The sequence below is a fragment of the Vicugna pacos genome, chromosome 22 (genome assembly GCF_048564905.1).
Source record: "Vicugna pacos chromosome 22, VicPac4, whole genome shotgun sequence".
NCBI lineage: Eukaryota > Metazoa > Chordata > Mammalia > Artiodactyla > Camelidae > Vicugna > Vicugna pacos.
The window spans coordinates 21391658-21463746 of NC_133008.1; the positions used below are offsets into that span (position 1 = coordinate 21391658).

The following is a 72089-nucleotide window of genomic DNA, read 5'->3' on the forward strand; positions in this document are numbered from 1 at the left end:
CTGTCTCAGGCGGCATCACTGCAAGATCAATAATGGTGAAAAGCCAACATTTGCTGGAGTCCAGGCATGGGCACTGCTCACACGCACTTCCATTAATGGGTAAAGGAATTAAGCCTCAGGGGGGCAAATATGTGTGTAGGGTCGTGGGAGGGCGACTCCACAATGGGGAACTTGCACATACCCAGCTTTCTACTGGGCCATCTGTTTACCTGGCATTTCTAGGCTTGTGGTGGGATTCTGAATTTCCCTCCATCTGTGACTAGTTTTTCTCCAAATTTAAAAGCCTCATGAAGAATTTGCCCTGATTCATGTTTCAGCAGCCTGAACAGCTGTTGGCTCCAGAGAAGTCAGTGGGTTCACACTCCCGCCTCTCTTTTCCCTGGGACAAGGGGCTTCAACCCTCAGAGCCTCAGTTTCTCCATCTACAAAGAGTGGTATCAGCAGCCCCTTTCCTGACAGGGTCATGTGTGAATGGGAATTCCGCACACACTGGTGGGGATCAATATGATCACGATTCAAATCCCAGCACCCACCCCACCTTACTGTGTGACCATGGACAAGTTACTCAACCTCTCTGTGCATCAGAACAAAGAGCTATAAGGGAGAACACTCGGTGGGGAAATCCTCTTATCATTCTCTTCCAGCGCACTCACAGCAGCCACCACCCACCAGGTCACCCACCAAGGACAGAACTACCAGTGATTCGGAGCCCTCTCTGCCAGCCGATGACCCCAGGCTGAGGGGGACCCTGGTGGACACCAGCTTCTCACAAAGACACACAAGAAACCACATAGTTCAACTGTTTATTTGCTTTCTGAGGTGTCAAGTTTGGGGTCTCCCAGGGCCCAGACCCTAGCAAAGCCTGACAGACCCTTGCCCGGTCTGGGGTCCCAGACAGGGGGGTTTCAGACAAGGCACTCACAGGAGTCTCCCCGGGGGGTCAGGGAGAAGCCACCCCGAGGCTGCAGGGGCTGGACTCTCCTTTGGGGACAGGACACAGGGTCACCTTCAGCAGGAAGGGTTTTTCCAAGAGAGAGATTTGGGACAAGATACAAGCCTGAGCTGTTAAGGGAGTCCTGGAAACATGCCAGGTACCCTCTGGGCAGGCAGAAAGCCAACTCTGCTTCCCAAGGTCCAGATGGGGCCTCCTGCAGCATCCAGCCAGGACTTCGGAGCAGAGGGCACAATTTCAAAGCTACTTTCTCTGGGATTTTCCTCAGACAAAGTGTGTAGGACACAGAAGCCTGTGATGAGCTTGGGTGAGCCCGTCCCGGGCAGCGTGGGGCCAGGGCCACCTCCCAGAGCCTGAGGGTGCTTCTCTCTTTCCTGTCCCGTCCCCTTTCTCTGTGACCCATGTGTACCAGAGAGGCAGGCACTTCTGTGGATCTCTGGGCAGTTGAAGGGAAGGCCTGGGTGAGGAGAGGGAGGACGGGAAATGGATTTTAAGTAGGGGGAGCAGCTGGGGCTGGACTGGGGCCCCTCGAGGTCTGGAGCCCTGGATACTCAGCTTGTGACCACTGAGCCTCAGATTCCTCATCTGTTAAAGGTCTTGTAGGGGAGGACTCGTAAGGACCGGGTCTGTTAGATTGTGTGCTCTGCACTCATTTGGAATTAAGTTTCAAGACATGGACCTTGTGGAGAAAAGGAATCCTCCTATACTGTTGGTAGGAACGTAATTTGGTGCGGCCACCACGGAGAACAGTATGAGGCTTCCCTAAAAAGCTAGAAATAGAGTTACCATGTGATCTAGCAATCCCACCTCTGGGCATATATCCAGATAAAACTGTAACTCGGAAAGATGCATGCACCCCAATGTTCACAGCAGCACTATTTACAATAGCCAAGACATGGAAGCAACCTAAATGTCCATCCACAGGTGACTGGATAAAGAAGTCATGGTTTATTTATACAATGGAATACTTCTCGGCCATAAAAAGTAATGAAATAATGACATTTGCAGCAACATGGAGGGACCTGAAGATCATCCTAAGTGAAGAGAGAAAGACAAATGTCATATGATATCACTTACATGTGGAATCTAAAAAATGATACAAAATGAACTTATTTACAAACCAGAAATAGATTCACAGACAGAAGACAAACAGTGGTTACCAAAGGGGAAAGAGATTGGGGGGAGGGATAAATTAGGAGTTTGGGATTAACATATACACACCACTATATATAAAGTAGAGAAGCAACAGGACCTACTGTATAGCACAGGGAACTATATTTCAATCTCTTGAAATAATCTATAATTGCAAAGAACCTGAAAAAGAATATATATATGTATAATGAAATCATTTTGTGCTTTACCTGAAACTAACACAACATTGTAAATCAACTATAATTCAATGGAAAAAAAAAAAAAGACATGGACCTTAGCCAATGCCCCCCTCACCCTCAATGCTGCCATTCTGACCTGAGGGCCTTGAATCGGCCCAGACCTTCAATTGGCATAACTGCGGTCATACAAGGGGGTGTCAAGAACTCTGGACTGGGCACCTGCTGCCCTCTCTGGCAGACCCTGTGTATCAGGGACCTGGACACGACCTCTGGGTCCAGTGAGTTGACCCCCAGCTGCGGCTGCAGGGACTATGAGACTCCCAGCAGACTTGGTGTGACTGGGGACAGAGGAAGCAGGGCCTGGATTAAAGTGGGATTTCTCATCAGCAAGGGGCAGTCTAGGCCAGAGGTTCCCTGGGGGAGGGAGAGAGGAAGGCCAGTCAACCAGGACCTACTGTGTGCCGGGCTGGGGTTCCCCATTTCCTCCAACACCTCACGCTGGATCCCACCTCAGGACTTTTATACAAGCTGCTTCCACTACCAGCCTGAATCTCAGCATGGCTTGTTACACATCCCTCCAGTCTGCCTAAAGAAGGTACCACCTTCTTTTATTTGGTTGTCTATCATTTGTTCGCCTTGCTAGAATCTCAGCAGGTATTTCTGTCTGTTTGGTCGTCACTGTGCTCAGTAAATACTTGCAGGAATGAATGTATATCTGCTCTGTAGAGAGACCGGAATTCCAGTGCTGGCTCTGCCTCCTCCTTCTGGCCGTCAAAATCATTTTTACTGATGGTCTACTAAGTGCCCAAGGCTGGGGATACAGCAACCAGCTTCTGTGTTTTCAACTCTCTGGGTCTTGGTTTCCATATCTGAGGGAGGAAGGGTACCAGACCACACAGGTCACCCAGTTTCCAGAATCCATGGACCCCAAGGATCCCTAGGCCTCCCTCAGAGTGGTCCCGATCTTGGGGACAAGTGTAGGTTGGGGCATGGTTCTAGGACCCTCAACCTAGTTTCTAGGCTCAGAGAGGACAGGAGTTTACTTGGTGTCACACAGCACAGGTGGGATTAGGGAGGGATTAAAGTACTCTTCTGGGTCTGACACTTCCCCCACCCCATCCCCCACACAAACTCCTCACAGATCCTTCTGCCCACTGGAACCTCCATGGAATGAAATGAGTTGAAAGGAAAACTCTGGAGGGCACCTGCTACTGGTGACTTCAGCATGCTGGCCCATGATTGCTTCAAATCTGGAAGCAAACTGGGCAGGTTCTGCCAACCCACCTCTTCCCTCCCCTCAGCACGCATCCCTGGGTCCCAGTTCCTGGATTCCCTCCTCCCTTCAGTCAGGGGCAGGAATCACGCCCTCCTGGTGATTTTGTCTCTGAGTTCTTCAGGTGCTGCGCCTCTTCAGGAGAGTGGCTGTTCTCTCAGGTTCCCCATCTGCATTCTGGGGAGGGGTTGTAACAATCCTACATTGGCTGAGCCCCACCCTGTCCTGACACAAATGAAGCCGCTAACCCCCCTATCAGTCCCAAGGAAGGAACGGGTGCTCCTGCTGGGTTCACAGACCAGAAACTGAGGCTTAGTGGCAGGTCTGGGTGTCTGATTTGGAACCACGGGCCAGATACGGTGGCTGCCCAGGGAGTCTCTGTGCTTTCACTCACGCTTTAGGCTGAGGTCAGGGTTCCAGTCTTTGGACTTCTGGTTCACTCACAGCCTAGTCAGCAAGTCTTTGTAGCATTTCTGCAGCTCCCGGAATCTGGAGACATGAGGACCGGATTGCACCTCTGAGGGATCCTGGTCCACGGCCAGTGGCAGGGCGCACCCCAGCGGCATCAGAGAGGAGGTGGTGGCTAGCCCAGGCATGCCTATGCTAGGTTGTGATCTGAGCTGGGACTGACACCGCAGGACCTCCCTTTACAATCTAAACCTATCCACCCTGGCTTGCCCAGTATCTTCTGTCCGTCCCTCCGTGCAGAATGAACACTCAAGACGTCAAAGCCAGGCCTGGTACCAGGGATGTGTTCCTGGGGAAGCTGAGGCACCACTCTGAGCCTTAGTATCTTCCTCCATAACGTGAGGACATCATCCCAGCCTGATGGGCTTGTGGAAAGAATAATTTTGTCAACCCCCCCACACTCAAAACCCAAACTTATTAGTCTCCACTATGTGCTAAATTCTGTAACAAGGGCTTAAGAGATGGCCTTATTTCTTTTTAGGAGTCCCTCTCTCCCCTCTCAGCTTAGGATCAAAGGCTGAAGATAGTGAAAAACAAAGGAAACAGAGGAAAAAAGAGACTGAAAGCCAGAAAGAAGGTCCCAAATGAACTCTCCAAAAAAGGAAAAGAGAAGAGGAGAAAATCCCCTCCTGCCAGGTGAAGATGGGCTCTTGGGCTGGGGAGGAGGGAGCAGGAGGGGAGGGGAGGGGGGGTCTTCTCAGCTTAAAAAAAAGAGTGAAAAAAAAAGTGCAGCCTGGGGCAATTCGTTCCTCTCCATCACACCTCTATTTCTTCATCCGAAAAATAAAGACTGAGACTTCCACTGGGGAAGCCCCTCTAGCAGTCACTCCCCATTCTCCTCCCCCAGCCCTGGGCAACCGCTAATCTGCTTTCTGTCTCTGTGGATTTGCCTGTTCTGGACATTTCATATTAAACATTCTTGGGGAGGAAGATATCACTCAAGCGCATGCTTGGCATGCATGAGGTCCTGGGTTCAATCCCCAGTACCTCCTCTAAAAATAAATAAATAAATAAACCAAATACTCCTCACCTCCCCCCAAAAAGAACATCCTTTCTCCACACAATTCTCCAGCACCTGCCAAGTGCCCTATAATTCAATTCAATTATGGTACCATCTAACCAGAGAGAGCATCAGACCCCATGGCTTAAGGGCTCAGTCCCACAAGACTGTCCTCCACCACCACCCTTCTTCAAATGCCAGTCACAGGTCCAGATTGTCACCTGGCCTTCCAACCCAATGGCTAAAATCAGAGGTTCCCAAGATCCCCTCCTTGGGTTTGATTAATTTTCTAGAGCAAGTCATAGAACTCAAGAAACCTGTATATTCACTAGATAACAGGTTTATTACAAAGGATATTAAAGGATATGAATCCACAGCCATAGGGCAAGGTGGGTGGAAAGGGCATGGAGTTTCCAAGCCCACTCCGAGTGCACCACCCTCCCAGCACCTCCACATGTTCACTAACCTGGAAGCTCTCCAAAGCCCATCCTTTTGGGGTTTTATGGAGGCTTCATTACCTAGGCACAACTGATTAACTCATTGGCCGTTGGGACTGAACTCCATTTCTGGCCTCTCTTCCATGCCCAGCGGTGATGAGGGAGGGGTGAGGCTGAAAGTTCCAACCCTCTAATCACGTGAGTCATTCTCCTAGCAACCAGCCCCCAACCTTGGGTTGTTCTCCAAAAGTCATCTCTATAACATAACAAAAGACATCTTTATCTCACTCTTTACAGGAAACCCCAAGGTTTTTGGGAGCCATGTGCCAGAAATGGGGTAGAAGACCAAATATATATTTCTTATTATAAGTCACAGTATCACACATATAAATGGAATCACCCAACGGTGGCCTTTGGGATCTGACTTCTTTCACTCAACGTATTTTCAAGGTTCATCTATGTGGTAGCATGTGTCAGTGTTTCATTTTTTTTTATGGTTGAATAATATTCTGGTGTATGAAGACACCACACATTGGTCATCCATTCATCCACTGATGGTCATTTGGGTTATTTCTACCTTTTGAACTATTGCTAATACAGCTTTATTGAATAGTCATATACAAGGATTTGAGGATCTGTTTTCAATTCTTGTAAGGCTATATCTAGAAGTGGAATTGCTGGGTCATATGGTCACTCTATGTTTAACTTCGAAGCACCACTAGAAGATTTTCCACAGCCTCTACCTTTTATATATATATATATTTTTTTAATTGAAGTATAGTCAGTTTACAGTGTTGTGTCAAGCCTCTGCCTTTTTATTTTTAAACTTTTATCAAGATACGACTTACCGTTTACAGATAATAAATGCTGGAGCAGGTATCAAGAAAAAGGAACCCTCCCACACTATTGGTGGGAATGTAAATTGGTGCATCCACTGTAGAAATTCCTTTAAAAACTAAAAATAGACTTACCATATGATCCAGCAATCCCACTCTTGGGTATATATCTGGAAAAGACAAAAACTCTAATTCGAAAAGATACACACACCCCAGTGTTCATAGCAGCATAGTATATATATACTATTCAGCCATAAAAAAGAATGAAATAATGCCATTTGCAGCAACGTGGGTAGACCTAGAAATTATCATATTAAGTGAAATAAGTCAGACAGAGAAAGACAAATATCCTATGATATCACTTATACGTGGAATCTAAAAAAATGGCATAAATTCTATTTACAAACCAAAAACAGGCTCACAGACATAGAAAACTATGTTTATCAAAGGAGAAAAGGTGGGGAAGGGGTAAATTAGGAGTTTGGGACTAACAGATATATATTAATATATATAAAATAGATAAACAACAAGGACCTACTGTAAAGCACAGGAAACTATATCCAATTTCTTGTAATAACATATAATAGAAAAGAATCTGAAAAGAAAAAATATATATGTATGTATATGTATAACTGAATTGCTTTGCTGTATACTTGAAACTAACATTATAAACCAACTGTACATCAGTAAAAAATAAAATAAAATTACTTATTTTTTTAAATAAAAAAATTTAAAAGATAAAGATATTTTAAAAAAAGATATGACTTATCAAAAGCAAAAAGGGCTAATCTTAAGTGTTCAGTTCAACAATATTTCACATAACTACTTCCTGAATAGGATTCTAGGACATTTCGGGCCCCATCCCTCTCCCTACCTCTGGATAACAGCTGTGCCCACCTCTGTTACCCGTTTTCCAACTTGCTATACACAGAACCAGCCAGAGCACCCTCTTTTCTATCTGGTGACTTTCACCCAATACACTGTCTGTGAATCACTGCATTCTTCACCTGTCATGTGTTTCGTTCTTTATCATTGCTGTATAGTATGCCACTGTGCATGTCTGGGAGTGAATACACTGACTCATGAGTGGGTGTTTGTCACTTTATGAGTAGGACCAGGAATTAGTTCATTTTATTCCTCGACCTTCTCAAGGGGACACAGCCCGTGGGTGATCCCTGGGGACATGAAGGGGGTCATTAATTCCATGGCGATTTCCACTTCACCAAACTCTGGAATGCTGGCAGCCAGGCTGATCTGGCTAACCCCTTTACGGCATCTTTAGCCGATGACCTCATGGCCAGTCCCACAGCCAGGGTAGGAGGAGGGGTACGGCAGGCAGCAGGCAGCCAGCCAGCAATGAGCTCAGTGGGCCGGGACCCTGCGTTTCTCACCTGGCAGCTTCCACGAGTCCCAGAGGCCGAGTGAGGGCAGAGGTAAACAGAGCACAGAAGCCAAGGGTCAAGCTGTTCCCTTCACTTGGCTTGGCCCCAAACCTCCCAGAATTTTCCCTCACCATCTACTGTTAGCTATAGTCACCTTCATCAAACACACATACTGCACAAGAAAACACACAAACCCACTTCTTTCTGTTGTTTGTTTCTCGTGACGCAAGGCAAACATGGTCATGTCAGGAGATCCAGAAGGGATGAGAAAGCAGATTATTTAAAAATCTATGAGTTCATGGACTAGGAGAACTGCTAGCCTATCACTGTGTATGCCCATTTAGGTCAGCACGTGACTGTGTCATCCAGGATGTCCCCAGCCAGCCTGGGTTCAAATCCCGGCTTAGTCCTTGAGATGCCAGGCAGAGTTGGGAAACATTTCTAATCTCTCCAAACCTCAGTTTCTCAGCATTACCCCATTATATGGCAGTTCTGAGTAAATGAGATGTACTTGGGGCTACAATCCCAATATTTTAGAACTAATAACTATTATTATTATGAGTTGTTGGCCAATAATGTCTCAGCTTCAGTCAGAGTTGGGTTCAGACAGGCCTGGGCAAACTGGCTTGGAAACTACAGCCTCCATTGGCAAACTCTTATTTATCACTTAAACCCAGGCTTTGATGTCCCATCTTCCAATCAGCCTTCCTTGGTCTCTCCCCAGGTTCCTTCAGGCTGAGGTGCCTCCCTCTGGCCCCATCCTGACCACACAGGGCTGGAGTGTCTGAGTCCGGATCTATGTCCCATCAGACCAGGGCCCAGAAGTTTGAAATTAAGGATCAGCAGGGCTCTGCTCCTCCAAAGGCTCTAAGGGAGGAAACTGCTCCTCCAGCTTCTGGTGGCCCCAGATGTTCCTTGGCTTGTGGGTCCCTCACTTCAGTCTCTGCCTCTGATTTCCCATGGCCTTCTCCTCTTCTCTGTCTATCTCCCCTCTTCTCTAAGGATATCTGTCATTATATTTAGGGCCCATTGTAAAACCAGAATAATCTCATTCCAAGACCATTAACTTCATTACATCTGCAAAGACCCTTGTTCCAAATAAGGTCACATTCACAGGGACTGAGGGATAAGTATCAGATTGTCAAGGTGGGTGTGGTCCAGAGAAGTGCCCTGAAACTCCTTAAGAGACACCACAGCAGTGGATGTGTGGTGATGGCATGGGGAGAAACCTAAATCTGCAGCAGAGTGTAGAGCAAAGTAATAAGTACCAAGGGAAAATGTTTTGAGCACCTACTGTTACTGAAATGAACTTGGATCTGTTCATCCACGTGCTGCTAAGTCACTCTACTGACACCGGGTTGTGGTGAAGGAAAGTACAGCATTTACTGCAGGGCACCCAGCAAGGCAGTGGGAGACCAGCCTCAGATCCACTCCACCTTGGTCCTGGAGTGAGGAGTTTTTTAAAAGGGAAGAGCAAAGAGACTGGAATTAATCGTTGTTTTGTGACATTGCTGTGACATTTCTTAATCGTAGTTTCAGGTATCGAGATGTCTATGGTTTATGAGTCTCTGGCCAGGTGTTCCATGGCTCCAGGGCTCTATTAGCTCATCTTACCTTGGAGAAACAACCTGGATTTTTACCTTAGCGAAGTTATCTACAACAGCAATTTTGGTACATTAACGATGTTATCTACATCAGCAATTTTAGGCATCTGACTCTGGTTGATGAGTGTTCAGTGAGCACAAGATTGAGGTCAGAGAGGACAAGAGAGAGAATAAAGTTTTGGAGAGACGGATTGATCATAAACTTGGTAAGGAAGCGCAGTTTTGGGGAGCTTGGGTTCACTACTATGTGTCTGGCATGAAAGACACCATTCTTATAAGATCTGATGAGGTGAGATGATTATTTTCATTTCACAGGTAACAAACTGAGGCCAGAGAGGTGGATGTGCCAAGTCCAGAAGCCAGTGAGGCTGGACTTGGAGCCCTAGGCAGCCAGCTCCCCAGCCTGCATGGTCTCCCTCAGAGCCTCTAAAACGAGAGGATATGGCTGCCCTCAGGGGTGAGCATGTGCTGTGTAGGTGGGGCCGGGGGCTGGGGAGGGAGGGGCACGGAGGAAGAAGAATTCTCCCTCTACCCTTCTGAGTCCTTGGCTGAGATCCCCTGTAATAAAAGACAGACTAGCAAGAGAAAAACAAGCGAAAGTTTAACATCTATACTTTGTGTGTATATGGGAATGGGAGATACGGAAGGAAACTGAATAAAACTTCCCAAGGTGGCCCAAGCCACTACCTTCAACAACATCTTCAGCTAAAGACAAAAGAAGGATATTGGGGAAGAGTGTTGAGGCCAGTTATAGAAAGTGATCAGGAAAAACCAGTAAACAAGGGTAAGATCTGTTACACAAATTTTAATTTGTGTCTTCTCCATTGATAAGATACTCCAGGGATTTAGAACCAACCTTCTCTTCTTGGTACAGAGAGGGAGACATACTTCAAATGGAAATTTCCTTTATACATAGAAATGTCCCTTACAAAAGGGTAACTTCTGCAACATTTTCAGAGTTTCCCTTATATCTGCAGTTTCTCAAAATCATCCTTATGCCACAGAGTTATGTTCTGGAGTGGCATCTACTGCCACCCGTCAGATGGGACTGATACACTTACAATGTCGGGCGTACGATGGGCTTGCAATACCTGGGCATTGTGGGAAGAACCCAGGCTCAGGGAAGGGAGATCAGGGATCGAATCCCGATCCTGCCATTCCCTGGCTATGTGACCTTGGGCAGGTGGCTTGGCCTCGTTGTGCTAGGTACCTCCTTTGATGTTCTGAGTCCTGGACAGGCCACAGCTGTGAGGATCAACAGGTCTTTTTCCTTGTGCTCACATGAGAGGTGCTTTACAGGAATCCATCTATTCATGTCTTCATTCATTCATTCATTCCACAAATATTTCTTTAACATTTATTATGTGCCAGGCTTCCTTTCAAGTGACAAAAGAGGTTTCTAGGCATGGGAGGAGTAGAGGGAAGGGTGATCCTGGCAGGGGAACACAGCATGTTCAAAGGCCCTGAGGTCAGACAGGCAACTCCAGACCACAGCCTGGCAAAGGAACTTGAAATCGGACCCAAGCCCATGAGGTCAGTCACAGCAGACAGGCCTGGTTCAAATCCCACTTTGGCTTCTCCTTGGCTCCATGACCTGGGCAAGCAAGCATTTCACATCCCAGAATCTTCTCCTTGTCAAAGGTCATTTTCCTCACCTGAAAAGGTCTCTTTACAGCTCTTCAGGATCAAGAATAAGGTTAAAAAAAAAATCTATGATCATGTAAATGTACCCCCCCGAAGTGCCCACCTCAGGGGAAGGTATAGCTCAGTGGTAGATCACATGCTTAGCATGCACGAAATCCTGGGTTTAATCCCCAGTACCTCCATTAAAATAGATAAATAAATAAAAACCTAATTACTTCCTCCTTAAAATAATTTTTTTTAATTGCCCAACTGATGGCTGGGTTACTTCTTGAGCAAAGTCAGTTTTATTTTACTTTATTTTATTATTAAAACAATGTTTTTATCATGGTAAAATACACATAACATAAAATGTATCATTTTAACCATTTAAAAATGTACAGTTTAGTGGCATTTAGTACATTCTCAGTGTGGCATAATCATCACCACTATTTCCAGAACTTTTCTATCACCCCAAAAGGATACCATGTTCCCAATTAGCGGAGACTCCCCACTCCTTCCCCTACCCCACCCTTTGCAGCCACTGAAACCGTGCCCCAGAGAGTTAACAGGAATCCTTGCATTTCTCTTGCAGAGCAACGGATAGGGGAACAGCTTGTTACAACCCCTTCAACTGCCTTCACGGATTAAGTTCACTTTAGTTATTTTTTTCTTTCTTTCTTTCTTTCTGCCTCTCTTTAACTGCATACCTTCCCAGCGTCACATAGCCCAGTTGTTTTATAGGAAACTTGGAGTCAGCTCTTGTCCACCGAGAGCCAGCTAAGGCTGACTGGGACCACTGACCCTAAAACGGAGCCTGTACAGGTGTTGGATAAATGGCCTTTTGACGTCAGCGGGCCAGAAAAATCCACCCTCAGATCGCATTAAGGGCCTCCATTTTTGAATATGCAGAAGCATGTAACCCAGATATGCCTGTGAAGAACACTGATTATCTTACCTTTTGCTTATTTCCAGTCACCTTTCCCCACGCCCAGGACCACCTGCTTATTCCATAAACATCCCACCCCCCTCATCTTCGGGGAGATGGATCTGAGACTTGTTCTCCCGTCTCCTCGCTTGGCTGCCTTGTGAATAAATTCTTTCTCTGCTGCAAACCTCAGCACTCAGCATTTGGCTTGCTGTGTGTTGGGCAGATGGACTTGGTTCAGTAACACTGGCATCAATATGCACGTACAAGTTTTTGTTTGAACACCTGTTTTCAGCTTTTTTGGGTATAAACCAAGGAGTGGAATTGTGGGGTCATGTGGTCATTTTGTTTAACTTGTTGGGAAATCACCAAACCTTCTCCTGTCAGTTTGATTTTTCATCATAAAATATTCCAGGCAGACCCCGAAGTATCAATAATAAAATAACAAATACCCAGGTACCCAGCACCCTGCTAAAGAAAGAAATATTCCCAAGGGAGGTGAAGCCCTCGTCCACCTCTACCATCCATCATTCATCAAGCCCTTGTCTAAAATTTGGATTTGATCATCCCCATGCCCGTTTATATATATACATATATATAGATGTGTATTTATATTTATATATTTAGGTGATTGGTGTGATACAGGACAAAGAGGGGGGTGCAGGAGGATGGCCGTGTCCCAGGTCTCATTCGAGTCCCTGGGATGCATCACGCCAAGTAAGGGTCCTTGTCTTCACACAGGGAAGAATTCAAGAGTGAGCCATAGTTGAGTAAAAGTAGATTTATTTAGATAAATATACACTGCTGGGGTGGAGGCAGGGGGTTAAAGTAAAGGTAAATACACACTCCATAGACAGAGTGTGGGCTGTCTCAGAAGGCAAGAGAGAGGGACCCCGAGGTAAGGTGTTGCTAGTTTTTATATGCTAACAAGTGAGAGGATTATTCCAACTACTTTTGGGAAGGGGGCGGGGGTTCCCAGGAACTGGGCCACTGCTCTCTCTTTGACCTTTCATAGTTAGCCTCAGAACTGTCTTGTCTCTTGTGGGTGTGTCATTCACCATGCTTGGACATTACAATGTGTATAATGAAGCTCAAGGTCCACTGGAGGTTGACTCTCCCGCCATCTTGAGCCTCTAGGTCTATTGAGAATTGACTTTTCCACCATCTTGGTGCTAATTGCTCTGTCATTCCTTTAATGGCTGTGCCTTTCCCCCTTTCTTTCTGTCTCAGGTGTATTTAAAACTTTATTGGCAAAATGGTGCAACAGGTAGCTCCAACCTCTCCTTCCCCGACAGTAACATCAAACAAAAACCATCAGAATCAACTTTGTTAGAACTCAGAAAAATGGTCAGAAGTTTGCAGCAACTAAGCAAATGTTGAAACAAGAAAAAGGCAACCTGAGATGGTAGGAAAGCTTTGTGGCATTTCTACTTGCCCTTGCCCCGTCTGCTCTCCAGCTCAGCAGTGGTCTTGTAGCAGAAGTAACCCATGTTCCCACTGCAGGACCCCAGTACCTGGTTCTGGGGGGAGCAGAGCAGATCTTATTCACAAATTACTGTGTAAGTCTGTTCTAACCTGTCTGGAGGCTTCTCAAAGGACTGACAGGGCTGCTCACCTCTGAACTGCCTAACTTGGAGCTTAGGCTGGAAAAGTGCTCAAAAATTGCTCAAAAAAACTTCAAACTGAACCAACCCCATACAGACACCTAGGGCAAAAGTTTATGGTCAAAACATATCACAAACATTAAACCCTGGGAGGAAAAGCTGGGGGAGAGCCTTTGAGAAATTAGGACATGCAAAAGCATCTGTGTATATGGAGGGAATTTAGAAATCCATGTGCCCACTCAGGGGCAAGACTTATGCTCAGAAAAAACCTGAGAAGACCAAGCTTTCACCTCAGGCTGATCCCTAGACTCAGGACAAGTCTGGCCAAATGCTGGAGGAGTATTCCAGTGCAGAACCAGTCTACAGAGACCGGGAGATGCAGACTTTTTGTTTGTTTGGTTAGCTTAGTTTTTTGGTTTTTCTTTTTAAGTTCCTAGAATTAAAGGAAATCTCTGTTAAGACATTAGCTGAACATGAGCTAAAGGAGGAGAGGCTTCAGCAACCATTCGTGAAGGGGAATACAGTCTTTGCAAAAAATAGTTTGGAAAAGTACCTAAACATAAGATATACTACAGCTTTCGATGATTCAAAAATAAAAATAAAACACCAAACCCTCAGGAAAGGGTAGAACCAAATTTCCAGAGTTACCATATTATAATATTCAAATGCCTAGTTTTCAACAACAACAAAAAAACATAAGGCATAAAAACATGAAAGTACAGGCCATTAAAAAGAACAGAATTAATTGACAGAAATCATCTTTTAGAAAGCCCAGACATCAGACTTACCAGACAAACACTTTAAAATAACTGTCTTAAACATGCTGAAAGAGCTAAGGGAAAATATGAAAAAAAAGAACTAAAGGAAATCAGGAAAACAAAATGTATGAACAAAATGAGATTATCAATAAAAAGATACAAATTAGGAAAAGAAATCAAACAGAAATTCTGCATCTGAAAAGTACAATAACTGAAATGAAAAACTCACTAGGGGGCTCAAGAGAAGACTTGAGCCACAGAAGAAAGAATCAGCAGATCCGAAGACAGGACAATTGAGATTATCAAACCTGAAGAGCAGAAAGCAAAAAGAATGAAGAAAAGTGAACTGAAAGGAAAGATATCCCATGCTCTTGGACTGGAAGAATTAATATTGTTGAATGTCCATTGACAGATGACTGGATAAAGAAGCTGTGGTATACTTATTCAACAGAATACTACTCAGCCATAAAAAAGAATAAAATAATGCCATTTGCAGCAACATGGATGGACCTAGAGAATGTCATTTTAAGTGAAGTAAGCCAAAAAGAGAAAGAAAAATACCATATGATATCACTTATATGTGCAACCTAAAAAAAAAAAAAAAGAAGACACAAACTTACAAAACAGAAACAGACTCACAGACATAGAAAACAAACAAGGTTACCAGGCGAAAGGGGGTACAAAGGGATAAATTGGGAGTTCGAGATTTGCAGATATACAGTACCATACATAAAACAGATAAGCAACAAGTTTATACTGTATAGCACAGGGGACTACATCCAATAGCTTGTAATAACGTATAAGGGAACAGAATATGACAAGATATACACATAGAAGATATATATGTATAACTGAATCACTATGCTGTACACCAGAAACTAATACAACACTGTAAATCAACTATACTTCAATTAAAAAAAATGAAGGTGAAATCAAGACATTCTCAGATGAGCAAAAGTTGATGGAGGTGATTTTTTGTTTTTTTTTTAACCGTTGTATCTGTCCTGCAAGAAATGCTAAAGGGAGTCTGGTAGGTTGAAATGAAGGAACGCTAGGCAGTAAACTCAGAGCCATATCTAAGGACTGAAGGGAGAAGTAACTAGTTCTACAATAACAGTTGGAGACTTCAATATCCTACTTTAATAAAGGATAGAACGTCTAGACAGAAGAGTAACAATATGCAGGATTGAACAATACTGTAAACCAACTAGATCAAACAGACATCTACAGAACACTTCTTCAACAAGAGCAAAAAACACATTCTTATCAAATGTACATGAGACATGCTCCAGTATAGATCATATGTCAGAAAAGAAGCAATTTTCAATAAATTTTAGAAGGCTGAAATCATCTCCAGTTACAAAGGAATGATGCTAGAAATCAATAATAGAAGGAAAACTGGAATGATCACAAATATGCAGATATTAAATGACATTCTCTTAAAGAAACAATGGATCAAAGAAGAAATCATGAAAGAAATTGGAAAATGCTTAAGGATGAATGAAAACAAAACCACAACATACTAAAAGTAATGGGATGGGGAGAGGGTATAGCTCAGTGGTAGAGAACATGCTCCTGGGTTCTGGGTTCAATTCCCGGTACCTCTATTTAAAAAAAAAACAACCTAATAATAAATAAATAAATAGATCTAATGACCTTCCCCAGCCAAATTAAAAGTAATGGGATGCAGCAAAGGCTCATAAGGAAATTGACAACTTTAAATGGCTACATTGAAAAAGAAAAAAAATCTCCAATCATTAACCTAACTTTACACTTTGAGGAAGTAGGAAAAGAAGAGTAAACTAAAATCAATGCTAGCAGAAGGAAGGAAATCATAAAGATTAGAGCAGAGATCAATAAAATACAGAATAAAGAAATAACAGAATCATTGGAATTAATGAAACCAAAAGTTGCTTCTTTGAAAAGATCAACAAAAATCAACAAACTTTTAGCTAGGTTGACAAAGAAAAAAGAAATGCAAATAACTCAAATCAGAAATAAAAATTGGGCATAACTACTGATTTCATAAAAATAAAGGAGATAATAAGAAACAACATGGTCTTACTGTATAGCACTGGGAACTATATTCAGTAGGCTGTAATACCTATAGTGAAAAAGAACATGAAAAAGAATATATATATATATATATATATATATATATATATATATATATATATAACTGAATCACTATGCTGTACACCAGAAACTGAACACAGCATTGTAAATCAACTATACTTTGTTGGGAAAAAAAACAATAAGGATACTATGAAAAATTGCATGTTCAGAAATTAGATAACCTAGATGAAATGGACAAATTCCTAGAAACATACAAATTACCTAAACTGACTCAAGAAGAAATAGAAAATCCTTACAGACCTATAACAGACGAAGAAATGGAATCAATAATCAAAAACCTTCCAACAAAAGAGAAGTCCAAGACCAAATGGCTTCACTAGTGAATCCTACCAATCATTTGATGGATAGTGAGTGCCAATTCTTATCTAATTCTTCCAAAAAATAGAAGGGGACACAACAGTTCTAACAAGGCCAGAATTACCCTGATAATAATGACAGATACACATGTCACGAGGAAAGAATATTACACACTGTGAGATAATAGTATATATATATAAGTCTCTGCCCTCAATTCCTGGCACAGAACTCTTGAAACCCTTGTAACTTCCCAAGTGGTAAGAGCACTAGGACATCTTTTGTTCTAACATTTGCTCTTTGACCCTGGTTCCCAACACAAAGTTCCTCAGTCCTCTGGAATTTCCTGGGTGATAGGAGTGTCTTTTGTTGTAATGAGGTGACTCTGGCTGGGCTTGTAGTAGATGGTTCCTGGATGAGGGACTGGTCACCAGGAGATCCAAGCCATGATTAGAAGCTTGGAATTTTCAGCCATATCTCCCATTGTCCAGAGAGGCAAGATGGCCTGGAAATGGAGTTAATGATTGATCATACCTACAGGATGAAGCCTCCATAAAAATCCCAAAGTGCGGGATTCAGAGAGCTTCCAGATTGGTGAACACATGGAGGTGCTGGGAGAAGGGCAGAGGAGCTCTGTGCCCCTTCCCACACACCTTGCCGTACGCATCTCTTTCAACTGGATGCTCCTCTATATCCTTATCCTATCTTTTTATAATAAGCAGGTAAACACGGAGTAAACTGTTGCCCTGCGTTCTATGAGCTGCTCTAACAAATTAATTCAACCCGAACAGCGGGTTGCGGGAAGCCCCGATTTATAACTGATTAGTCAGAAGCACAGGTGACAATCTGGACTTGAGATTGGCATCTCAACTGGGGGCAGTCTTGTGAGACTAAGACCTTAACCTGTGGCTCTGATGCTATCTCCAGGTAGAGTATCAGAACTGAGTTAAATTGTCAGACACTCAGCTGGTGTCATAGAGAATCGTTTGTTGAGATGGAAAAACACGGAAGTGCTTTTCTGTGTCAGAGGTGTTGTGAGTGTGGTAGTGCCGTGAGAGTAAAGGAAAAACCCAAAAAGAGGACTGAGATTTTTCCTAAAACAAAGATCAATATCCCTTACCAATACAGATGCAAAATCCCTAAACCAAATGCTAAACTGAATCCAAAAGTATATTAATTAAAAGAGCTACACACCATAACCAAGTGGGATTGATCTCAAGAATGTAAGGGTGGTTCAACATAAGAAAACCAATCAATGTAACATAATATTAATAGAATGAAGAGAAAAAAATCCCACATCATCATCTCAATTGATGCATTAAAGACACTTGACAACATCCAATATCTTTTTTGATTAAAAAAACCCTCAGGAAAGTAGACATGGAAAGAACACACACATGATAAAAGACATTTATGAAAAAGTCACAGCTAACTTCATACTCAGTGGTGAGAGATTGAAAGCTTTCCCCATAAGACAAAGAACAAGACAAGAATGTCTACGTTTACCACCTGCTATTCAACATCATACTAGATGTTTTAACTAGAGGAATTAGGCAAGAAAAATAAATAGAAGGCATCTAAATTGAAAAAGAAGAAATAAGACTGTCTCTATTTGCAGATGACATGACCCTATGTATAGAAAACACCAAAGAATTCACAAGAAAGCTAGAAAATATTTATATATCATATATCTCAGGAATTTTCAGTATCTAGAATATACAGAGAACTCCTATGACTCAACAACAAAAACACAAACAACACACTTAAAAAACACGTGAAGGATTTTTTTTCCTTTAATTTAATTTTTTTATTGAACTATAGTTGATTTACAATGTTAGTTTCAGCTGTACAGCAAAGCAATTCAGTTACATGTATTCATATATATATATATATGTATTTTCAGATTCTTCTCCATTATAACTTACTAAAAGAAATTGAATATAGTTCCCTGTGGTATACAGTAGGTCCTTGTTGTTTATCTATTTTATATATAGTAGTGTGTATCCGTTAATCCCAAACTCCTAATTTATCCCTCCCCCGCCAAGCAAAGGATATTATGTTCAAGGAGGATATACAAATGGCCAACTAGCAGGTAAAAAGATGCTTGCATCACTAATCATTAAGGAAATGCAAATGGAAACTACAATGAGATAACACTTTACACCCATTAGCATGGCTATTATCAAAATAACAAGTGTTGGTGTGGATAAATTGGAACTCTTTTGCACCTCTGGTGGGGAGAAGTGAAATGGTGCAGCTGCTGTGGAAAACAGTTTGGCAGTTCCTCAAAAAGCTAAACAGAATGACCGTATGATTCAGCAACTCCACTTCTGGAGGTATATCCAAAAGAATTGAAAGCAGGGGCTGAAACTGAGCTTGTACACAAATGTCCACAGCAGCACTACTCACGATAACCAAAAAAGGTAGAAAGAACACAAATGTCCACTAGTAACTGAATGAATAAACAAAACCTAGTATATCCACACAATGGAAAATTACTCAGTCATAAAAATAGAAAGAAGTTCTGTTCCATACTACAATGTGGTAGAACTTTGAAAACATTATGCTGAATGAAATAAGCCAGTCACAGAAGGACAGACATTATCTGATTCCATTTTTATGAAATACCTAGAATATACAAATTCATAGAGACAGGAAGTAGATAAGAGGTTACCAGGGGCTGAAGAGGAAGAGGGGGAGGAATGAGGAATTATTGCTTAATGGTTACAGTGTGACCATTTGGAGGCGATGTAAAAGTTTTGGAAGAAGACAGTGGTGATGTCTTGTGTGTATGCTCAACATCATGAATGTACTTAATGTCACAGAACAGTCCACTTAAAAATGGTTAAAATGATAGTGGGTAGAGTACAGTGGTAGAGTGCAGGCTTGGCATGCACAAGGTCTTGGGTTCAATCTTCAGTGCCTCCATTTAAATAAATAAATAAATAAATAAGCCAAATTACTTCCCCCCTGCCAAAACTTAAAGCAGCAACAACAACAAAAACCAAATATATATGTGTGTAAATAAAAAAACTTTATAAAAATGGTATCACATGGTTACAATTATTTTCACTCAGTGATCTGGGTTTGTCTGGCTCATCCTTTTTCATCGCTGTATAGTACTCCGTGGTAAGATCACACTCTAACATTTCCCTAGGTTCCAACTCATTATTATTATGAACCATGCTGCTGGGAAGAAATGCATTTGTAGGCTTCCCTGGGGTTTGTACCTGGCACAGAATGGCCAGGAGGGAGAGTCCAAACATCTTCAATTGCACTCACATGGCCAAATTGTTCTTCCATGTGGTGAAGTGGAAGTGACCAGTCACCAGCGACTCTGTCCGCTGCCCCAGCCCCTGCCTGTGAGCCTCCCTAGGAGTGAAGAGGGATTGCAGAGTGACTTCATTCGCTGACCCCTAGGCTGAGCTTCTATTTTTGGTTGTCCTGGGTTTGTCTTCTCTAAATTACCTGTTCACGCCTGTACAGCATTGGATAGTGTGTCCCCAAAGTCACGTCCACCCAGAACCTCAGATTGTGACCTTTAGGGTCTTTGTAAATGTAATTATTTAGTTAAGAGGAGGTCATACTAGAGTTGGGTGGGCCCTAAATCCAGTGACTGATTTCCTTGTAAGAAACCGAGACTGGAGTGATGCTGCAGAGACTGAGGGATGCCACCCAGTACCAAAGTCACCAGAAGCTAGGAGGGAGGCCTGGGACCAGCTCTCCCTCACAGCCTCCAGCCCTGCTGACACTTTGATGTGGGATTTCTGGCCTCCAGCAACTGTGACAGAATACATTTCTGCTGTTGTAAGCCACCCAGCTCGGGATCCTTTTTATGACCAAAACAATTCTATCTGCCCTTTTTTCAGTCTGGTGTTTTTCCTTTCAATCTAATGTGTCTGGGAGGCCTTCATAGGTTCTGGTAGCTTCTCCTTGGTCAGTTAAAGGCATTGCAGGTATCTTCTCTCAGTCCTAGGCTTATTGTTTCAATTTCTGTATGGATGTTTTTTAGGTGTCCAAAAGTTAGAAATTGTGATTGATTCCAATTGATGTATTCATTTTTTTTTCCTCATCAAAGGCAGGATTTCATTTGCCAGGCAGTTAAGGCTGGGGTATGGTTTGCCTTGGTGATGCTCCCGGCTGTGACCTCCCTGCCTTCTGGGTTTGGGCCTCTGCCAGGCCCCTTGAGTTCTGTCCACCCCTGCCTCAAAATGAGGACTCACTTGGGGAAGGATGGGGACAGCTGAGTGTGAGTCAGCAGAGCCTGGGCTGCAGGGGAATGGGGGGCGGAAGTGGTCGGCTCAGGCCCTGGGACCGGCTGTGTGGGTTCCTTGCCTCCGGGGTCACCAGGACAGCCCCTGGCCAGGCAGGAAGTGGGTGAGCTGAGGAGTCAGGTTCCGGCCCCCATGTGCTCACTGCCCGGAACCCTGACTTCCCTCCCAACTCCCGCCTCTGCACGCCCCGCTCCAGTGCCTCGGTTTGCATGCCTGCTCCTGGAATGATTTCACTGACCATGGTGTGCATTTACGTAGCACCTGCAGTGTGCTAGGTCCTGGTTGACGTGTGGACACGCAGCCCCATCCAGGTGGATGCAGGAGTCAGCTCCCTGTCACCGGGGAAAACTGAGGCTCAGATCGGGGCAATCCTATGCATGGCTCACACAGCTTGGAGTCCAAGTCACCCAATAGCCCAAGTCTTCCTCCTTGGCTGGTTGGGGCACTTTCTGCCTCTCGGGGTTCTCACCCCCAAACACAGCACCTTGGCAGAGAAAATGCCTAGAAAGTTTCCATGTTTTCTCTCTTTGTCTCTTTCAGTCTCTCTCTTTCTCCCTTGTTCTCTCTGCATTTCTGTTTTTCAGTTTCTCACTGCTTCTCCCCAAATCATCACCATATGGTGTGTGTGTTGGGGGGTTGGGGGGGTAGTGGCAGCCTGAACCCTTGCCTCCTCCCTTTCTGGGACCAGGACATATCCACGCATGTCTGGGCACTCCTTATAGAAACTGCTGAATGCCTAGTGGCAAGCGGCCAGTGCAGGAAGGAGAGGATAGTTAAGTTAAAGAGGGTGTTGGGGAAAGACTTATTTGGGATTTTCCATGTGGCACTTTGCCCTTCTTACCCCTACCTAGCCCTGTCATAGTCAAAGTGTCCCAAGATGATCTCAGTATGTGTTCCCATATTTGGGTTTTGAGGGATGCATAGGAGTTCTCTAGGTGTAAATGGTGAGGAAACTTCCAGGCAGAAAAGACAGCCTGGGGTCAGCAGAGACAAGGAAACAGGGGTTCAGATGTCCAGCAGAGGAGCCTGTTTTCTCCAGTGGGCCAAGGGAAGCTACCGAGGGTGTGAGAGGTGGGGAGGGGTCCAGGCAGAACCTGGAACGGGATGGACTAGAAGGGTCAGACTGGCTTCTGAGGCCTTCACATTTAAGACTGAGAATGTCCAGGCAAGAGCTGAGGGAAACTCTGTTGAATGAGGCCAAGCCTTACCCTTGAATGAGCCTCCCTGAATATGCCTTGGACCCTTCAGCTGCCTGTGTGTTACCTGTCACAGCTGGGACCTCTGCACTGTCCTCCCAGCCTGGGAGCTGCTGGATCCCTGGTGTGTTCCCAGCCCAAAGCCCAGCGTATAGTAGGTAATTCATAAGGGCAGCTGTGAGGAGACCAGGAGATGGGGCTCTAGAAGCCAGGAACTGGCAAAGTGGGGGCCTCAGCTGGAGGAGGAACCTGGCTTTCTGGGGTGTGTCTTCCCCCTAAACCCAGGCTCAGGTGCCTCCCTGTACCTCCTGTTGGCCTCAGAATGGAACACCCAGCACTCACTTGTCTCCTTTTTCTGGTAGTTTATTGCACACCTATTAAGCGCCCAGTGCTGTACTGGGTGCAAGGGACACAGGGGACCCCAGATAGACCTACCTATCTTCCTGGGCTCCCACAGAACCAGTGAGTTACTACTCAGAGTTTGTGGGTTGAAGGGGATGGATAAGGCAGCTATGGGAGGCAGACAAATTGCCTGGACAACCAGGAGGGCTTCCTGGAGGAGGAAGTAATAATATTTATACTTATTAAGTAACTACTATGTGCCAGACACCCCGTTAAAAGCTGTAAAAGCAGAATCTCACTGAATGCTCACACAAATCCCATGAGTATGGGGAAACTGAGACTCAAAGAAGTAGAGCTCAGGTCATCCCCCACCTCCCAGCTTCTCATGGCCTTTGGAATAACACCCTGACCACCTGCCAGTCCGTCAGGCTCTCTGCGCCATCAGCCCACGGGGCGCCATCACACATCCCTACATGGATCACCCACTCCCCTCCACACACTGTCTCACAGGGCGCAGGTGAGGCCACAGGGCTTTTCTCTGGGCAGAGTAGCCAAGGGGAGGCAGGGGTTCCTGTCAAATCAAAGAGGCAAGGGGAGGTTTTCAGGTTTTGGGAAGAGGATCCCCCATCTAAAAAGGGCACACAGGCCCTACCAGTGACCAAGGAGCATCTATATGGTAAACCTAAGACTGTGGCCCACACCCCGGGGCCATGGAAAGAGTCAGACTTAGGAGCAAAACCATTCGGCATGGACACCTCATCCGAGGGTGCAAAGACCATGGGTGCTGTGGAACTTGGAGGGGGTACTCTCTCCCCTGGGACCCATGTTGTCAAAGACAAGCCATTTCCTGTATTGCTGAAGCCCTTTTGGTTTCAAAGCTCTCTTCTTTGAAAGCCACTGACCCTGGAGTATCCCCATTTCTTCTAAGGACAGCCATGGGGGGAATGATCGAATCCTGCTTCTGCTGTTTAAGCTGCTCAGCTCCAGAGAAGCTGGCTTGGGTTCATACTCCTGCCCCTCCTCTCCCTGAGACAAGGGGCTTCGACTGGCAGAGCCTCAGTTTTCTCATCTGCAAAGGCAGCTTAAATGGCAGAAAAAGATTCGATTAGTTTCCCCTATCAGTTTCCCCCATTCTCTGAGAGTGGGAATTCTGCACACACTGGTGGGGATCAACATGATCACGATTCAAATCCCAGCACCAACTCCATTGCTGTGTGACCATGGACAAGTTACTCAACATCTCTGTCCATCAGAACAAAGGCAGTGGGTTTGAAGGAAGAACAACACACAGTGGAGAAATCCTCTCATCATTCTCATCCAGCGCACTCACAGCAGCCACCACAAACCGAGCACCAGGTCACCCACCAAGGACAGAACTACCAGTGATTCGGAGCCCTCTCTGCCAGCCGATGACCCCAGGCTGAGGGGGACCCTGGTGGACACCAGCTTCTCACAAAGACACACAAGAAACCACATAGTTCAACTGTTTATTTGCTTTCTGAGGTGTCAAGTTTGGGGTCTCCCAGGGCCCAGACCCTAGCAAAGCCTGACAGACCCTTGCCCGGTCTGGGATCCCAGACAGGGGGGTTTCAGACAAGGCACTCACAGGAGTCTCCCCGGGGGGTCAGGGAGAAGCCACCCCGAGGCTGCAGGGGCTGGACTCTCCTTTGGGGACAGGACACAGGGTCACCTTCAGCAGGAAGGGTTTTTCCAAGAGAGAGATTTGGGACAAGATACAAGCCTGAGCTGTTAAGGGAGTCCTGGAAACATGCCAGGTACCCTCTGGGCAGGCAGAAAGCCAACTCTGCTTCCCAAGGTCCAGATGGGGCCTCCTGCAGCATCCAGCCAGGACTTCGGAGCAGAGGGCACAATTTCAAAGCTACTTTCTCTGGGATTTTCCTCAGACAAAGTGTGTAGGACACAGAAGCCTGTGATGAGCTTGGGTGAGCCTGTCCCGGGCAGTGGGGGGCCAGGGCCACCTCCCAGAGCCTGAGGGTGCTTCTCTCTTTCCTGTCCCGTCCCCTTTCTCTGTGACCCGTGTGTACCAGAGAGGCAGGCACTTCTGTGGATCTCTGGGCAGTTGAAGGGAAAGCCTGAGTGAGGAGGGGGAGGAGGGGAAATGGATTTTAAGTAGGGGGAGCAGCTGGGCCTGGACTGGGGCCCCTCGAAGTCTGGGAGCCCCCCAAACTCAGCTTGTGACAACTGTTCCTGAACTGGAGGACAGGATCTCTTAGCAGGTAAGCCCAGCGTCCCCCCAGAAACTAACTTTCAAAGTGTATATTATGGCAAATGCCCTCCCCTCTCAACAGCCATTCTGCGTAGGGTCTAAGGGGACCCTGGCCTTTAACGCACTTCCTCACTGTAAAAATGGAGATGTTTTTCCTCCCAATGGCAGCCCTGGTCCCTTAAGAGGCACTTGTTTGTGGAGAAGGGAAATTTAATCTGAGAAATAAGAATAAAGCCCTTTTCGGCTCCTCACAAGCCTGTGGGTGTCATGGCATTTGTGGCCACAAGGGGTGACCTGAAAATGAGGTGGCTTACCTCAACCTGTGTGACCACCATCAGAGCCCCACGCTGGCTGCAGGCTCATGAGGGTTTCCAGTGGTCTCAGGGTGGCGGCTGAGGCCTCAGAGAAGAATGGGGCTTTGTCCCACCATCCCTGAAGGGGACTTTTGGGTTCAGACTCTCCAAGGGGCGGAGAGTTCAAAGGTCAACAGTCTAGACAGTGGCAGCAAAAAAGAGCCCAATGTGGTGGGCAGCTTTCCAGGAGCAACTCCCCTCCCCTGCCCAGTCACTCCCTGCGGGGCACAGGCTTGCGGTGTATACAAACACACACACACACACACACACACACACACACCAGCTGGCCTGGCTTCCTGGCAGAAACTTTGAAGATAACAAAAAGGCATCTTGAGTATACTTTTCCAGTCGTCCCCTTGAGCAGGCCCTTTCTGTTCTAGAAGTTTTCATGCCAGTAAAGAGCAGGGTAGCTGAAAACTATTTTCCTGGTGGAAGCTATGGCAATTTGATCTTTCCCCAAAGACCTGGCACTGACTGGGAAGTCATGATTTCTGCCTCCCTGCCCCCACCCCACCGCCCCACGGCCCTGTCTCTCTCAATGGCCAGGGGACCTCAGTTGTTCCTTGATTTGGACCAGGTGAGCCAGGTGGCACCACGCCCAGTCCACCAGCTGGAGTTCCTGCTTCTACCCACCTTTCTTTCTATCCACTCTGTCTTATTTCTTTTCCAACTACATACTCAGGCACAGACCACTGACCTTCTTCTTGGTGGGGGGGCGGTACCCAAAGTGGCTGAAAGAAGAATAAAGTCAAAAGGTCCGAGGCTCTGGCAACTTAAAGGAGATGCCATCACTAGTCCCCCAGATCACTGCCCCTGCCCGTCCTCCACCTCAGCATCCTCTGCAGGGGCTCACCAGAGGCCCCTCCTTCACCTTCCCATGGCTCCAACCCCAGCATCACTTCTCACCTTTCCCCCATCAGCCTTCCCATCACATCCCTCAGCCCATCCTTCTACACTCACTGCACCCACCGCTTCTGGCATCGCTCACCTACATACCTACAAGCTGCACTCACATCACAAACCTGTCCCTTTCCTTGTTCTGTGCCCGCCACAGTCTGAGACTCTGAAATGGTAAGGGAGAAGGAATGCGACCAGCCACACCCCCACCTTCTCAGACAAGGATGTTTTAGTCCGGGACCCAACAAATGCAGACAGACACACCATGGAGTGAACAGATGAATTTGCCCAAAAGAAAAAGATAAAAATAATTAAAACAGGAAAATTAAAAAGCTGGCAGGGAGCGAATGAAATGTTTAATGACTATCTGATTAAATAAAAACAAGCAATATGCTCTGTATCGTGAACAAGGACAGGGTTCCAGCTTGACTTGATGAGGAAATCTAAAACCATTGCAGGAACATAAAAATGACACACACACACTCGACAATGGTCAGACAATAAGTTATATCTCTAAGTCGCTAAATCACACGGTGCTTTAAACAGGGAGAAATGAGGACAAAAGAAAGATAAAAATGCAGAGTCTGGGGATGGTGTGTCTGGGTTCCAGCTAAGCTCAAACCTGGCTCACTTCCAGTTCCCCCCTCCCCTCTCCAATTTGCCTGGATCCATTTCCTCCTCAGAGCCCCACAGATCAGACCTTTAGGGAACCGAGCTAGACAGAGCTTGATGTCAATCTGAATAAGACATCTGGCGGACCCTCTGGCTTTGAGCCTCCCATGTTCAAAAGAGCCACAACCTCTGCTCACAGAAGCCAGCTGAGTGAGTAAAAGCAATGATAACCCACATTCCAGATTTCTCAAGAGACAGCAAACTAGGACTGGGGATGTGAGGGAGGCATTTCTGGCAGAGGGAGGGCTGACTTGGGGGTTCCTGATCATTTCACCCTGCCAGCCACCATCCACGCTAACTGCCACATGCTGACCCCAAGTCACCCACCTGCACACATTTCCTCCCACCCAGAGAAAGTCCAGGACTCAGAAATGCATTTAACTCAGAAACCCATTAACCTGGTTTCCAAGCAACACAGCAGCTCAGCAGAGGCAAGAACTACCCTGGGCATCAGAATAGGAGGTAAAGAGGGTGAGTGTTTAAGAAAACAAAACAAAACAAAACAAAAATCTCAGCTGTTTTCAGAAGAACTCCGTGCTAGGAAACACCAACAGGATCCAAACAGCGTCAGATCCCTGCATGCCTTACACTTAGGGAGATGATAAAACTGTGTGTTCTCCAAAAAATAGAAGACTATTTCCCAGACATGGATTTTCCTCATGGTTGCTGCTGCCACTCCCTCTCTCTGATGGGTGTCAAGGTCCAGGTGAACTCAGTTGCCTCCTGGGGGTTGTGACTCTCATTCCTGGCTAGTAAATTCCAAGTCACCCCAGGGAGTGAGATAAAAATTTACCTAGTCCTGGGTCCCAAAACCATCTACATAAAAGCCTGCTGGCTGCCCTCCTGTTCAAACACACCAGCACACATGGAGCTCAGCCCCCAGACTCCCTTTTGGGCACCCCACTGCTGAAGGAAAACAAGAAGCTGGTCCCCAGCACCAAAACTGAAAATCCAGGCCAGATGTGGGGTAGGTTTGCAGCTGCTACGCATTTCTACGTGTTAAGAAAAAAAAGTCATGTGCACGTTGAAATGACAGTCTGCCTTCCCGCTGGCACCCAGCTCTGGAGGCCCTGTGGGTACAGCACACAGCTCGGTTGTTGAAAGGATCAACCAACTCTTTCAATCTCCTGGGGCAGCAGCCACCCAGCCCCTCCCTGTGTTCTGGCCATGGGCCAGCACCCACAGCCCCCAGCGAGGGGATCTCAGTGTCAGCCCCCAAACAAAGATGTAGGTCCAGTGTTTGCGGCAGGAGGCAGAAGGGGCCACACCCCACAAAAGACACTTCTGTGTTTCGCTAGAGCCCACGTTTTAACCAAAGGGAATATAAATTACTCTGTGCCCAAACTAGTGCTATTGTTTTTAAAAAGAGAATAAAAAAGAAAGAAAAGAATCCATGACACATCCCAAGGCAGCCCTAGTCGGGGAAGTCCAGGCTGTTGGGACATAGATCAGGGTAAAGACTCTTCATAAAGCTTTTAAATTTTGGCAAAACCAGTCCCAGACAGAGGGAACTCCGGAATTCCTCCAACACAGACTTAGAAAAGCAGGTGGCCCCAGCCATGGGATTGCAGAGTGGAGCGCCACCTGATTAGGGTCCTCTGCAGAAATCAGGACCTCAGGACCTCCTGGCTTCCTGGCTGCCACAGCTGCATCCCCAGAGGCAAAGAGAAATAGATGGGAAAAAAATCTCCAGCTGCCCCCTTCAAATCAACTGGTGCTTTTGCAGAGGGAACGGGAGAGGAAGTGAGTGCTAAGTTGGCAGATTCCATTCAAATTGGATCCCCAGCTGACAGGCTTGTCGTTTCAGGCCAGGCCCCTGCAGGGGGACGTCTCTCCCAGGGTCCCTGGCGGGATATGGTCTTGGGAGGCCTGAATGGCTCTCAGTGTTTGTGGCAACAGTTGATTTTGTCTTCTGATTGCTCCAGGACGTCCAGCATCTCCTCGATGATGGCCTGAAGCGCCCTACCCAGCTGGTCCGCGTTGTATGGCTTGCCCAGAGGGGGCACGTGAACAAAGGCTGAGCGGCCGTGACTCTGGTACAGAGAGGTATAGTAGGTGAAGTCACAGAGGTACCTAAACCACAGGGCGCAGGGGATGGGAGGGAAACCAAAACAGGGTCAGAGAGCGAATGTTCCATCCAAATGCATCGTAAGACATTCCCCTCCCCCACCAACCTCACCAGCAATCCGCACGATGGAATATTGCTTCCTCTTCCCCACGCCAGCAAAAATGAAAAAACAAAGAAACAAACAAACAAAAAACCCCAGTTACTTCAAGTGCTGGGAAAAAAAAATAGTAACTCCAAGTGCTGGTGTATATGTGGGGAAGCAGGCAGTGTGAGATGCTGCTGGTGGGGATGCCAATTGCTCCAGAGGAGGGCAATCTGGCGGGCTAGTCAAATTATAAATGCAGAGACTTTATGACCTGATGTTTCGAGTTTCTGGACTCTATCTCAGGAGCCAGCTGCACAAGGGCCCAAGAAAGATGAACAAGGTATCTGCTGCAGCATGATGAATAAAAGCAGAAAAACTGGAAGCAACCTGCCAGGGTCTGAATGTTGATGGTCCCCTCAAAATCCCTCCCACCCTGTGAGGACACAGCAAGAAGTCAGCAGTCTGCAATCTGTAGGAAGGCGTTGATCTTGAACTTTACTGCCTCCAGAACTGTGAGCAATAACATTCTGTTGTTTATAGGCTGCTGGTCTGGGAGTTTTTGTTATAGCAGCCTGAACAGACTAAGACACCACCTAAAAGTCCACTGACAGAGGAGTGGCTTAATAAACTCTGTTCATCCACACAGTGGAATATTATGCAGCCATTTACAATGTAGGCAGTAGGTCCACAGGAAGACAGAGAACTCACTAGGACCATGTTGTGTGCCCACAAGTGAAAAACGAAGAAAGGGAACTCTCACAAAAAATGCACACCATGTAACCACATCTATGTAGAACCAGAGTGAAACAGGACAAAATTTCAAAGCAGCATGCCAAGTGTCCTACATATGTATGGAAATGCGGGTGAGTTGGAAGGTTCACAACTTAAGTCTCTGATCTAACAGAGGGATTACTGGGGCAGGGGGTGGGAGAGGAGAAAGGGCAAGAGAATCTTTAATACCAGGAATGTATGAGAAAATATTCCAGAAATATCTGAGTAATTTAAAATTAATTTTAAAGAAAGACTGTTAGGGAGCAGGGTATAGCTCAGTGGTAGAGCATGTACTTAGCATGCATGAGGTCCTGGGTTCAAACCCCAGTACCACCATTAAAGTAAATAAATAAACCTAATTACCTCCCCCACCAAAAATTTTTTTAATAAATAAAATAAGTTACAAGGACATAACATGGGGAATATAGCCAATATTTTATAAGTATAGATGGAGTATAAACTTTAAAAATTGTGAATCACTATACTGTACACCTGGAACATATTCTACATCTGTAACATAACTTATGCACCTCAACTATATTTCAATTTAAAAAATAACTTTTTTTAAAAAAAGGAAAAAGAAAAAAGACTGATGGTAAATTCAGCCACTTCTTCATTCCATCAACTGAATTTGCCACATGCTGCCTTTGGGCTGGAGAAGTATACAAAGTATTGAGAGACTGAGGTACCTGGTGCTGAAAGCACACAGAACAGAGAGGTCTGGGCGGTTGGAGAAGCCTTGCCAAGGAGGAAACATGATGGAGTGAAGACTTGAAAGAGGTGTTATCAGAGGGAGGTGAGTTCTAGGCAATGGTCACGGCATGTGCAAAAGCCCTGAGGCTAAAGTGAGCTAGTGTTTTTGAGGAACAGGAGGAGGTCTGGAATATAGTGGGTAAGGGGAGAGTGGAAGCAGATGAGGATGGAGAGGTAGGCAGGGGCCAGACCACAGAAAACCTGTGGATGGTGGGGAGTTGGGATTTTATTCGAGGTATAGTGGAAGCTGCAGGAAGAATCAAGCAAGATAGGGACATCATGTGACTTAACTTAATAAAAGACCTGGTAACAGGCTGAATAGTTACTCCCCAAAATTTATGTTCACATGGAACCTCAAAATATGACCTTATTTGGAGATGTGTGTTTTGCAGATGCAATTAGTTAAGATAAGGTTATACTGGACCAGGGTAGGCCTTAAATCCAAAGACTCATGTCCTTGTAAAAAGGCCATGTGAATACACACACAGGGAAGAAGGCCATGTGAAGATGAAAACAGATATTAGAGCGAAGCATTTACAGGCCACAGAACACTAAAGGTTGCCAGTAGTCAGGCACAAGTCAGGAGAGAGGCCTACTACAGATTCTCTCTCAGAGCCTCCAGAAGGAACCAACCCTGCTGACACCTTGATTTTGGACTTGTAGCCTCCAGAACTGGAAGATAATAAATTTTTGTTGTCCTAAGCCACCAACACGGTAATTTGTTACAGCAGCCTTAGGAAACTAACAGAAACCGACTGCTTAGGGGAGAAAGACTGTCAGGGTTGGGGTAGAGGTGGCAGGAGGAACACAGGGAGGGGGCCAGAGCAACATCCATGTGGGAGATGCCAGGGGTCTGGGTGGGGAGAAGTGGGTAGATCCACATATAATGAGTTCCAGAAGCAGAATCAGTGGGATCTGTTATGTACATATACTTAGCTCTGTGCCTCATGCATGGTGAGAATTATATATCGTGAAATGCTACATAAAGTTTTCAATGTAAAAATATTATGTATAATACTGTTAAAATATCCCATGCTTTAATTAGGTTGCAAATCAATAAAATTTTCAAAAGTTTTTTTAAAAAGTGCTTAAAAAAAAAAAAGCTAAAAGAGTGCTCAGCCCGAAGAGGCAAAGTTAACACACGTGGCTTGTCCAACATCCAGCCTGGGCTGATGGACGAGGGAAACCTCTACTCACACCTACCTCATCGGGCTCCATGGTGTCTTACCTGCCGGCATCTTGTGAGATGGTCACTGACACATCCAGGCCCAGTGTAGTAACCCTCTTACATACAGCGTCCATGTCGATGATAGAGTCAATGCTTTCAGGCCCATCCTCCACACAGCATTGGGAGCCAGGGCAGAATCGGCAGTTGTCCAGCCCCTTGTAACCTTTGTTGTGCCCGCATTTCTCCAGTGTGACTGCGGTCGCCATGCCTGACACCCCCACATGTACCACAAGCTGCAGACAGATAGGCAGGGCTTAATAGGGTCTGGCAATGGGATTGAGGGGTCCCCTCAGGCCAAGGAAAGGGCAGCATCCTTGCTGGGCTCTGTATAGGATTACATGCTTTCTGACCTCTTGCTGCTGGAATAGACACTACAGTCACTCTTACAGAAAAGTATGCCAAGTGAAATACACAAGAATGTGAAATATGCAAAGATGTTCACTGCAGCTTTGTCGTTACAATCAAATAGTGGAAATGACCTAATTAGCCATTCATTAAATAAATTATAAGCTACTTTGTAGCTGTTAACATGCCGAAAGTAATTCTGTATGCAATAATCTTAAAGACATATTGCCAAATGCAAAAGGCAAGATATAACTTCCAGGAATCTCACCTAAATGTAATCAAAGAGATAATCTGTCCATGGTCACTACAGTGTTATTTATAAAGGTGAGAAAAAAACATGGAAATGACTAAGCATGCCCAATAATGGGAGAATGGTTGTATTAATAACTAAAAATTACCCTGCCATTAAAATCATGTTTAGGGAGAATTTTTAATGACCTGGGTGATTAAATGCTTGCAACAACATATTTATATGAGGCAGGATACCAAACTGAATATAGTTTAACTTCAACTGTTAATTATTTGTGTGTATGCTTGGACACAGAAGGGGCACTGTAAGAAAATACGTGAACATTTGAAATATAGGCTGACGAGCACGCTGTCCCCTATGGCAGCCCCAAGCTACGGCGCAGCACTGAGCACTTCAAATGTGGCTGTGGCACAAATTGAGATGTGTAGCCAGTGCAGAACGCACACCAGATTTCGGAGACTGGGCACAAGAAAAGAACGTACAATGTCTCATTAATAATTTTTAAGATGTTGATTACACGTTGATATACTATTTTAGAACAATGAGGTTTACATTTAAGATATTATTAAAATTAATTTCACCTATTTCTTTGTATGTTTTTTAACTGTCACTTCTAGAAAGTTTAAACTGTCCTGTGTAGCTGGCATGGTAACATCTAGTGGGCCATGATGCTCAAAAACCTAACTGGCAAGGAGTAGGAGCCCCTGGGCTGCTTTATCTGCTGCTGGATGCCTGGCATCTGCACTGTGTTATCTCACGCTCCATACACTGAATTCTGGTGAATGCAAAAATGAAATTAACAGCTGTAGTATAGAAGGTTGAATGGTGCCACTACCACCACTACCAAAAAAAGTAAGAAAGTAAGAAAGAAAGAATAAGAAAGAAAAGAAAGAAAGAAAGAAAGAAAGAAAGAAAGAAAGAAAGAAAGAAAGAAAGAAAGAAAGGGAAAGGGAAGGAAAGGGAAGGAAAGGAAAGGAAAGGCAAGGGAAGGGAAAGGGAAGGGGAGGGAAGGGAAGGAAGAGAAGAGAAAAGTCCCTGCTCTAATACCTGGAAACTGTGACAGGGACCTTATTTGGGAAAAGGGTCAATTAAGTAAAGGTCATCGTGGATTATCTGGATGGGCCCGAAATCTATTGACAAATGCCCTTAAAAGAGACACACCAAGGAGGGACAGAGAGAGCCGAGAGGAGAAAGTTATGTGACAACAGTGGCAGGGGTTAGGGTGATGTAGCCACAAGCCAAAATACTCCTGGAGCCCCCAGAAGCTGGAAGAGAGAAGGAAGGATCCTCCCCTAGAGCCTTTGGCCCTGCTGCTGCCTTGATTTTGAACTTGGGGCTTCAGAACTGTAACAGAATAAACTTCTGCTGTTTTAAGACACCCAGTTGGCAGTTGTTTGTTACAGCAGCCACGGGAAACATCCATGTGCTAAGCAGCTTAAACAGCGCATGCGTGCACACACGTCTATGCCAATTCATGTGTGTAAAGAACGCGTGAGTGGTGACAATAACCATGGTACCAGTTAACCATTACAGAGAGCTTACTATAGACCAGGAGTTCTCAACAAGGGGTGATCCAGCCCCCAGAGGACGTTTGGCAGTGTCTGGAGACATTAAGGGGTATCAACATTGAGGACACAGTGCTCCCAGCATCTCATGGGTGGAGGCCAGGAATGCTGCTCAACACCCTACAGTGCACAGCCCGGCCCATCACAGAGAATGATCCAGCCCCAGCATGGCTGAGAAACCCTAGGGGAGGCTGAGAACTGTTCACCTCCCTGCTGGCCTCCTCTCCCTCGTCCCCACCACGAATTCATGATGTTGGTACTTGTACTATTGCAATTTATAATAAGAAATATATACCTGTTCTTAATCCACTATTCCTGGCACAGAGCTCCTCATAGCCTTAGAATTTCTCAAGTGATGACAGCAATAAATGTCTTCTCTTGTTCATGAGGTGACTTTTAGGAAGCACCTAAGGATGGGGGCTGGTTGTCAGGGGAAATAACCATGTGATTAGAAGGTTAGAACCTTCAGCCCCGGCTCCCTACCTCAGAGGAAGGGAGAGGGCCTGGAGATGGAGTTTAATTGCCAATGGCCAAAGAACTAATCAATAATGCCTATGTCATGAAACCTCCATAAAACCGCTAAATAATAGGGTTGGGAGACCTTCTTAATTAGTGAACACATGAAGATTTGGGGAGAGTGGGGCACTCAGAGAGGGTGTGGAAGCTCTGTATACCTTCCCACATATCTTGCCCTCTGCATCTTTTTCATCTGGCTGTTCCTGAGTTATATCCTTTTATAATAAACCAGTAATCTGGTTTACAATATAGTAAATGGGTTTCCTCAGTTCTGGGAGCTGCTCTAGCAAATTTATCAAACCCAAGGAGGGGGGTCATGGGAACCCCTGGTCAGAAGCACAGGTGACAACGACCTAGACTTAAGATTGGCCCCTAAAGTGGAGGGCAGTCCTGTGGGACAGAGCCCTTACCCTGAGGGATCTGATGCTACCTCGGGGTAGACAGTGTCAGGAGTTGAGTTGGAGGATATACATGCTGTCCGAGAATCACATGGTGTGGGGATAACCTCACACACGCACTGAAATGGTGGTAGAATTTTAGTACGACAGTCATCCCTCAGCTCAGTATCCACAGGGGATTGGTTCCAGGACCCCCCTCCCCCACTCAGATATCAAAATCTAGGGATGCTCAAGTCTCATATAAACTGGTGTAAAAAAAATACATACATATATATATATATATATATATAAACTGGTGTAGTATTTGCATATAAACTACCGTACATCTTCCCATATACTTTATTTTTTACTTTTTGCAGTTTTATTTATTTATGTATTTATTGAAGGGGATTAGGTTTGTTTGCTTGTTTTGTTTGTTTGTTTGTTTGTTTTACCCATATACTTTAAATCATCTTTAAACAACAAGGATTTACTTTATTGCACAGGGAACTATATTCAATATCTTGTAATAGCCTGTAATGGAAAAGAATCTGAAAAAGAATACATATATATATATATATATATGAATATATATATATATATATTCAGTTATATACATAACAGAATCACTGTGCTGTACACCTGAAAGTAACACAAAATTGTAAATCAACTATAGTTCAACCAAAAAAGATCTCTTATAAACTCATTACCAAGGTATAATTTTAAAAAATCATCCCTAGGGGGTGGGGTATGGGGTATAGCTCAGTGGTAGAGCACATGCTTAGCATGTGTGAGGTCCTGGGTTTAATTTTCCACTCTCTCCATTAAAAAAAGGCAAAAAACAAAAAAATCATCTCTAAATTACTTGTAATATCTAATATAATGTAAATGCTATGTGAATAGCTGCTGGCTCAAGGCAAATTCAAGTTTTGCTCTTTGGAACTTTCTGGAATTTTTTTTCCCAAACATTTTCAGTCTGTGGTTGGTTGAATCCTGACTATATTATTATTCCCACCTATCACAGGAGACTGAGGCACAAGGAGCCCAAGGAGCTTGCCTGTGACCTCACAGCTGGTCAGAAGCAGCCTGGCCCCCAAATCCTTTTTCTTTATCCCTTTCTATATGGTGAGAAAATTTTTAAAAACATGTTCCTGCACTAGGTTTTCTTTTTAACTAGAGTAAAGCAGGTCTGCATAGATGCAGCTCATTCACAAAACCTTCAGTCACATGTGGCTAAGCCTCCAGGTCCCCCTCCATATAAAGGGGACAATTCTACTTGAGGTGCGATGGGAGGGCGCCTTAGAAAGGAAGGCTCCTCCAGCCAGTGCTGCAGAATCCAAAACAGCAGGCTAAGGTGGGAAGTTACGTGGGGTCCCCACAGGGGACCAGGACCTCACCTGTTGGAGATACCAGTCCAGGTGGGTTCCCAGGCAGCTCCTGCCCCAGGTCTTAGCCGATTCACTTGTACCTCTGGTGGCAGGGTTTGGTTCCTCTCTGTCTGGCCTCCATTCATCGTATCTGCTTAAAACCAAAGTTCCCTCCCCCAGCCATTTTCCCTCTGTGGAACCCACCCACTTCTCATTCTAGGGAGTTTGCAGAAAGGTGACACCACCCGCTGGCCACCGGAGTGGGCATGTGACCCAGGCCTCACCAATCAGAGCATTTCTTCTTTTCCAGCCAGAGTGACTGGCTCAGGGACTAGCCTGTGACCCAAGCTGGCCAATGAGAATCAGCCATAGACTTCGGGGAATTATTTGGAGAAAAGGTGTTCTCTTACTGCAGCTGAGCTGAGTTGGGAGGACATCAGCCAGTAGCCACCTGTCTTTGCCACAGCAAAAGCAGTGAGCAAAGCACAGCTGAGTGGACAAGAGAGAAGGCTGATGACACTGGGTGAGTGCCTGGATCAAGCTACATCTGAACCATACGAAAATTTGTGCTCAAGCTGGGTTGAGGTGTGTTTTGACTGTCAGTTAAACCAAACATGCCATGACTGGTACAGAACTCCAGTCAAACAGAACCAGGCTCTGGGAAGTTCCAGATGTTGCCCTCCTCACTCACCTCTGGGGGTAACCCAGGAAAGTGTGGCCCTTTGGGGGATAAGGCTGTGGCGTCAGCCATGTGATCAGGGCAGGAACAAGACCACACAAACTATCCATGCTTGGGGCGCCCATCTGCAGGTCCTGATGAGGAAGCACCTGCCCTCACCCCACTCACCTTTGCCCCACTCACCTGTGGACTGTGCTTCTCCCACAGGGCGGGGATGAGCCTCTGGACTGTCTTGTACTCCACTGGAATCTCATACACATGCAGGTCCACGCTGTCACCGAGCCCCAGCTTCTCCAGCTCCTGGAAGCAAGAGGAGAGGAAATGTTAGGGCATTTGGTAAAGGCTGCAAGGATAACTCGACCTCTGGGGATAAACTGACCTATCCTCAGAAAACAGGTGGGGCTCCAGACTCACTGTGCAGAGCAGTAAGTCATGCGTGCTGAGCTACCCTAAAGCTCCTCCCTCATCCCCTTCCTCACCCATTCGTCTCGAACTCTCTCAGCATCCCTGTGGGCTGCAGCATGACACTGTGGTCTCTGGAGCTAGGTTCCTGGGTTTGAACCCTACCTGTGTGACTTTGGGCAAGTCACTTAACCTCTCTGAGCCTCAGTTTCCTCACCTGTAAAATGGGGATAAAAGAAAGCACTTACTGCACGAGGTAGTTATAAGAGTTGAAGGAATTAATCCATACTAAGAGTTCCAAGCAATGCTTGGCACATTATAAGTACTCAAGTACTGTTGGCTACCATTACTACTGTTGTTTTTGTTGTTTGTTATTATGCCTTGTCTTTGTTATACTTGCTAAGAATTATTTATAGACTTGGTGCATGGCATGTAGCAGGGTCTCAACATACATTTACAGATGGACCCAACTCCTTAGGGAGCCTCTGTCTCAGGCATAAGGGGGTTTAAGAACATTATGAATTATATATAAAAATGGGCTGTGAAGACCCCAATGTTCATAGCAGCACTATTTACAATAGCCAAGACATGGAAGCAACCTAAATGTTCATCGACAGATGAAAGGATAAGGAAGATGTGGTGTGTACACACACACACACACACACACACACACACACACACACACACACACACACACACAATGGAATACTACTCAGCCATGAAAAGGAATGAAATAATGCCATTTGCAGCAACATGGATGGACCTAGAGATTATCATACTAAGTGAAGTAAGTCAGAAAGAGAAAGACAAATATCACATGATATCACTTACATGTGGAATCTAAAAAATGGGCATACATTTATTTTAATGATTTTTTTTCTTTTTTCTTTATGGAGGAAGGTAACTGGGTTTATTTATTGACATTTGGAGGAGGTACTGGGGATTGAACCCAGGACCTCGTGCATGCTAAGCATGCACTCTACCACTGAGCTCTACCCTCTCCCAAGGCAAACTTATTTATAAAACAGAAACAGACTCTCAGACCTAGAAAATAAACTTACGGTTACCAAAGGGGAAAAGGGGGTGTGGGATAAATTGGGAGTTTGAGATTTGCAGACATACACTACTATATATAAAACAGATAAACAACAAGTTTGTACTGTATAGCACAGGGAACAATATTCAATGTCTTGTAATAGCCTATAATGGAAAAGAACCTGAAAAAGAATATATATATATAGCCAAAAAAAAAAAAAAGGGCTATGATGGATCAGCACATGTGCACTTTTCTGGGAAAAAAGATGCTTTCCTAGGATTCTCAATGTGGCAGAGCCCAAGACTGGGCCTCCTTCCTCCAGTGGCCCAAGTCCCAGCACACAGCAGACCCAGGATGAATCTTTTCAGAGGAACAATGATTCTGGGAACCCTGGCACACACAGGGGCTGGCAGGGACGTTTGAGGATGAAGGTTTCAGCTCAATAGCAAAAACTCAGCATTCTTCATGGTAAAATTAATACTCCAAATAATGATGATCAGTCATGCTGTTTCGTATTATTCTCAGATCTCATGCAGTAGTTTGGAAATGCTACCACTGGCAGATGTTACAGAGTTCTACAGGCAGGTCTTGGGTGAAGCATTTTTTGCATCTGGCCTTGCTGAATTCACCAGAGGTGAGTTCTTGCCTTTCCTGCAGTGGCTTCAAGATTTCCTAATGCAGTCACCTTGACCTTGCCATCCATGCTGGCCCAACTCGGCACCCCATCAACTGCAGTTGCTCTGGAGAGTATCTGATGCCTGGAAAAGCAGATCCCCCCTCACCAACAGATACTTCCAAATGGCTCCGCAAAGAGGGTGTGTCGAGGTCACCTGGAGACAGGACGCCTGGAGGGTAGGCGGGGCATGGTGGGGGTGAGGTGGGGGTGGGGAATCGCAAAAGTCAACACTAGAAACTGGGACACTAGCCGTCTTGCCAAGTTTGGTGACAAGTGAGATTTGGAAGGGCCCCCCAAGAAACCCCACAGCTGGACAGACAAGATCAGAGTGCAAACCTGCTCCCCAGCCCTTGGTGGCCAGACAATGGGGGAGGAAGGCGGTTCTATTTTGTGTGAAGTCAATTAAAGGACATTTAAAACATACTAACAAGAAAGTTATATAAAATATTTCATTTCTCCCACAATCATTTTTCTTGGTCATTAATATTTTTATTCTTCATGCCCCCTTGTCATCTAAGTCTCAACTCCTGGACTGTGCAATGAGAGTCAGAGGGGACGTTCGTTAAAGGGTTTGAGGATTCAGAGACGCGGTAGGCCCAGGGGTTGCCAGCACACGACTGCGATTCCTCTGACCAAGTTTCTTTCTTTCTTTTTTTTTTTTTTTTAACATTTTTTATTGATTTATAATCATTTTACAATGTTGTGTCAAATTCCCGTGTTCAGCACAATTTTTCAGTCATTCATGGACATATACACACTCATTGTCACATTCTTTTCTCTGTGATTTATCATAATGACCAAGTTTCTTTTTAACATCATCCAACTCCTGCCACGCACTCAAGGTTTGAGGTGTTTGCTCCCTGTGTCCGTTTCCACGATTTCATCAACATTGACCCACTTTCTGCATGCTGTATGTGGCATGCTGCACACCCAGAGTGATTGCTTTGAATGGCCACGCATTAAAAACAATGGGATAAAGTGGGGAGGGTATAGCTCAGCAGCAGAGTGCGTGCCTAGCATGCACAAAGCCTGGGTTCAATCCCCAGTACTTCCATTAAAAATAAATAAATAAATACCTAATTATCCCCCCCAAATAAAGTTAAAATTAAATTTAAAAAATAATAGGATATTATAGACCACTGTTTGCTTGAGGTTTGTTGGATACACCCAAGTTTTGTTCAGGAAACTGATTTGGAGACCAAGCCCCACCTTCTCCTGTCCCACAATGCCCCCGCCTCCTGTCCCCCAAGGAAGAATCTAAAATCACATCACTCTTTCCCTGCTTCTGCCCTGCTGCAGCTTCTGTCATGATCAGAATAAAAATCCTAACTCCCTACCAGGGCTCACAAGGCCCTAAGGGGTCGGGATGCTGCCTTCTTCTCTCTCTGTCCCCATTTTTGCTACTTTTGCTCACTCTCCCCAGCACACAGCTTCCCACATACCAGGCTCACTCCAGCGTCAGGGCCTTTGCACCAACTATTCTCTCTGCTTAGAATGCTCTTCCCCTCACTCCTTAGCCTTCACATCTCAGCCTCCCTAGAAGATCTTCTGGATGCCCAGCCCACTTTACATGCTTTCTTGGCCCCACTGGTCAATGCTGTTGCCACAGCCCAGGATGTGTATACATTAGGTGCTGGTGAATGTCGGCTGGAACAAGTGAGCCACTCAAGCTTGGGCTGAGAACAAATATAGGCCAGGCAAGTCTGGGTGAGTACCAGACCCTCCTGAGGGTGTCTTACTTTCCTTAACTGTAAATGGGAGTTTGGACTTGCTGCTGGCTGGGAACCCCCTTCCCTTTTCATCCTTTCCTGCATTTAAAAGTAGCTCCTCACTATTCACAACAACCAAAAGGCAGAGACAGCCCAAGTGTCCATCAATGGATGAAAGGATATAAACAAAATGTGGTCCACCTCTAAATGGAATATTATTCAGCCACGAAAAAGGAAGCCCTGACACATGCTACAATGTGGATGAACCTTAAAACATCACGCTGAGTGAAAGAAGCTAGACACAAAAGGCTGCCTAGTATATGATTCTGATTATATGAAATGTCCAGAACAGGCAAATCCATAGAGACAGAAAGTGGTTTAGTGGTTGCCAGGGGCTTGGGAATGGGGATGGGAGTAATTGCTCACGGGAACAGGATATCCTTTTGGGATGATAAAAATGTTCTGTAACTATACAGAGGTGGTGGTTGTACAACACTGTGACTGTAATAAATTCCACTGGATTGTACACTTTAAAATAGTTAATTTTATATTATATAAGTTCATACCAATTTTTTTAAAAAGGGAAAAAGCAGCTCTGAATGGCATGGATGATGGAGGGTAGGAGTGAGGGGTGTAGGCCCTAGAGCCAGAGAACCAGCTTTGTTCCCCCTCCCTCACTGGGTGGGTGACCTTAGGAAAGTCACTCACCCTCTTTGTGCTTTTAGTTCCCTCATCTATAAATGGGATTAGCAGTAGTACCCATGTCATAGGGAGAAAAAAAATGAAACAATACACACGAAAGGCATAGTGCCAAAAAGGGCTCAACACATGTTAACTCAAACTATATTTTAAACTATACACCATCGAAAAGCACAATGCAGAATAAATTGACAATTTCTTAGCAAGGTACAATTTGCCAAGACTAAACCAGGAAGAAACAGATGATATGAATAGACCAATTACCAGCACTCAAATTGAACCAGTAATTAAAAACTTCCCAACAAACAGAAGTCCAGGACCAGGTGGCTTCACAGGTGAATTCTAGCAAACATTTAGAGAAGAGTTAACACCTATCCTTCTGAAACTATTCCAAAAAATTGCAGAGGAAGGAACACTTCCAAACTCACTCTATGAGGCCATAATCACCCTGTTACCAAAACCAGACAAGGATATCACACACACACAAAAAAAGTACAGGCCAATATCACTTATGAAAATAGATGCAAAAATTCTCAACAAGATACTAGCAAATCAACTCCAGCAATGCAGTAAAAGGATTATACACTGTGATCAAGTGGGATTTATCCCAGGGATGCAGGGATTTTTCAATATATGCAAATCAATCAATGTGATACACCACATTAACAAACTGAAGAATGAAAACCATGTGATAATCACAATAGACGCAGAAAAAGCTTTTGATAAAATTCAACATCCATTTATGATCAAAACTCTCCAGAAAGTGGGCATAGACGGAACATACCTCAACATAATAAAGGCCACATATGACAAACCCACAGCTAACATCATATTCAATGGGGAAAAGCTGAAAGCATTCCCTCTAAGATCATGAACAAGACAAGGATGCCCACTCTCACCACTTTTATTCAACACAGATTTGGTAGTCTTATCCATAGCAATCAGAGAAGAAAAAGAAATAAAAGGAATCCAAAGTGGAAACAAAGAAGTAAAACTTGACACTGTTTGCAGATGACATGATACTATACACAGTAAACCCTAAAGAAGTGGCCAGAAAACTACTAGAACTCATCAATGAATTTGGTAAAGTTGCAGGATACAAAATTAATATACAGAAATCAATTGCATTTCTATACACTAACAACAAAATGGCAGAAAGGGAAATTAAGGAAATGATACCATTTACCATCACACCAAAAAGAATAAAATACCTAGGAATAAACCTACCTGAGGAGGCAAAAGACCTATATGCTGAAAACTATAAGACATTGATGAAGGAAACTGAAGACATAAACAAACGGAAAGATATACTGTGTTCTTGGATTGGAAGAATCAATATTGTTAAAATGGCCATACTGCCCAAGGCAATTTACAGACTCAGTGCAGTTCCTATCAAATTACCAATGACATTCTTCAAAGAGCTGAAACAAAAAAATGTTGAAATTTGCATGGAAACACAAAAGACCAAATAGCCAAAGCCATCTTGAAAAGGAACGCAGCTGGGGGAGTCAAGCTCCCTACTTCAGACTATACTGCAAAGCTACAGTAATCAAAATAGTATGGTGCTGGCACAAAAACAGATACATAGATCAACAGAACAGGAAAGAAAGTCCAGAAATAAATCCATACACTTACAGTCAATTAATCTATGAAAAAGGAGGCAGGAATATACAATGGAGAAAAGACAGTCTCTTCAATAAGTGGTGCTGGGAAAACTGGACAGCTACCTGTAAAAGACTGAAATTAGAACATTCTCTAACACCATGTACAAAAATAAACTCAAAATTGATTAAAGACTTAAATGTAATATCAGATACTATAAAACTTCTAGAGGAAAACATAGGCAGAACACTCATGGACATAAATCACAGCAATATATTTTACAACCAGCTCCTGGAGTAATGAAAATACAAGCAAACATAAACAAATGGAATCTAATTAAACTTAAAAACTTTAGCACAGCTATGGATACCATCAACAAAATGAAAAGACAACCTAGAGAATGGGAGAAAATATTTGCAAATGATGTGACAGACAAGGGACTAATTTCCAAAATACACAAACAGCTCATATACCTTAATATCAAAAAAAAAAGCAACCCAATCCAAAAATGGGCAGAAGACCTAAACAAGCAATTCTCCAATGAAGACATACAAATGGCCAACAGGCACATGAAAAAATGCTCAGCATCGCTAATTGTCAGAGAAATGCAGATCAAAACTACAATGAGATATCATCTCACACCAGCCAGAATGGCCATGATTGAAAAGTCTACAAATGATAGATGCTGGAGAGGATGTGGAGAAAAGGGAACCCTTCCACACTGTTGGTGGGAGTGTAGATTGGGGCAGCCACTATGCAGGACAGTATGGAGGTTCCTTTAAAAACTAAAAATAGACTTATCATGTAATCCAGCAATCCCACTCCTGGGCATATACCTGGAGAATAATAAAATTCAAAAAGACACCTGCACCCCAATGTTCACTGCAGCACTATTTACAATAGCCAAGACATGGAAACAAGCCAATTGTCTATCTGCCAAGGGATCACTATCTAGAATGCAACTGACCCTTGAACACAACACAGGTTTGAACTGCACGGGTCCACTTACATGCAGATTTTTTTCAGCAATAAATACTACAGCACCACACTATTCGTGATTGGTTGAATCTGCGGATGCAGAACCATGGATACAGAGGAACAAGGTCTGTGGAAGGCTGACTGTAAGTTATAGATGGATTTTCCACTGTGCAGAGGTTTGGCACCCTGACCTCCAAGTTGTTTAAGGGTCAACTGTATATAAAGAATGTTTACAACTCAATAACAAACAAACAAACAAAAAACCCCTAACAACTTATTTTAAAATGGGCTAAGGACATGAGTAGACATTTCTTCGAAGAAGATATATAAATGGCTAATAAGCACACGAAAAGATGCTCAACGTTATTAGTCATTAGGGAAATGCACATCAAAATCACAATGAGATGTTACTTCACACCCACCAGGATAGCTTTAAAAAAAATGGAAAATAACAAGTGTTGGTAAGGATGTGGAGAAACTGGAACACTTGTGCACTGGCAGTGGGAAAGTAAAATGGTGCAGCCCCTGTAGAAAAATAGTTAGGTGGTTCCTCAAAAAATTAAACAGAATTATCACATAGTCCAGCAACTCCACTTCTAGTATATATCCAAAAGAATTGAAAGCAGAGTCTTGGGCAGATATCTGTACACCCATGTTCATAGCAGCATTATTCACAATAGCCAAAAGGTGGAAATAACCCATATGTCCATCAACTAAGCACTGGATAAACAAAATTTGGTATATCCATACAATAAAATAATATTCATCCTTAAAAGAGGAGGAAAATTCTGGCCTGAGCTACAGCATGATTGAACCTTGAAAACATTATGCTGAGTGAAAGAAGCCAGACAAAAGGACAAAATGATATAATTCACACAACACTGTACATCAACTATACTTCAAAAGAAAAATTAAAAATAAGTAACAACAAAACTATACGATTCCACTTAAATGAGGTTCCTAGGACAGCCAGATTCATAAAGACAGAAAGTAGAATGGTGGGTGCCAGGGACTGGAGGACGGGGATGGGGAGTGAGTCTTTAATGGGGACAGAGTTCCAGTTTGGGAAGATGAAAAAAAGTTCTGGAGGTGGAGGGTAGTGATGGTTGCACAACAATGTGAATGTACTTAATGCCCTAAGCAGGACATGTATAAATAGTTAAGATGATAAATTTTATGTTCCCTATATTTGATCACAATTTGGAAAAGAAAAAGCAGGAAGCTACGGTCTGTATTAATTGCCTTACCTTTGGATGGCTTCCTGAGAACACATAATAAAGGCATCTGCTATTGTGCCAACACCAAGTGCTCTCAGGAGCCAGTCAACAGGAAGACAAACAGCTGCCCTTGGGCCTCCCGTGTCCAGGATCTGAGCACAGGATTCCCTGCGGCCCAGGCTGTTCTCTGTGTTACCAGCCTCTCCCCACTGGGCATTCAGGATGTGGCTCTTTGCCAAATGCACTTCATTTGTTGAAAGCTGAGACCTATCAGATTCTGATTTTAAATCCTCCCAAACTTTCTGGCATTCCTCCCTGCCTTTTCTTGATGGAAGTATCTAAAATCCACAGAGGAAATATCCACTTTAATGCCCTCCCCACAAATTTGCAGGAATTTCAAGTTTACAACAGTCTGGCCAGGAGGATGGCCCCGGATATGTGAAGGCACCCAGTCTGGAGTCCTCCTTGGTTCCCTAAATGACTAATCCCGTCCCTTTATCAGATCTTGAACATGTCAGGGAAATGGGGATGCACTCACTTTTCATTTTCAAGAAATGTGAGTTTTCCAGAAAGTTACGAATTTAGAGGCACAGAACACCCTTTCTCAAGCCCTAGGCTGGACGTCCTGCCATGTTCAACTCTGTTTTTCCAATGAAGGTAATATTTACTTAATATTTTCCTCAGACTCATTCACTTAATTTTTTTCCCTTAAATAAATTTAGTCTCACCGCTAGGTGACCATATCTATGAAGTTATATGGTTTTTTCTAAAATACATTATATTAAATACATAACCACCATAATATGTTTGTGTATTATATTTTCATATATGAAATATTTCAAAAATAATTTATGGCACTTCTCTCTTCCTCCAAAAACATCTTTAAGTTATTTTAACTCAAGTAATTTTTTTGAACACGGCATTTGGACTCTGCCCTCAGGCTAAAGACAAAAAGAACTAGAAGCAAATACTAAATTCTAACAAGTAGGCTTTCTTTTGTTGAATCATGGGTTAGCAATTCTGAAATTCCTTTCTGTTTATTCTAGGACTGATCAAAGAAGTGAATGCACTGGGGATTGCGGGGGAAGAGTGTTCACGCTACTGGCAGAAGGAGTCACAATTCTGTGGTGTTGGATCAGAACTGGAGGTATCTGTGCAAACTCCAGGGTTTTGATATAGAAATGGGTGTGGAGGTGCGTGTATGGATAGGTGTGAATGTACATGCCTCTATTTTCCAGCTCTATCCATTGACAGCTCAAAAGCAATGACATCCTAGCAGCAATGAGCACACCCAGCTCCCACCTGCTGATGTTAAATATTATTCTCCATTAAAAGAATGAAGGCTTTTTCAGAGAAGTTGCTCATTTCAGGGATGGGGCAGAGAAAGTACAAAGGTGAACTGGAAATTACCATATGACTCAGCAATTCCTCTCCTGATACATAAATAAATAAGTGTGTGTGTGTGTATGAGAAATGAAGGTCTACAACCACATAAAAACTTATGTGAATGTCCATAGCAGCATCATTCATATTCATAACCAAAAGGTGGAAATAACCCAAATGTCCATCAATGGGTGAACAAATAAACAAAATGTACAACAGAATATTACTCAGCGATGAAAAAGAATGATTAATGCTACACTGATTCATGCTACAACATGGATGAACCTCAAAAATGTTACGCTGAGTGAAAGAAGCCAGACACAAAAGGCCACCTCTTATATGATTCCATTTACATGAAATGTCCAGAACAGGCAAATCCATAGAGATTAGTGGTTATCAGGGACTAAGAAAAAGGAAGAATGGGAGTGATAGTTAATGGGTATGGGTTTCTTTTGGAGGTGATGAAAAGGTTCTGGAATTAGGTAGAGGTGATGGTTGTACAACTCTGTGAATATACTATAAGCTACTAAATTCTATACCAAAATATAAAGAGTGAATTTTATGGTACCTGATTGTATCTCGATAAAATTATATCTCAATTAAAAAAAAAGCATACAAAGCATCTGAGATCCAACACTTTGGCAAAATCAGAAAGGGGGCGTAGGGGGAGGATGCCCTGCTAAATGCAATGTAGGATCCGAGGTGGGATCCTGGAACAGAAAAAGGACATTAGTGGGAAAACTCGTGAAACCCAAATAAAGTCTAGAGTTTAGCTAATAGCAATGGACCAATGTTGGTTTCTTCATTTTGAGAAATGCAGTCACTATTTAAGATATTAACACTAGGGAAAATCGAGTGAAGGGTAGATGGGAATTCTTTATATGACCTTGGTAATTTCTTTGTAAATCTCAAATTTCTCTGAAATAAAAAGTATATTTCAAAAAAGTGAGCCTGGAACCAAAAAGGAAGGAAGTGTTCAAGAATGTCGGGGACATGGTGAAAAGACAAAGGATCCCATCTGAAGGGGCCAGGGCCAAATCTGGGACAATTTGAGCATCAAAGTTAAGAGAATAAGAGACTATCATTTATTGAAAATGGTAAGTACCCATGAGTCCACAGAGACACTAACAAACTTACAGAGGAAGGCCATAAAAAATGTCGAAGGAAAGACACAATTAGAAAACCACCATTCAGCAGCCATTGTGCTAAAATAACAACTGATTCAGGAGAGACTCACCAGAGGATGCTAATATCGTCTCAAAGTATCTCTTTATGGTCTCAAAGTATCTCTCTATGGGATAGTTTTTAATTACAAAGGGCAAGATAGTAACTTTGCAGGAAAGAAATCCACCAGACCTCGCCTTAAGCAACTGATGGAGATCAACGGTACCAGTAATGAGACACATTAATATACCCAGTGCCTCCTGATACCATGCACAGAAAAGGACACAACACTGCTTCTGTGGGATTCCTGCCCCAAACACCCAGCTTCAGTCTAGTCATGAGGACGCATCGGAGAAACCACCAGAGGGACCCTCTCCAAAGCACCGAGCAGTTCGTAGCAAACGTGTTATGCCATGAGACACAAAGTAAGACTGAGGGATTTTCCAGATCACGGGGGATTAAAGAAATGGGACAACTGAACGACATGCATAATCTGGAATTTTCTTTTGCTGTAAAGGATGTTAATGAAATGATTGGCAAAAACCTGAATCAGGGCTACAGATGATAGAATTGTATCAATATTCAGTGAGTCTGATTTTGATCACTGTGCTGAGCCTGTATTTTAGGAAATATACAGTGACTTATAAGGGTAGAGGGGTATCATGTCTGCAGCTGACACAGAGCATGACAGCTCCTCAAAATATTAAATACAGAATTAGCATATGATGCAGCAATTCCACTCCAGGGTGCACACCCACAAGAATTGAAAGCAGGGTCTTGAAGAGATATTTGTATGTCCATGTTCATAGCAGCATTATTTCCAAGAGCTAAAATGCAGATGCCTCCCAGCTGTCCTGACCAATGAATGGATAAGCAAAATGTGGTATACATGTGCAACGGAATCTTAATCAACCTTCAAGGGGAAGGAAATTCAGACATATGCTACAACATGAATGAACCTTGAAAACGTCATGCCGAATGAAATAAGCCAGACACAAAAGGACCAAATTGTATAGTTCTGCTTACACGAGGTCCCTAGAGTAGACAGATGTATAGAGACGGAAAGTTAAAGAGTGAGGGCTGGGGGCTGTCAGGAGTGAGGAATGGGGAGTTAGTGTTTAATGGGGACAGTTTCAGTTTGGGAAGAATGAAAAAGTTCTGGAAATGAATGATGGTAATGGTTGCAAAACAATGTAAATATACTTAACGTCCCTGAACTGCACATTTAATAATGGTTAAGATGGAAAGTCTGATGGCATATATATTTTACCACAATTTAAAAAATGACTTGAGAGTCAAGAAAAAAATTTTTAACTTTATCTATGTAGCTAGCTATTTATCTATAAAGAGCAAATGGAATATAGTGTTAACATTTGGGGAATTTGGGTGTGAAAGGACTTCTTTGCACTATTCTTATAATGTGTCAAATGTTTTTTAAAATTACTTATTTGGGGAGTAATTTGATTGATTGATTGATTGGTTTTAGAGGAGGTACTGGGGATTGAACCAAGGACCTCACGCATGCTAAGAATGTGCTCTAGCCCTTGAGCTATATCCTCCTCCCCCCCAATTTTTTTTAACTGAATGGGATAAATATTGTTTCCTCTTCCCCTATGGCTTGGAGGAGAAATCTCTAGTATAGACCTTCTCCTGACATAAAGTAAAAAAAAACAAAAAAAAACAAAAACCAACAACAACAACAACAAAAACTCACCTATCTATGCATCTGATCAACCACAACCCTATTTTTCCTTACCCTCCTGTCCCTCGCTGCTTGAAATTTTCCTGCCCCCTCCCCTGTTGTTTCCTTATGGCTCTGGCAGCTCTTTATGGCAACAGAAAATATGTTGAAAGGCCAGTAATTAAAAGACTCCATCTCCCAGATTAAGTGAGGACTTTTATTTGTTCAGAGTTTCACTCGGGGAGTTGTCCCCAAACTGAGACTGCTGTACACAAGCCCAGGCAAGTCAGTTTGGTGGAACCACCTCCGCGGGCTGGGGCGGGGGGACTGCTGCTAACTCGACTAGTGACTAAGCCAAGGAACCCTCTGTGGGGTGCAGGAACTCTCTCGGTGGCCACTGTGACATGTGATGTGCCCAGGCAAGACACCTGGCTCAGGGCAGCAGCCCCTCCCCATGGACCCTCTCTCTGACCCTCTCCCTTGACCCAGTAGAGCAGGTGCCATGTGCTGAGCACCCTCACCAGCCCATAGCAACTCAAGGGTGGCTCCCACTGGGTGATGTTTACCGAGCATTAGTGGGAAGAATCACCCACATGGATTTTTTCATGGCAGGAAATAAACTGGGGCCACCAGGGAGCCATGAAGCGAGTCACTTTCTTCTCCTAATCTTTGCCCCTCAAGTCCTCTGAGTCCCCATCTAGATCCTCCCAATCTGGGGGAAAAAAAAATACAGAAACCACCAGCAAAGATGGACACACACCCTGTGGCCAGCATTCCCACAGAGAGGCATCCACATGTTCACCAGAGACCCTGAGGGGGCGTCCCTGCTGCTTTATTCTTGGGGAGCAAATCCCAAAGCCCCCAGGGCCAGGGCCCATGGGAAGAGGGGTGAGTTAGAAAAGGAACCAGTTGCCCCCCCCCCCAGTCGCTGGCCCTGACCCTACACCAATGCAGGCTGAGCAAAAGCAGCTGGAGCTAGAGGAACACAAAGGCTGTGCCATCCCATTCATTGGTTTGCAGCTTGACAGCAGGCAAAACTCACCTGTGGTAACTGAGCTCAGGACAGCAGCTGCCTATGGGCAGGATGAAGAGTGATGGCGGAGGCGAGGGGCAGGAAAGAATGTTTAGGGTGGATAGAAATCAGCCAACCCTCTTGATCAAAGTATTGGTGACATGGGCTTAAATACTTTTCACCAAAGTGACGGGGACACTAAAGATCTGTTTATGTCCTTCTACAAATTATTCCCTAGTTCTAATAAGGGCAACAGTTGTGTGTGGGGGGCACCAGTAATTGAGCTAAACTCTTTGCCTCTAAACTTTCTGCTCCAAACGGTTCTCCTGGGGTGGGAAGCAGCGCACCCCAAGTCCCACAACAATCTGCAGCGAATGCAGTTACCAAGTGCATACTGTGAAAGGAATGGAGCTTGTGCGCCCCAGACGACACATTGTCTACACCCTGTCTACCTGACAAGACCCTGCCGCGCGGCTGCGTCTGACCGATTCCCTTGACCCCACGACAAAGACCCCCTTTGTTCCCTGGTTAATATCCTTAGCAGGTCTGTCTAGACTCACTGTGCCAGTGATTGTCCCGTGATGTCACCAGGACCAGTGACCCAGCTCCTCCTCACCCCACTTGGGCAGGGAAGGCTCCAGAAGCCCCCAAGACCCAGAGTTTCCAGCCCTCAACACCCACCTGAGCCTCCTAGGGAGAGACAGACCCGAAGCTAGCATCCCATGTCCACCATCCAAGACCTGGGAGAGACAGGACACTTGAAAAATCCACTCCCTCTTGTGTGAGGGGCTGAAGAGAGGTGCCATCCTGGGAAAGAGGCAAGGAGGGTTGCCCCTCTGTCCCTAGAACTCCCACCTCCTAAGTGTGGCTGGTGGGAAACAGTCCACTCTCTGCTGGGACACAAGTTCACCCAGGGCACGAGGAAGGAAGGTCAGATGAGAGAGAGAGACAGAGAGACAGAGAAACAGAAAGAGAAGAGGAGGGGAGGGAGTGAAAGACAAAGGTGGAAAGAGACTGATGGAGAGAAAAAGGAAGAGAGACAGAAAAAGAGTGAGAGACCAAGAGGGACCCATAGAGAGGCCAAGAGAAACAGGCAGAGACAGAAGGGGGGAGAGACAAAGAAATATACAGAGAGAGACAGACAGAAACAGAGAGATGGAGAAAGGAGGGGTGAGAGACAGATTGAGAGAGAGAGAGTAAGAGACAGGCGGGAAGAGACAGAGACCCAAGAGTGGCCAAGAGAAACTGAGAGACAGAAGAGAGAGAAAGACGGGGAGAGAAATATGGAGAGAGATGAGAAAAGAGAAGGGGAGAAACAGAGAGAGACACACCCAGAGAGAGGCTAAGCGTGACAGAGACAGAAAGAAGGGGAGAAACAGATGGAGAGACGCTAGCTGGCCCCTGGGAGAGGAGGAGGACTTCCTTCTACAGGTGGCAACTTGAGCTTCAGAAAAATTCGTTGGGACAGGAAGTAACTGCCGATCACTCCACCTAACCAAACACCCATCTTCAGCTTGAGGTGACAGACATCAATTTTCACCCACAACTAGTGTCTGGATCACACCAAAAACACTCCGAGGAGTATTTTCTTGAGGGACGAGTTTGAGCTATCCAATGCCACCCTTTCCAGGGGCAAATTCGTATTGTCCAGCAGAACTGAAAAGTGCCAACAGCAACTCTGAGCCACCCCACTGGCGGATCCTGCAGATGCCCTGCTTCACAGAAAGTGGAGGACCAAAGTGAGTCTCTATTGACACCAAGTTGTAGCAAAGGCAAAATGCACCGATGCTGGTTATTAAGTCAGCAGAGGTTTACACCTGGAGGTGGGGGTGGGGCACGGTGGGAGTAGCTGAGAAAGGACACTAGGAGCGTCTGCAATGGAGAGGAAAAGAGAAGGGGCTGGCAATGTTCTAGATCTTGATCTGGATTCAAGGGACGCGAAGGTGCACATGTGTAAAATTTCAGGGCTGCACACACTCAGCATATGCATGTGTGACTCCAGGTTTGTTTTTCAAAAGGGAAACAATCAGATCTGGGAAGGTCAGCATCTTTTTAGCTGGGGAATGGTAGAGATTCCTCTCTTCTTGTTTCATAAACTTGAAGAAGAAAATTGGAAGTCTTCTAGAGGCGAGGTCTGGAGAGATGGTTGACTAAAATATAAGGGGTATTTCCCCTCCAGCAGCAGGATGAAAAGCTGCTATCCTCCACCATCCGAGTCCCAAAGCTCGGAGGGATTTCCAAAGATTGTTTAATTGATTTTTCTCCTATTTAGATGCAGATCATAGTGTCTGGGGCCCAGGAATTCAGACACACGGCTTTGTGTCCACTCAGCCCCGTGAAGACTCCTGTCTGAAACTCGCACAAAGCCAGACACACACGTCTTCAGAAACACGCTGTTTCCTTTTTGTCTGGGGCTCCAGGGAGCGGGTGCAACGAGCAGGGCCTCAGACACGCTCCCATCTGCAAGGTCCGGGGGACCCCGTCCCTCTGTCCTGCTAGCAAAGTGGGGTGGAAATTTTCAAAAAGGGGTAGGAATAAGGCTGAGATTTTGAGGTCTGGAAGAGGGGTGATCAGAAAGGTGGGGAGCCCCAACAGACAGTTGACACATTGAAGTTTCAACTTGGATTTTTCTCCAAATTCAGGGCTCTGGAGTGGAAAACGGGATGCTTTAAATCAAGCAGCTAATGGGCTAGGAGTAACACGGTTTGGCTCCGGTCTCTGCAGATCTGATTTATATAAGGAGAAAACGTTTCTCTCTCTCTCTGCCCATTGTTCCCCAGTCTGTCCCTCCAAATGCCCCATCTGACAAAGAAACTGGACAGTTCCCGACAGCGGGAAAAACCAACCCCCCCCACCAAAATGCAGCCTCCTCTTCCTAAAGCTGCCAGGAGGCAACACTGAGGGTCACTGCACCCCCTCTACAAGGTTAATACATCCCCCAACAACCCTACCTGGTCCCCCCCCAAAACCTGGTTGGAGCATGGGACACTTCTGAAGCAAGGCCACTCTGGTTTCTGGGCTGGATGATCTTGGATAACTCTGGGACTCAGTTTTCTCATCCAGAAAGTGGGCCCAAGAATAACTGCACCTAAGGGTTGTTGGGAGAACTCAGCGCTGGGCAGCAAAAACAAACAAACAAACAAAAAAAAAACCAACAACAACAAATACTGCTTGACATAGAACAAGCACTCAACAAATGTGAGCTACAGCGGAAACTATCTGGGAGGAAGTGTGTGTCAGGCTTAAATCTCTCAGGAAGCTTCACAGGAGATGTTCTCTTCGCAGATTCCTTTCTTTCTTTGGTGCCAAATATTTCCAGGGGAAGCCCAGCCCCCAAGCCTGATTCCTCCCCTCTGGATCCAGTTACCTGGACTGCAATCCAGCTGGCGTTCACCGTGTGTTCCCCAAAAGGGCCAAACCCTGAAAAAAAAAATAAAATAAAAGCGGCATGTCACCACCCAGTGGCCCTCCCTGGCCCGCCCAGGGCCAGGCTGCTGCTTTCATTCAGGTGAACGGAGCCGGGAGCCTCGGGAGCAGCTGCCACCTGGGACATAGTTCTGGGGTGCACCCAGTAGCCCTTCAGAGCCCTTCACCACACATACCTGTCTGCTCTTAACTGAAGCTGTGAGTCCTTTCTTGGCCTCACTTTCACCTGATCTTTGTGCCTGGCAAGGGGCCAGCAGCCTCCTTTTGCCCCAGAAAAGGCTAGCTTTGTTCTTGTCTCAGTTTCTTTCCCTATCCTTGACCCCCAAATATAATTTTTTATCACTATCTTTGTGCTTCTTCCCTGGACTCTGGGGCTGCAGGGCGAGAGGAGCTCCAGGAATCACCACCTGATAAGGAATGGCCCTTAGAGGATGCACATGGGTATCACCCAGGCCAAGCTGTCCAGACACCATCCTGCCAGCCTCCTCCCTACTGACTCAAACTCCAGGCCCCATTTATAAACCAGAAAGTCACCTGAGGATGCTAAATGCTCTGTATGCCCTGTGTCATTCAGCCTCACTGTGTACCCCTTTCAGGCAAGGATGAATTTTACAGGCCCATTTTACAGGAGCTGGGACTGAGGCACAGAGAGGTGAAGCCAGCTGCCCAAGGTCACACAGCAAGAAGACAGAAGAGCAGGGATTGAAATCCAGATCCATGAGAGTCCATGATCTCCCCTTCTAATCACCCCAACATACTGCCTAGAAAATAAACATCTCCAAGAGAGGCTGATATTGAAGCATGGGTCACTCTACCCGGGCTGAGTGTCCAAGTGGTGTCAAGGCCCCGGGGAGAGATGCTATGCCCTGGTACAGCAGGGAGTCTCCAAATAGAGTCAGAACCTCTCCACCCCATTCCTCTTCCTGCACAGACCAAGAATGAGTTTCAGTTCAGCCACTTAACAAACAAGGTGCCTCTGTGAGCCTCATTTTCCCGTCTTCCAAATGGAGACAGTGAAGCTGTAATGAACTCATGCAAGAAAAGTGCCCAGTCCAGTGGCTTCCTGCTGAGTCAGCAATGGAGTAATAAAAGCAGATACAGAAGGCTGCAGGGGACAGGGATCCTCTGGCAATTTTACACAATTGTTAGTCAGTTAAGTGGCTCCTTCCATCTTCCTGGGATTCCAGGACCAGCTCCACCCTCCCGTGGCTACAAAACACCTATTAGAACCTTAGCTGAATTTCTCACTCTACTCCTCCAGACAGGGGGTCAAAAGGATCCCTCAGTCAGAGGCCGGCCGGAAGCTGACGCTCACGAGGCCCCTGAGGCAGAGTCTCCTCGAGGAGGAACAGTTGGTTTCGGGGAGTTGGTGACAGCGGCGGCCAGGCTCACCCACAAACAGCCTGGGCAGAAAAGATTTTGACCAAAACAGTCCCTGGGAAAACCAGGAGAGCGGCCGGGTTCCCGAGGTCCCCCAAACTCCACCTGTTTCTGCCTAGAGGAGCAGCCCCCCATTAGCGCTGGGCTCTGGGAACAGTGGCTGGCAAGAGATTCATTTGTCACCGGGGCACTTCCTACCCGCAAATCAGTCTTTGTCCCCTGGGACCCGGACCGTGACAAACCCGACCTCGCGAGGGGCAGGGAGGAGTCCAGTCCAGCTTGCCGGCAGGGCAGACAGAACAAACAGGTGCCCGTTGGGTCACTGTCCCCAACCGGGGAAGGAAGGACGCCAGAAGGGCCTGCTCCGTGCGGGACACTTGCCAGGAACCCCCACGTCTTTGCCTGCCCCGACCCCTGACAGCGGGACCACAGGGGCGCTCCCTGCTTCACTTTCTATGTCCCACTTTCTATGTCGCACGGACTGACTTGGGCTCCCGTGGGCGATGACATCTTCCAAACCTGGGACGACTTCTATCTAGCACCTGCCCCGCCCGGGCCACCGCGCTCCTCCCGGCCCGGCTGCCTCCGGAGCCTCCCGACCCGCCCCTGCCCCGGGCCGCTGCCACCGCGACCGCCATCAGCGCACTGCCCGCGTACCCGTCACCACCACTGCCTTCCTGGGCTGCTCCATGGCGGCTTCAGGCTGCGCCTCTGACCCGCTCCTGTCGGGACTCGAGAGTCCGCTGCGGCCGCCTCCCCCGCCGCCGCCCCGCCCCCGGCCCCGCCCCGGCCCTGCCCCGGCCCCGCCCCACTGCGTGCGCGTCCCCGGGCCCGAGACGCAGCGTGCGCGCCCCATTCCGAACTCTCTCCCCAAGTTTCTGACTGCCGGTACTTCACTGCCTCAGTTTCCCCACCTGTAAGATGGGGACAATTCGTCCCGCAGTGTGTAGTCAGGCACTGAGGAAGAGCCGCTCGTTTATTCCGCAAGCGTTCACTGAGCGCCTGCTGTGAATTATGCCGCTTCCCCCACCTCCCTGTCAGCAAGTCTCCACTGTTCAGCCCCGTTTACAGCTGAGGAAACTGAGGCATAGTTCGGAAGGCCACTCACCTAAAGCCTCCTGAGGTCGCAGAAGCGCAAAACAGGCTCCTATGTTGCTAAGGAGGCTGATGTGGCCCCAGAGACCTCAGCCTCCCCTCCTTCCATCTCCCCAATACTCAGCTGCTCTAACCCCAGCAGCCCTCCAAGGGCCTAACACAGTCCCACCTCAGGGCCTTTGCACTTGCTGTTCCCTCTGCCTGGAACATGCTCTGCAGTTACCGGCTTCCACAGGGCTCAGCTGGAACATCACCTCCTCCTAGGGGTCCAACTCACCCCGGCCCAAATCTCCACCCCAACTCACTACGCCAGTAGTTCCAGCCCATTTCCTTGTTTCCTCCTCTTCATAGTTGCAATCACATTCAGAAATCATTCCTTTATAGGCGCTGCTTTTCTAATTTCTTTCCCATTTCCTGCCCTGACTTGCGGGTCAGGGGCATGTCTCCATTAGAGCCATGTGCCTGGCACACAACAGGTCCCCAACCAACGTTTAGCAGAGGCCAGAATTCCTCCAAAAATAGCCAGAAAAATTAAGCTGAGTTTCTGGCTACATCATTAGAAACTGGGCTGGACCTTGGACTTGGGTCACTGACATCTCATTCCAAGCAGCCTTGGCCCTGGATTAGCCAGGGTGCTGACCAAGGACTGTCTGCCTCTGGCCCAGGCCTCAGAATACCCAGGGCAGTGTCTCCGGACTGCCGGGAGCCTTGTTTGCGAGCTCAGACCAGAGGTCACACACTCAGCAGCTATTTTGGTCTCTGGCAGCTTCAGGTAGAATTCAGAAAATCTGAGATCCTGCCTGGGCCGGTTGTGGGATTGAGACCTCTGCCAAGTGGAAGAAGAGAACAGAACAAAAATCTCACCAAGAATCAGGTTTTATAACTCACACATGTAGTAAGTGTCTGGTACTAAGTGCCAGTGTTGCTGCTAAAAGCCGGGGATATGGAGACAGGCAAACCACAGCAGGTTTCATTCCCCTCAACACACTGGGGGAAAAAAAAGAGGAAACTGATGACACTCAGAGTTAGTGGTGATGGGAGAAACTGAGTCACATGCTATTGCTGTGAGTGACTGGGGGTAAAGGCTTGTGTTCCCTGGACACAGACCCTGTTTAAGCACATCACTTTTCAAATGTGCTCTCTTTTTTAACATCACAAACCCTTGGAGGGAGGAACTATTCTTATCCCATTTTGCAAGTGAGGAAACAGACCCAGAGCAGCTAAGCCACTCGTCCCAAGTCACACATGGAAGGGGCTGGGATTTGGATCAGGAATAAGTGGGTGAGTCCTTAGCAGAGGACAAATGGGGCCGAAGAAGCCTGGCTGGAGGGACTGAGATATGTGTTCACAATCCAACTCTGCAGTAGTGTAACCAGCAGCACACGCCTGTGAGAGGTTAGGTGAAGGGATGGGGAGGGATGGAGCGCCCTTTCTTAAAAAAGCAAGATGGTTACATTGGAAAGCCAAAGACAATAAAGTGGGGCAGCTACTGTGGATAAGTTTGGCAGAAGTTAAATGTAGTTACCATAGGCCCCAGCAGTTCCACTCTTAGGGACAAACCCAAAATAATTAAAAATAGATGTTCAAATCCTGTAGGTGAAAGTTCATGACCGTACAATTCACAATCGCCAAAAGGTAGAAAAGGAAACAAATGTTTATCCATAGATGAATAGATAAACAAATTGTGGCCCATCCACACAGTGGAATGTTACTCAACAGTAAAAATGAAGGAAGCCCTGACACATGCAAAGACGTGGATGAATCTTGAAAACGTCACACTGAGCGAAAGAAGCCAGACCCAAAAGGCCATATAGTGTATGGTCCCACTGATATGAAATGTCCAGAGCAGGCAAATTCATAGAGACAGAAAGCAGATTAGAGGGGAAGTGGGGGAAAGCGACTGCTAGTGGGGACAGGGTTTCTTCTGGGAGTGATGAAAGTGTTCTGAAACTAGATAAGAGGAGGGGAGTGCACAACAGATAAGAGGAGGGGGATGTATTTAATGCCATTGTGCACTTTAAAATGGTTTAAGTGGTGTTATGTGTATTTTATCACAATAATAATAATAATAATAATAATAATAATAATACCAGTGTGGAAGCATTGATGGAAAGAAAATCAAATGTAAGAGAAAGGAAGATGTGTTTGTGAATGCAGAAAATAGGAAGGAAGAGAAAGAAACTGCTAACAGCGGGGTCTTTGGGGAGGGAACCAGGATGTGGGTGGGGGTGGAGGCAGGACACCTCAGCCTTCTTTCCACGTGTACATACATCAACTACTCAGAAATTAATATGATAACAGAACTCTCTTTTCAAAAAACACCGCTAGATTTTTTTTAAAATTGAAGTCAAACACACATAAAATTTACCATTTTTAAGAGTACAGTTCAGCAATGTTGAAAGTACAGTGTTGTGCAACGGGTCTTCAGAACTCTTCTCATCTGGCAAAACTGAAACTGTACCCATGAAACAACTCCCCATTCCCTCCTCCCCCAGCCCCTGGCACCCACCCTTCTACTTTCTCTATGAATTTGACTACTTCTAGAGATTTCGTAGGAGTGGACTCATACAGTATTTGCCCTATTGTGACTGGCTCAATCCACATAGCATAATGTCCTTAAGTTTCATCCATGTTAGAGCAGGTGTCAGAATGCCCTTCCTTTTTAAGGCTGAATAACATTCCCCCGTATGAAAGGACCACATTTGTCTATCCATCTATCCATCAGTGGACACTTGGGTTGTTTCTGCCTTTTGGCCATTGTGAGTAATGCTACTGTGAATATGGTGTACAAGTATCTTTTTGAGAGCCTGCTTTCAATTCTTTTAACCACTCAACTTTTCTAACTTCTTAAAAATAGTTTAAGATTGATGCAAAGTTGCAAAAATAGTTCAGTTTCCTATGCACTCATAGGTTTTAACCATTGTTAAAACCAGGAAATCGACTTTGGTACAATATAATAGACTCAGGTTCCACCCCTTACTTCCCAGAGTTGTAAAAAAAAAAATTCATTTGTAAAGAATTGTTTCTTTTAGAATTCTTATGCAATTTTCTTAGAGAGAGAATGGAGGACAGCAAGTATGGTGGTTAGAGCCAACTGGCCTGGGCTCACCTCATGTGGTGCGTGCTCTCATATGAGTTATTTTCCCATTCCAAACCTCAGTTTTCTCATCTGTGAAGGAGTGCTAGGCCCCTGTGAGTCCTGGGAAGGGAGGCCAAGTCTACAATAGCAGTATTCGCATAGATTACAAAGTGATCACACAGAATATCTTCATAGGGCGTCTTTTTTTGTTTTAATAGAATGGGCTGAGTGCATATGGCCAGAAGAGAGTGATATATTGCTTAATTAATCAACGAACCCAAAATCTATGCAGTCCCTTCCGCATGCCCTCGCTCCATGCCATCTCCAATCTCTCCTAACCCACGTCACTGCTGTAATTTCACATTTATTCATGTGAGTGTGCAGCAGCTGACTGTCTCTCCCATGAGACCGTGAGCCTGGGGAGAGCAGGGACCTAGTTTAACTCAGTCACCACTGCACACAGGGCCCAGCACACAGCAGGTGCTCAATAAATGTACCAAGTAGAGCAAAACCCACATGGCTAGAGATTGGCTTGGGAGAGAAGCTACATTTCTCTGTGGGTTCCCACCCTAACTGCACTGGGAGGCTGGGGGCCCAAGACTGCAGAGAATCAGGTTGGGGAGGCTGGGACTGGAGCATTCTGTGTTCAGATCCTGCCCCTGGGATCTCCAAGGCTCTTCTCATGGCCAGCTCCTGCTGGGCGTGGCCTTGAGGGAGGAAGGAGAGAGAGTGGAAGCGCATGGGACCACACGGCTCCTTCTTGGTGCTCCTTCCTTTTGGAGCTGTCAAGGGCAAACTGGCCTCAGTTCAAGGACTGGATGGGCCTTTTGGCAGAATTAAGCAGAAGGATATCAGGCAGACATGCACATTTAAAAGGGTGAATGCCTCTATGTCTCCTGGTGGTCTTGGGACGTGTGAGTCCTTTAGAGAGCTCAGGCTAGAAGATGGAGGGGTGGTTTTGGTGACTGCCCATTGCCAGGTCCCCTCCATGGTCTGCTTACAACTCTGCCTGCTCCCCATCCCGCAACACACAAAAGAACGTTGAGGCTGGACCTGGCTTTCCTTTGGATCTGTGCTAGCACACAGTAGGTGCTCAATCAATGCTTGAGAGGTAGGGAATCGTGGGAGCCAATGATCAAGCAGTCCATGTGTTCACCTAAAGAACTTCAACCACAGGGTGCAGGGGCTCGATTTCCCTACACTCTTCCTGGGGAATCTCTTTGCTTCTGACCCTGGACGATGAAAACAGACAAGTTCCCATCCATCACCATCTACTGGGCTGAAACGAAACTTTGTTCTTTGATTCCTGTGTGCCCAGGAACATGCTGGCCCAGGTACAAACGATATTTTGTTTCAGTTCAGGATACCCGTGGCCAGAAAAAGCTCCCCAAAGGCTCTGGGTCTCGTGGAGGGGAGGAGGACTTGGTCGCTGTCCTGAGCAGCAAGGTCTTGACCCATAAAGATGTCTGGGTTTCTAGCTTCTCAGAAGAGACAGGCGGACACCTGAAGATCCTAGAAAAACTTCACCCGATGTCGCCTTGGTGCTCCAGCCTTGACAGAGCGCCCTGTGGTCCTGAGGATTCTATCCAGAGATGTTTGAAAACATCAAACTGTTCACAAGTCCGGTAGGAAACATTTGTTTTGAGTTTGTATCCTTGGCACCCCCACTTTTTTTTCATCTAAAGAGAATTCACTGTACACATTGTACTTACAGTTCTGTACACCATCTTTTATGAATGGGACCCCTTATCTACTTGAGTCATTTTTTAAAATTGAAGTACATAGTTGATTTACAATGTTGTATTAGCTTCTGGTGTACAGTAAAGTGATTCAGTTAAACATATATATATATTCTTCTCCATTATAGGTTGTTATAAGATATTGAATATAGCTCCCTGTGCTGTACTGTAGGACTTCGTTTTTTATCTATTCTGTATATAGTAGTTTGTATCTGTTAATCCCAAACTCCCAATTTATCCCTCCCACTTCTTTCCCCTTTGATAACCATGAGTTTGTTTTCTATGTCTGTGAGTCTGTTTCTGTTTTGTAAATTCATTTGTATCATTTGTTAGATTCCATGTATAAGTGATATCTTATGACATTTGTCTTTCTTTGAGTTACTTCACTTAGTGTGATAATCTCTGGGTTCATCCATATTGCTGCAAATGGCATTATTTCATTCCTTTTTATGGCAGAGTAGTATTCCATTGTATATATACACAACATCTTCTTTATCCAATCATTTGTCAAAGGACATTTAGTTTGCTTCCATCTCTTGACTATTGTAAATAGTGCTGCTATGAACACTGGGTGCATGTATGTTTTTGAATTGGAGTTTTCTCCAGATATATGCTCAGAAATGGGATTGCTGGATCATATGGTAACTCTATGTTTAGTTTTTTAAGGATTCTCCATACTATTTTCCATAATGGCTGCACCAAATTACATTCCCACCAACCATGTAGTGGGGGGTTCCCTTTTCCCCACACCTTCTCCCGCATTTATCTTTTGTGCACTTTTTAGTGATGGCCATTCTGACTAGTGTGAGGTTCCCTGAGCCATTTTTTAAAAATTGAAGTATGATCAGTTTACAATGTGTCAGTTTCTGGTGTATGGCATAATGTTTCAATTATTCATATACACACATATATTCATTTTCACCTTGAACCATTTTTAACCAAACCAAAATAACGTAATACAAAGTGTTAAAATGCAACATCAAGATACAAAAACAGACATACTAATTAGGAATGTCATTATGATGTTACTTTTTTGAAAATCCAAAATTGTATTTTACCTATCTACACTAATCATGAAAGAACATGGATTTCTATATCTTGCAGGGGAAAAAAAAAGTCTCTCCATGTTGCATTGAATGCAAGAGCATATTTTGCGGGATTGAAAGAGAAGTTTTCTAGCGATTTTATTTCTTTCCTCCATTCCTTTTGCTGAGTAGGTTCTAGCAATCCTTAGAAGCTGTGAATGTCATTGGGGGGGTGGGTTTCCACCTACAATTAAAATAGTAGAAACCAAGGGGGGAGGATATAGCTCAGTGGTAGAGTGCACACTTAGCATGCATGAGGTCCTGGGTTGGATCCCAGTATGTTCAATCAATCAATCAATCAATCAATCAATACCTAATTGCCTCCCACCCCCCCAAAAATTAAATTAAATTAAAGAAAAAGAAGTAGAAACCAAAATGAAGGAAGAGAAATCTTCATGCTATAAAAACCCAGCACAGTCCTCAGGGTGTCCCCTGGTGGTGCTTGTGCCCCAGGAGCATCTGATACTCAGAGATAGTATCTCAGTTTCCCCACCTGTCATGTGGAGGAAAATCCTGGAACCATCTCATGGGTTAGCTTTTAGGATTCAAGGAGGAACTGAGCCCTTAACCTGTACAAACAGCCCCCTAATCTTCTTTTTCCCTCCCCTTCTCTTCCTTATCAATTTTTTTATATAATGCATCTCAACATAACATCATAACCTGTCTTCTATGTCACATGTATGGCACATGTAATTTTTAAAAATAAGCTTTTTATATCAGAATAAGTTCAGATTTCCAGAAAGGTTGTGAAGACTGTAAACAGTCCCCATCCCCTCCCCCATATTCCCTGAATGTGGACCTTTGACATTATCAGGGCGCATTTGTACAATTAAGAAATTTACACCAATGCGCTGCTATCAACCAAATGCCTGATGTTATTCAGATGTCACCGGGTCTTCCATTTGTGTCCTCTCTTTGGTCAAGGACTCTGTCCAGGGAACTCTTTTGCATTTAGCTGTCATGTTGTTACCGAGTCCATACTCATACTGCTCACAGGGCAATAAAGCGAGAGACCAAGTTTTGGAGCAAGGAATAGCAAGACTTCGTTTGGAAAGCCAGCAGACTGAGAAGATGGTGGACTAGTGTCCCAAAGAACCAAATTTCCCTGAGTTAGAATTCAGGCTTCTTTTAAATCAAAGGGGGGAGAGGGTAAAGTCATTGTTCCAGCCAGACTCCAGAGGGGATGTGTTAATTTCTTCCTTCCTGCAGCCATTCACAGGGGGGCCTCATCAGGATGTTTCCTGTGAGCTAAACAAAGGTATTTTAGGTTAACACTCATGACCTGGGAGGCAGTGTTCCCAGAGATGGACCATTATGTGTAATTGAAGCTTATAGGCAATATCCCTTTAGAGATTAACTCATAAATATTGATACTATAATACTGATACTGATAAAGGAATCTGTACCAGAACTGAATACTGATAAAAGAAATTTTCACATATTGAGATACAGGAAAATCATTGTAGCTTATATATGCGTTAACTTGAGTTTTATGCTAACTAAAATAGCCTGTTTGTGGGCTATCAAACATATATATTGTATACCTGCTTTAATTATTCAAGAAAAGGGCATATTGACCAGAAGTAAATATTGTCCATGTTAAAAATAAAGATTAAATGCCACTCTTCTTGGGATGCCAATGCTGGTTCTCCTTTGATGATAAGGCTCCCTTTCCAGGTGCCAAGGCCATACTGACTTGCTGTATCCATACTGATTTGTGTGTGTGTGTGTGTGTGTGTGTGTGTTTTGAAACCTTGAAGAAAGATACCCCTGACTTATTTAATGTTCTTTGTTCTGACAAGATATAAAACTGTGCTGACCCAATGTTCATAGCAGCACTATTTACAACAGCCAAGGCATGGAAAAAACCTAAATGTCCATTGACAGATGACTGGATAAAGAAGTTGTGGTATATTTACACAATGGAATACTACTCAGCCATAAAAATGACAAAACAATGCCATTTGCAGCGACATGGATGACCCTGGAGAATGACATTCTAAGTGAAGTAAGCCAGAAAGAGTTCGAAAATTACCATATGATATCACTCATATGTGGAATCTAAAAAAAAAAAGACAAATGAACTTATATATAAAACAGAAACAGATGCATAGACATAGAATACAAACTTGTGGTTGCCGGGGGGAGGGGGATGGGAAGGGATAAACTGGGAGTTTGAGATTTGCAGATACTGACTGATACATATAAAATAGATAAGCAAGTTTATACTGCATAGCACAGGGAATGTATATTCAGTATCTTATAGTAGCTTACAGTGAAAAAGATACAAAAATGAATATATGTATACTCATGTACGACTGAAGCACTGTGCTGCACACCAGAAATTGACACAACATTGTAAACCAACTACATGTCAATAAAAAAAAAAACCGTGTTGGAATCCATGCTTCTCTGGAGCAGTTTCTCAGAGTCATTTGGGAAGCAGGCTTCTGGGCTAGTCCTCAGTTTGGCTCAAATAAAACTCTTTTCTATTCTTATTATTGTTTATTGATTTTTTTCATCAACAATACAAAGGTTCTCCCCTACTGCAATGTCCCCCCAGTCTCCTCTGGCTGGGATGGCTCCTGGCTCTTTCCTTGTTGGTCATGTCAACTGAAATAATGTGCACAACCTAAAAAGTGAGAGTTACGTTTTACGAGGCTGAGATTTCTGAAGACTTAAGCCTGGGATGACAGCCTCTCAGATCACTCTGAGGGACTGCTCCAAGGTGGCAAGGTAGAAGCCAGGACATATGAGTTTTTGCAACAAAGACCAGGTAGTCAAAACATCAAAAGATTACTGTTAATTAAAGAAAACTATTTATCTCAAGTTAAGGAATTCAGCACTGTCTATGTATGGGAAGGTGCAAAGCTCTGGGCTCATTGAAATCACTCCTTTTACGTGCGCCTAACTGTCTAGGGCCAGTATTCTGTTCTTTCATATTCTGAGTTTCCTCGGGGTGGCTGCAGTGCTGGGGGTGGCTGCAGAGACCTGGCTGCTTGCCTGTCTGCATCCTAAGTTCCCTCTGCTCACTGTCCGGGGTGGCGGTGGTGGCTGATGACTTGATGGCCACAGCATTCTTTTACTAATATGGCTTACAATCTTTTTTGTTCACACTCATGATCTCTGCAGTCTTGGGGAGGAGTGGCTGGCGTCCTGTAGAATGCCTCCTATCTGGGTCTGTCTGATGTTCTTGTCATGATTAGAATAGGGTTCTAGGCATCTGGGAAAAACCACAGAGGTGAGGCGCCCATCTCATCTCCCCAGATCAGGGATCCCTAATATCCACATAACTCCTCACAGTGATGCCATCAGGATCACTTGGTTAAGGTGGGGTATGCAGTTCCCTCGGCTGCTGTAACAAATGACCACTGGGGTAACGGAGCAGGACCCTGGGGGGCTGTCCTGGGACAGACCCCTCCCCATGTCCTCTGCTGTAGCTCCTCTCTGAAGTACCCAGATAATAGTATTTCATGTATACTTCCTCAGTTTTTCAGATGCTAAAAACCACCACCAAAAGGAAGACATTAACTACTTGATAATCAAATACATGTACCCCCAGACCTATTAGAGGTTGACAGTGTTCACTGCCCCATTATCTCAACGTCAGCCAATCAGAGAATTGTGCACCAGTTGATCACATACCCTGCATCCCCACCCCCACCCCAATCTGGTCTTAAAATACGCTTTGCTCAAACCCTTGGGCGAGTTCAGGTTTTCTTGGGCATGAGCTACCCCATCATCCTTGCTCAGCCCTGCAATAAACTTTTCTCTGCTCCAAACTCCAATGTTTCAGTTTCTTTGGCCTCATGGTGCATCAGGCACACGAACTTGCGCTCAGTAACAGGAGGACTCCAGTCCATCCTAAATCCCAGATGATCTCATCTCAGGATCCTTAATTAACTGCATCTAAAAAGATACTTTTTCCAAATAAGGTCACATTGAAAGGTACTGGGGGTCAGGACTTGGACATGTGTTTAGGGGGCCATGATTCAACTCACTACAAGTGGTATCTACCAGGAGTCTCCGCTGTCAATTTACTATTTTCCCTTTTCTCTGTTTTTTAGAATCGAGGCAATAAGTTCAGCCCACCTCCAGGGGTGGGGGTGGGGAAGGATTTACATATAACTTTTTTAAAGAATGGAAAATACTCTATCTAGTGGATGAAACAGCTTCCTCAAGTCATCCACTGCTGTTAGGCCTTTATGTTCTTTCTGCTATTTTTAAATTGGCAACATTGCTACAAGGCCTTGGCATAGAGTGGTTCCTGTCATTTGCAAAACCTCCTTAGTATAAATTTTCAGAAATGAATTACTGAGTTGCAGGGTGTGACACTTCTATGGATTTTTGAAACATAATACCTTTTTACCCCACTTAAAAGAAAATATATGTTTACCAGTTTCATGACAACCTTGACTTTTACAATCCCCCTCCTCCTCCTTTTTTAAAGCAGAGGGTAGTGTATCTTTGTTAATTTGATAAATACATTAGCTCACACTCTTTAGGTTTCTACTGTCAAAAATACAATTTAAACTGGACTGGAAAAAACAGAGGTGTATTAGAGGAGAGGGTATAGCTCAGTAGTAGAGCACCTGCTTAGTATGCATGAGGCCCTGGGTTCAATCCCCAGCACCTCCATTAAAAACTAAATAAATGAACCAAATTACCTCCCCCTCTAAAAATAAAATAATAATAATTTTAAAAAACGGGGGAAGGTATAGCTCAGTGGTAGAGCACATGCTTAACATGAACAAGGTCCTGGATTCTATCCCCATTACCTCCATTACAATTGTTAAAATAAATAAATAACCTCAATCCCCCCCCTAAATAAATAAATAAAAAGAAACTGCTATGTAAACAATTGTTTAAAATTTAAATAGAAACAAAAAATTAAAAATTAAAAAACAGGAGTATTAAAAAAAACAGGAGTATTTTCAAGGAATAGGGAAGGATGAAGATTTATGATGCATCAGGTACAGCTGAATCCAGGATTAAACAGGGCCAAGACTCTGAAGTCGAAAGATGGCCATGTCTGTACCTGACTCACTTTACTCCAGCCCTGCAACTCCAGAAGCACCCCAGGGAAGACCTCTGATCCATTGAGCCTGGGTCATATGTCCATGATGATGGAGGAACTGTGCTGATTGTCTCAAACAGTGGCCCATGCAAATTCTCACGTTGCTCCTACAGGTCAGAGTCAGGAAGGCTTAAGTGTGCAAAAGAGCAATTACAATGTGGCACAAACCAGTTAAGTATGAAAATCAGTGCAGGTACTGAAGTTCAAAGAATAAGAGAGGGAATGATTAGATTGGGGATGGGGCAGTCATTGAAGAGTTCACAGAGCAGCTATGCATTAGTGCAGGGTCTGCCAATTGTTAGGGACAGACCAAACTCCAAGTGGATTACGCAATACAGGACAACTTCTTGGGCTCATATAAATGGAAAGCCATGCCTTATGACTTCAGGTATAGCTGGATCCAGGGGCTCAAACTGTACTTCTTTTCCACAGAGGAATTTTTGTGTATGTTAGACTCAACCTGCAGAGAGAGCTTCCAGAAGATCAATCATGATGGCATTCGGCTTTCACTATCGCATTTCTTTTTCTCTCGTTTTTTCTTTAATTGAGTTACAGTCAGTTTACAATGTTGTGTCAATTTCCAGTGTAAAGCACAATTTTTCAGTTATATATGATCATACATATATTCATTGTCACATTCTTTTTCGCTGTGAGCTACCACAAGATCTTATATATATTTCCCTGTGCTATACAGTATAATCTTGTTTATTCTACACATGTCTGTCAGTATCTACAAATTTCAAACTCCCAGTCTGTCCCTTCCCACCCCTCTCCCCCTTGGCAACCACAAGTTTGTATTCTATGTCTATGAGTCTGTTTCTGTTTTGTATTTACGTTTTTTTTTTAGATTCCACATATGAGCGATTTCATATGCACTTTTAAAAACCTCTACGGAAAGCGTTCTTCTCCACGCAGCCCTCAATATTTCTCCCAAGGGAGATTCTAAATGGCCTCGGTCGGTCACTTGCTCCTCTTTAACCAATCACTATGCCCAGGTGGATGGAGACCTCTGGCCACTCTTATGTCGAAAGAGCTAACAAAACTGCAGTAACCATACTCCGCCACATGGGGTCACCCAAGCAGAGTTTTCAAGGGTAAGAGTTTGTCAGTTGTGCAAAAGAAGAAAGACTGCAAATAGAAAAGTCTAGAAAAGTCAGAAAGAGGTGAACCAGCACGCGATTTTCTTCCTACTTCCACCACTATGTTGATGCTGGAGCACTTCATGTACCCCAGTTTCTGTTATTTAAATCCAAGTGGCCTCACCGTTGGCAAATAAGTCTTGGCTGGTCACCCTGGTCCCTCTAACCCATTTGGTATATCACTGTTGGCCACCTACCAGCATCCTGCACACTTCTCAGCCTTCACTGGCATTCCTGGAATCATCCCCAAGCCAGTGATAGCAGGGGGAATAAACACCTCAGCTGTCCTGATGCTTGGTGGGACCACTATGAGACACAAGCTCTTATGCTGTCTCCTAAGGTCCAGAGCTGGACTAACCCATCACCTTATCGTTGGCGTCCACTGCAGGGATAATTCCCTCCTTGTCTCAGATTTCCATCCCCATTGGGGGTGCCTCCTGAGGTCATCCCCTGAATATGCTCTGTGTCCTTGAGTCCTCATCTCAGGGTCAGATTCTGGGGGAGGGCAAACCCCAAACCAAGACATGAAGGACAACTGTTGGTCCAGGGCTACTGGGAGCCTGGCACTTTATACAGGTTCCACATCTGATCAGTCAACACAGTAACCCTGATTGGCAGAGTTACCAACAATTCCTAACTTATGATGGTTTGACTTTAGATTTTTCAATTCTACGACGTGTGAAAGCAATCATTCCATACAAATCGAACTTTGAATTTTGATCTTTTCCTAGGCTATGTGGTACCGATATTCTCTCAGGATGCTGGGCAGCAGCAATGAGCCTCAGGTCCAGTCAGTCACATGGTCACAATGGTAAACAGCTGATACGCTTACAACTATTCTGTTTTTCACTTTCAATGCAATATATAATAAATTATATATGATATTCAACACTTTGTTATAAAATTAGTTTGTGCTTGATTTTGCCCAACTGTAGGCTAATGTGAATGTTCTGAACACATTTAAGGTAGGCTAGGCTAGGCTAAGCTATGGTGTTTGGTAGGTTAGGTGTATTAAATGCATTTTCAATTTACAATATTTACAACTTACAGTGGGTTTATTGGGATGTAACCCCATCACAAGTCAAAGAAGATCTGTATTCCTGTTTTTAACAAGCAGGAAAGGGGAGGAATCCCCTCCCCAGACCCCTCTCCCCTCACCATGTCCCAGAGGGGAGATTTTAGTGCCCCAAGCCTGCCTGATGGCAGGTGGCTGGACCAATGGATTCTCATCCTTTTCTGCCCAGGTCTCTGAGACCTGATGCAGGGGAATCTTTTATTGAGAAGCTAAGGAGCAAGGGCTCCCTGAGCCAGCTCTGAGAGGCATAGGGTCTTTTCAGCTAGAAGAACCTGGCCCTGGGCTTAGTAAGAAAAGGCTCTCAGGCCAATGCTGACATTCAGGAAGCCTGGTGAAGGGTGGTCACTAGAGGAGGACACCTATTGCTCAGCCTCAGAAGGTCTAGGAGTTTTGTCCGGTTAGTCACTTCTGTGTTTCCAGGAACAGGCACATAGTAGGTGCTCGAGAAATATTTGTTGCATGCCTGTGTATCAAGTGCTCAGTATGTGCTAAATGATGTTCTATGTGCATTTACATGGCTTGATTCATTTAGTCCTCACTGAAACCTTCTAGAGCAGACACTTATTACGCCCATTTTACAGGGAGGCAAACAGAGGCTGAGGGGCACAGCCGAGATTCCAATCTACCAAAAGACGTGCCTTAGATAACGGTCAACTACAATAATGAAAATCAGCAGAGTAAGAGCCCGAAGGGAGACATTAGGCACATCTCAATAACCACGGAGTTTTCGTTCCTCCATTTGGAAACTGGAGGCAATAACCGACTTTGTCCACACGGTGGAGTCCCCGAGATCAGCCTAGGGTTTCATCTGCGCATGCGCCCTTACCCACAAGTCCTCCTGCGCGGCGCACGTTGCTCCACCCCCTTTTGCAGCTCTCACAGCGGCACTTTACGATTCTGTCCCTTATTTCTCCGGTGGGAACACGGCCTGCCCCGCCCCTCGGGCTTAATAGGTCCCGCCCTACTTTGCTTGGATTGGTTGTCCATCTCATGAGTCCCGCGCTGACTGGCTCGCGTCACTGCCACTCCATTTCAGGCTTGTGGCGCGCAGCGGGGCGGCTACCGGCGGGAACGTGAGCGGCGACGGCGGCGGCGGAAGTGGCCGGCGAGCCCGGTCCCCGCCGACACCATGGTGAGGGCAGGGGAACGAGGGAGCTGGCTGTCGAGGGCTTTCGGGGCGGGTGCTGGGGCAGGGATAACCCGGAGGGATCGTGCAATCGGGGCCTCGAGTTCTGCCCCCGGCCCGAGGTGGGGGAAACTGAGACTGAAGAGAGTAGGGGCTTTTCTCAGAACACGCAGCACGATGTTGTCAGGGGAATTTGGGATTGGACGAACGTGTTATCATAGAATAGCGGCCTAGCCTCACCGTACCCATTTTGCGTATGGAGAAACTGAGGCCAGAGAGGAAGGGAACCCATCGAAGGGCACGGTGAATGCAGCAGAGTTTTCAGGCAAGGAAATGGTTCTGAGTGCATTCTATCCAGTCTAACCTAATAGTTAGGAAAGCTGGAGTGCCAGAAGTAGGAGACAGGTCTGCGTTCTCAAATTAAACCAATTTGAAGAATTTCAGGGCTTGTAAGGCCCTTAGGATACTAACCGCACAGCCTCCTGCGCCACTTTTCAGACTGAAAAATAGACCTAGGAAAGGATTTGCTTCTCCCTGGGTCACATGGCATGGCATTCCGGGGAGGGGGCATTTTGAGCCAAGGATGGACTAAGCTCATCCCAGTTCACAGAAATAAAAATCGATCGAAGACCTGACAGGAAGCCTCCTCCCCAGGGCCATGCTGCTCACAAGTTGTGAAAGTTGTGGATCTAAGTCAGAGCGTGCCTGGGCCTTCAGTGTACAACAGGGAAATGGAGGTCCACCCAGAGGAATTTAGAACTGGGAACCTCCTGGGAGAGTGGCTGGCCCATCAGCACCTGAGTCACTCTGAGATGGTTGCTGCACATTTCTCAGAGCCCGTGATGAGGGCTCACACTAAATACTTCTAGTCGATGTAGAGATGGAGAGAAGGGAGCAGATTCCTCTCTGCTGGAGGGTAGACTTGGTCTGAGGGAATGGGTAGAGCTGGAAGAATCCATCTCTGTTAAGCTCCATGGAAACAGGATCTTTGTTTTTTATCCCCGGTGTATTCCCAGATCTTAGACCCATGCCTTTGTGAAGTACAGATTCATTCGTCCAGCCTGTTGCCATCTTCTGAAGAGTTTTCAGGCATGGACAAGGCATGACACACCGCCCGTTCCCTGTGGTCGGGACAGGGCCAGAAGTGGAAGATCTGAGTAACAGCTTCCTGAATCGGGAGCCTTAGGGCACCATTAGGTCTAGTCCTGTATTGGTCTGGACCTGAGGGCCAGACACCAGACATTCTGAGAAAGGAACTGTCATTCCTGAAGCTTTTTTGTGACCTTCCCAGCTCCAGGTGGCCCTGTCTCCCCCTGAACTGGGTGTTCAACCCTCTTCTGTCTCCCTGGCACCTTCCTCCGTCTTTCGCTTCCCGCCCCCTGGCTTTCTATTTCACCAGGATCCTCCCCTTCCCCTTGCCTCTGTCTCCAGCATAGTCCGGGACAAGGATGTAGAGGATGGCAAGATGTGGCCACTGCTCCAGGCCATTGCAGTCTTGGAGGGCTATCCCAGTGCCACCTCCCCCTAATCTGAGCCTCTCCTTGTCTGTGGGGTTGGGCAAGTATCCCCCTGCCCTAAGTGTGTCCCTGGGTGGTATGTGCTGTATTTGGTCAGCAAATATTTACTGAATCCCTCTCATGTGCCTGGCCCGGTGTTTGGCGCTGGACAAAGTCCACACCCTCTGAATTTTCCAGTCTAGCAGGAGGCTTGGCGTTTCCAGT

The 72089-nt window shown here is 45.1% G+C and overlaps 2 protein-coding genes across 7 annotated transcripts in view; one reads left to right on the forward strand and one right to left on the reverse strand.

Annotated features, from left to right (window-relative positions):
* Window positions 1–24024: 24024 nt before the first annotated feature.
* On the reverse strand, window positions 24025–55721 carry PGPEP1 (pyroglutamyl-peptidase I). Of its 5 annotated transcripts, XM_072947368.1 has the most exons (6): window positions 55611–55681; window positions 53515–53567; window positions 53099–53235; window positions 36772–36888; window positions 31490–31722; window positions 26247–28657 (listed from the first exon to the last, which is right to left on the reverse strand). In XM_072947368.1, the coding sequence occupies exons 3-6, from the start codon at window positions 53204–53206 to the stop codon at window positions 28465–28467; spliced, it is 651 nt and encodes a 216-aa protein (XP_072803469.1). In that variant the 5' UTR covers window positions 53207–53235; window positions 53515–53567; window positions 55611–55681; the 3' UTR covers window positions 26247–28464. The 5 variants fall into 5 exon arrangements, with proteins under 5 accessions (XP_072803472.1, XP_072803469.1, XP_072803473.1 ...); XM_072947371.1 differs by lacking the exons at window positions 26247–28657; window positions 53099–53235 and adding an exon at window positions 24025–24147 and having other exon boundaries at window positions 31489–31722; window positions 55611–55721; XM_072947372.1 differs by lacking the exon at window positions 53099–53235 and having other exon boundaries at window positions 26247–28617; window positions 55611–55721.
* Window positions 55722–70246: 14525 nt separating this feature from the next.
* The window catches only part of LSM4 (LSM4 homolog, U6 small nuclear RNA and mRNA degradation associated), an 11620-nt gene continuing 9777 nt past the window's right edge, over window positions 70247–72089 (forward strand). The window contains exon 1 of one of the 2 annotated variants that reach the window (XM_006199058.4): window positions 70247–70374. In XM_006199058.4, coding sequence (XP_006199120.1) covers window positions 70372–70374 — 3 coding nt within the window. In that variant the 5' untranslated portion in view covers window positions 70247–70371. The remainder of the gene's footprint in view (window positions 70375–72089) is intronic. The other variant, XM_072947373.1, reaches the window with a different exon arrangement.

Coding starts and splice junctions, on each gene's coding strand:
- PGPEP1 (XM_072947372.1), bottom strand. CDS start 55,644: ATGGAGCAGCCCAGGAAGGCAGTGGTGGTGACGG. Junction 36,889..53,514: donor CCAGCTGGATTGCAGTCCAG/GTAACTGGATCC, acceptor TCTTGCTTCCAG/GAGCTGGAGAAGCTGGGGCT. Junction 28,618..31,489: donor ATCTCACAAGATGCCGGCAG/GTAAGACACCAT, acceptor TCTCTGTACCAG/AGTCACGGCCGCTCAGCCTT.